This window comes from Mixophyes fleayi, chromosome 2 (assembly GCF_038048845.1).
Source record: "Mixophyes fleayi isolate aMixFle1 chromosome 2, aMixFle1.hap1, whole genome shotgun sequence".
Lineage (NCBI taxonomy): Eukaryota > Metazoa > Chordata > Amphibia > Anura > Limnodynastidae > Mixophyes > Mixophyes fleayi.
The window spans coordinates 193,808,997-193,881,085 of record NC_134403.1 but is presented as its reverse complement, the minus strand read 5'-3'; the positions used below and the strand labels follow the sequence as shown (position 1 = coordinate 193,881,085).

Sequence of the window (72,089 nt, the reverse complement as noted above, 5' to 3'; positions counted from 1 at the left end):
TGATTTACTTCAATGGTACTGTGTGCAACCCTCCAACCTTTAAAAGGGCTGCACTTTACCCTGAATTTCAAGAGTGAAAGAACAGCCCCAAAACCTTGCCACATCCACATCACTCATCCCAAAATGCCACCATGTGCCGCTCTCTGGCTAATCTACTTAAAATACTGACAGTTACAGCTGTGGCACATAGAGTAAAGACGGGGAGCACATGGTGCAGAATACATTGCATTCCCTTCTTGTCCTCCTCTGGTGTGCCATATGTCCTCCCTGTATTGTGCATAGGTGGTCACATAACATGAGGAGGAGTACTGCCTTACCGGGCCAAATAGAAAAAGTTTGTAGTGGCCCAACAGTGGCTCTGTAGCCTTCCGAGCCCCCCACTCTGCTCTGAAAAGAGCAGAGAGGGAAACTTTTCTGAGCATGCCAGGCCTGGAACTCAGAAAAGGACACCCGGGGTGGGGCGCAGGGAGGACTCACTCCTTTCACCAACAATAATTCCGTCACTGGCCTTGACGTAGAAGGTGACTGTCCCTGTTCAGACATTCTCTGCTTTATACCACAGTCAGATTGGGATCAGCCAGCTGGGATATTGCCCACCACTGTTCTAACTACAGAGATTGTGCAGTAGAAACCGTTGTGCGTATACAAGGACTATTCAGGCACAATTACATCAATCGGGAGCAATCATGAAATTTGCACATTCATGAGTTGTGTTGCTTCTTAGAAAAAATGTGTTATTCCCACTGTACTTTGTAGATTGCAAAGAATCATCTCAACAAACAAGTGATTAGTAATTTGTGACACTTAAGTGTGGCAGATCATAAATGTACCACACAAAACTATCGTAACAAGGAATATTAATTGACCTCACATTGAGTATAGTGCCATATATAAACTCTGACACTACCTGCCTTATTGGCATAATCTCCTCTATATTCTATCCTTCACCCTGCTTGAGTAAATTTCAGCAGAAAAAAATACAAAGAAATGTAGTCAATTCAAATAACAACAGAAGAAACAAAGTACAGTAGTGTACAAGCAGTAAATGCCTACTTACGGCAACATCAGACTGTACACTTGGTTATCAAGTGTTCATGTCTGTGTGTTTGACATTACTGCTGAGTAGTAGCAATTATAGTACTAACATTTTTCTTTCTGGTTTATAAATCTTTCTGGACACTGGGTTTCCATATTACTATTATTATTATTATTATTATAGTTCTCATACAAAGAATACAGTCTATTCAAAATATTTAAGGAGGAAAATGTTAGGGCTTATAATCTATTATTATTATTATTATTGTTATTAATAATAATAATAATAATAATAATAATAATAATAATAATAATATTTTATTTATAAAACCAAATACACATTATTAATGATCTTTCTTTATTAGATGTCTATGTAAGAGGTTGGTGCTATATGAATAGCTGTATGAATAAATTATATAATAACTTTCATTGTCTGATACTTTCTATTCTTGTTTACTTATTTTCTGTCCTATAAGTTTCCCTTTCACTCCTGATTCGCATTTGCTTGCCATTCCCCTACTTCAGAGGCAGTCACCCACATATCTTGCCCCTTCATTAATCACATCCTTTTCCTAAACCTCTGACTCCCCTCTCTCCACTTCCTTTTGACCTTGGAATTCCTTAAGTTTCCTGCTCCCCACCCCCTAATAAGAATAGTTTTAACCACTGACTGACACTGCGATTACAGAAATGGAATTCTTTGAGTGTCATAGAAATAAACTGACAATTATGTGAAAGACAAAAATCGCTATTCATAAATATATGAAGCATTTTTCCTGTCTCTAAACTAATGTAGACAGGAACCAATGTGGCTTTTTATTTGCTACCCCAGAATATATTAACTTCACATTGGGTTACGCATTTTGTTTTTGCTGCAAAATGGGAGAAAAGTGAACCTGAATCGCTAATAAGATATAAATGTTCAGGCATCTTTGTTCCCGTGTAATCTGCCAACTGTTAATTTAACATTGATGAGAGTGTACTTTTTTTACATCCAGGCAAATCTGAGACAAGAAAAGTTTATGGATCAGAGATGTATAGTTAAGATGGCAACTTATTAGACCAAAACTGACATCACCCAATCAGCTGTAGTTACTACACACCTCTTATCCAAATCAAGTACGAACATCTCTTGACAGCCGGATGCCAGGTAAAGTGTATCCACCTTACATGTACCAGTGGGGAGCACTGCGTAAGAGGTGCCCTCCTCTGTAAGAAAGGGTTGACAAGCATGTTAGCATGTTGTGTCACTACTTATGAATAATTATGAACAAAATGAGTCAGCTATTTAACAGATTAATTGTATTTTTATCAATCAAAATACAATCCAACATATTGCAAACTTAGAGTGGTATAAGCAGCAGTCATGCTGCTTGAAAGCATTAAAGTGACTTGGGACTGTCAGAGTTTTATGCAGCCCACGTAGTAATCTAGCTGTTCAGTGCAACTGACAGGTAACCATGTTTGTTATATAATAAGAAGCCAATTTGTACTAATAAGATTCTTAAATTGCCTGCATTTCTGAGTTGAAAGATGATGGCACAGATGCAGCAATGGGGGTTATCATACAATCTGATATTCATTCGTTTCCAGTCAACAATTATTCAATCAGATTTTGATCAGGTAGTGAGATGGTTGCTAAATTTGGACACAGAGGAAGTAAAGTCTCATTATGGAAGTTTGAGGGAGTGGAATGAGCCCCTACCATCACCATTCTCTGTAGTTCTCTTCTGTCATTTTACATTCAATGTGGTTTGCTATGAAGAGGCATAGCACAGTATAATAAATGCCATATATCAAAACAAGCTCCTCACATTACTCATCTTACAAGGCTGCTATTTGTTAACAACTAGGAACCCACAGCCTCAATGTAGACATAGGTTCAGAATAGTGTTGAATGCACCCCAGTAACTAGTCCATTAATACATCTTCTGGCCCTAGAGATTTTTTCTTACAGCACACTCTATGGCTTGTAAACAGGTTTTCTAGAGACTTTGAAAGACAAGCAAGAAGAACTAGGAATCAATTCACATAGACATTACATCAGACCAAAAAATATCCCAGAGTGAGTGGACGCCCAGGCTCTTCCATCCAGTCTAACTGCCCTATTCAGGCAGATACTCTATTTTGACATGGAGCTCATTATGAACAGAGTCCACAGAGCTTTGAGACCTTTATACCTTCTGGATAAGCTTCTAGAGATGTAATTGAACAATTGAGGAAACAAAGGAAATGATAATGCCATCTACAGACAACTTCTCCACCATCAACCAGCCTAATACTTCAATCCAACCACGCTCCACAGTCCAGAAAAAACATGAGCTTCAGAAAGTCACAAATACCCTGCAACTCATGACAACAAATATCGCTGGTGCTCCCTTTTCCAGTTTCAGGTATTCACAGAAACCAAACCGCTATATGTGAAAACACTGGATCAAAGGCAAGTTTGTCCAGTCTTTATTTAGTTCCGATAAGCCCTAATCCATGCATCCCAACATGAAAATCTGAGAAAGCTCTCTGGCATAAAATAGGACTTTGCTAGCAACAACCTAACCTTCCTACATGACTCTCTCTCTCTCAATTATTAACTTATTCACTGGTTTAAAAACAAGATTTACCACTCAACTTCCTGTAGTCCAGGCTAAAGCCCCTCCCTTGTTCTCTGTTTACACTATTTTACCCCCTGCTGTTTTTTGTTCCATTTCATGTGCTCTCTCTGCTTTCAATTTCCTTTTCTGCAACTTTAAGCAGGTATGGTCGTTATCCACCATTCAATGTAACTCTACCACTGGTGGCACCCAGGCTCCTAACTTTTACAAAGACATCAAAACCTGATCCCCTGATGTGCTTTTGAAAATGTCAACTCTTAGAGCACAGCTAAATACATTTTTATGTAAAAAGCTGCCAATCTTTTAAGAAACATTAATACTGAAAGGCAAATTCCCTCCTTCCAAGAAACTTAGGAACAAACAATCCCTATATTTCCTCAGATCCCTAAAGTCCAAACAAGGTACCTTTACATATGACCCTTGCACAGTTGTCAACAAGTTTCAGAACGTCTAATAATCTCTCTATATTTTGCCTGTCCACTTCCTTAGACACTTGACCTCAAGAGGCCCAATATCCTCTTTATATTCAGCCCTCTCCATTCCAAAAACCTATCTATAAGATCCTTGGCTGAAATGGAAAATGTATTTTAGAATTTAATTTAAACTACTTTAGGTAGGGAAGCCATCTGCTTTTCTGTCCTGCAGGACTATATCACAATGGCGCTAATAATAAATCGCACAACTCCAAGCAATGGAGAGAATATGGGCACAGCCTTTTATTTCCTTTCTATCATAGCCTTAAGGTGTACAACAAAGGGCCACAAAAATGTGCCTGATAACCAAACACAAAAGGTCACATATGCCGTGGTCATCAAATGATCCACCTGACATTCCGTGCCAGGGCAACAATAAACCAATGTGTCATAACCCAATGTGTGGGATGGGAACACTTCAGGATCGCTGCCTGGCAAGGTCCCAGAGTCCCCCCTAAATATAACTTTAGAGTTGTGCCTTTCTCAAGGGACAACCAATAAGCACCCTTATTCCCCTTACCTGCCATAAAGTTCCCAATTCACCCCTCAAATATGCCTCTAGGCCCAAACACAAAAACTGCCCTCTCCACTGTTTACTATAAATGCACATTAAAGATCCACTCCAATATCTGATAAGTGCACCCCTAACTGCCAATAAAGCCCAGATGTGTGATCTTCTAACTCTGAGTGTATTACTGTGAGTGACCTCATCATTCCAATTTAATCCAAAACTTTCTTATTTATTTATAATTGCCTTAGTATTTATCTAAAAAGAGACACCCCTCCCCTTTCTAGCACCTGCAGTGAATTAATAAAATGACTGAGCAACTTCCATTTCTGTATTTGTTTGTGAAGCCTGTATGGGTTGAGAGCTGGTCCTTCTATTGCCATTTTGGAGGCTCCTGAGGTACCTCAAGGTAAGTCAGTGGTCAGAACCACCCTATTAGCAGAATGCCTTGATTGGTAGGTGTCTTATCATATATTTATAAACGTGTGTAACAGAGACCCCAGCATTTTATGTACAAATAGTATAACAGCTCTTTTACTGGTTCACAGTGGTGTGCTGGGGTTTTTTCTGCATCTGTCTCTTTATTAGACACATACTGATTGGTCAGACGTTTGTAGTACCAAACCACATTGCAGCTCTGTGTCAATTTCTAGATTTTGTCTCAATGTCAGTTTTACGGGACTTATTCCTGCCCATCGTATGTATGAGTCCCAACATATCCACACTTTAATGGGCCCAGGTCCTATAAAATTCAACAGTTAAACATGTAGGGCCTGATTCATAAGGAAAGTAAGGCAAACAAATGAGTAAGTTTTCTCCTGGAAATAACCATGTTACAATGCAAGAAGTGCATATTAGTTTATTATTTTGCACATAATTTAAGTACTGGCTGTTTTTTCATCTAGCACACAAATACTGGATAGCTTTGTTTTTACACTGAAATTTAAAGTTGATCTAGGACCCTTCCCCAATTATAAATCTGTCCCCACATTTTACATTTAGCTCCCCCTACAATGCAGTATGGTTTTGCCAAGGTTCAAAGTTACTCATTTATTTTGGTTTACTTTCCTTAATAAATCAGGCCCGCAATATCAATTAGCAGTGCTCTGATGCTCAGTTTCCAATATTATTTAACTTTTGCTGCTTTTTTTGTTTTTCACTATGCCTTTAGGTCATACTATGTTAGGTTTCCATCTCTTCATTCCTTAATTGCTGCATTATCCTTATCTACATGTGCTCTACATATACAGGAATGCTCAATGAAATGTGCTTTATAAGGGCCAGCATTTAGGACACTTGCAAACCAGTGTGTTGTCACCCAAACAAAATAATTACATGAAAATTTCCAAAACCCGTCAATGCTCTTTAAATAAGCTGGACTCATACCTTTCACTCTTATATCTGTGTCTGATACATGTAATAAGAACTCAAACACAAACTGCTAGATAACTGTAGTCATGCTAAAACAGAAACAGAACACAAACACATCCAGGTCAAAGGTAACGCCTGGCAATATTAACCAATAACATTGCATTACAGGGTTTGGCCAGACACAAGGATAACATCTGTAACATCCTTTTATTTTTTTTGTGTATAATAACACAGCTAATAACACAGGGAAGGGCTGGCAAACTTCAGCCTGGGGGGCAAGACTCGACTCAGCAGCCTATTTTAAAGGAAAAAAATGGAGGTGGCCCAGTGACACAGCCCAAGATAGCCCATTATGGGACCGGCCCAGGTGGCAGATGCCCTCCTGCCACCCAGCCCAGCCTGCCCCTGACTGTACATCTATAAATTGAGTCTGTAAGGGGGTCGTACTGACGCCCACTCTGGGAATAAACAGTGTCCTTTCGGGCAGGGTCTGTGCAGCTTTAGTAGGTGTTGATGAGCTGTACTGAGAAATCCCCAATGGTGTATGTGGAATACTCTCTGCCATAGTTGAATGTTCCATGCTGTAGTTCTGACAGCTCTCTGGCATGTGGTCTTTTGCCTTCCTGACCTGACAGTGGAGCCATTGGACTGCATGGTTCCACTATCAGGCTAAGGGCAGAACGTCTGCCGAAGTGTGGCATCACTGACCGTACTGCTACTCGCAGATCCACACAATTGAGCCTGGAAAGAGTACTGTCCACATCTACAATATAGAAGCATGGTGCAACCCTCCCCACACAGGAACCTAGTCTCTCGTGACCTGTGCGATCTCCAGGAAGGGGCTTCATCTGGACAGGTTGACGGATGTTAAGTTCCGGTAGTTCCTTCGGCTGATAAATCGTATCCCAATTTTGCCACCTGCTTCTTCTGCTGTAGTTTCTCTGGTGCACCTTGTATCACACTCTGTTGAAGTAATATCTTGGCAACTGGCAAGTCTCCTGGTTGCTGTGGTGCTAGAGGAGGGTACTGCTGATCCTAGTTGCCTGCGGTGACCAGGCTGTCAAGCAATCTGTTGTGCACATTGGACAAGCGGCAACACAGAAGGAAGGTAGCTTTAATGATTTTGTGTGGCATAATCATTGGCATCCCGTGTACATTAAATACTATATTACTTCAGAAACCCAATCACTGGGTTGCCAGATTATTGGGTCTCCACACCAGTATCCAGTGCTTAATGTCTCACTTGCTTCACCATGTAACAGACCTTTGGCTAGCCTCTAAGAAAGAAACCTGTTGCATTCCACTACTTGTGTAGAGTGAATCCTGGGCATTAACCCTTGTGGTGCTAACGAACATATTGAACTCAGTTCTGTGTCCAAACATCTTGGCGTTGACCCTGAGTATCATTCCTAACCAGACTGCATAACTCTGACTGATTCTAGTTAACCCAGGGGAATGGAATCTGTTCTGCGCATAGCTCTGCATCAGACACAGTATATGTTGGGAGTTGGATTGTCATCTCAATTCCCTGTGCTAAAGTACAGACAGCATATCCAGTGTGGCCTATAACTGTCATCCTATTTAAGAGATTTATCAAAGTTCTATTAAAACATTCTTGAACAATAAACTGAAATTTTCATCATTTAAACATTGTACTTGTGAACTAGTGGGCACCAGCCACAGGTATCCACTCTCAAAGCTACTAACTGCACAACTTTGTTGCGCAGACTATTACAACCACTAGTCATAGCAATGATGCATCTGCAGGAAACTCATCCCATAGGCATAATCCTACCCACAAATGTCCTAATAAAGGCTGTAACAGCTGCAGTCTAACCTTAACTGATAGCAGAGAGTGGATGAGGCCCTCAGCTCCCCTAGCTTCTGCTACGGTAAGCAAAATACTTGCTGAACTGGCTTAATTTCTATGCCTACAACTGCTAGCAATGACATTGGACTCTCCAGTTTTTCTGGTGCTAATGACACCCAAAATTATTTAGCACCAATTTGAAAGCATGCCAACATAAGGAACCTCATGTGAATAGGAAACCATCCAAGCAACAGCATACTCCCTTGTTTCCTGATTCTGACTATACCACCCATTTTCGGAATGAGCTGAATGCCTTAAGCAACTTGCACTATATTGTTCAGCCCTTGGAAGGTACCTGTGTACAGAGTAATTCCCAGCAAATTTGCATCTCAACAATAGAAAACAATAAGGGTATATGTGGAGCAAACAAAAAGCCTAATTTATAGCAGCCTTTGTCATTAATACCCCATTTACACATTTTTTTACTTTTTGTACTGCCTTGTCAAAAGAGGTGTATACTACCCTGCATAAGTCAGGGTCAATGGCATCAAAGATGTAGCGCCCCTCTGGGAAAGAAAGGTAGTAAGTTATTCTGAATGCCCTGGCTGTTTTCTCTTCTGAACTGCTCTCAAATATGGCATCGAAAGGGCCATTCTCCCTAGAGCCACCTCTTTTGCCAATTTTTATCACACCTTTTGCTTGTGATCCAGTGCTGATGGCACATTCCTCTCATGGCACCATACTTTCCACCTGTACACATTTCGGGGTACTAGCCTTAGTAACTCTGACCTGTCCTCTTCCCACCACTGTCCTATTATTTGTATAACGTCTATTGGATTGAGAACCCCTGCAGACAGATCATTCGTGACAGAAACAGCACCCGGCTACTCCCCTAAACTGATTACCATTGAACGCCCAGGAGACAATTTTTCCTGTGGCTGATTGCTTAGTGCCTTGGAAGCCACTGCCCATTGTCTGTAAGGGGATTGTGCATTTTCTTACACTTATGACACAAATCCATATCCTTGCAACTCCATAGCTGGGTGAGCTGCCTTTTTCTGTCTGAATGTCTCGTCCTAATACCATCAAGATAACCCTTCATAATCCATGCATGCCTCAGAAATAGTATTATATACTTAAACAGCGACAAGTATTCCTACCCATACAGCTGCCACTTGGCTTGGCAGATGCACGTGAGAAATAGACCCTTCTACTGCATTTTGTCACAATTGTGATGCCTGTGGCCCTGCAGGATCCAAAGTACAGGCAGAAGGTCACAACAGGGGATCCAATAGCAGAGTATCCACAGGAACTGGGTCCAACAGATAGGACAGGAGCTAAGCCCTCCCTGCCTTAAATACTGATGCTGGCCAATCAGGGCTTTGCCCTGTAACAACACTCAGGAGTGGGCTGATTAATGGTGGCTAAATTAATCAGCCCGCAGGCTTGAAGAGGCGCGCCTGGCTGCCCTGTATAGCCGGGGCGCAAGCGCTGTTAATTCGGCGTCCGGCCGTTGCCCAGGAAGTGATGTCCCGGTCGTCATGGAGACGGCTGGGATGCCAGGCGGAGTCAGAGGTGAATCGCGGCGGTGCCCGTGGACGCCCCCTTTGAGGAGGGGTTAAAGAACCCCGATATCCCGGCTTCCTAGGAAACTGCTTGAAGAATTTCTGGATACGTTTTTTAGCATGAAGGCGCCTTCAAGGAACCCAGGATCGTTCTACCAAACCACGATTCTTCCATTGAACCAGAAAGTGCGCCTGACCCTGAACTCTCTTAGAATTTAAGAATTTTTTAAACAATAAATTTCCGGGATTCATTCAGATCCGGTACCCAAGTACTTGAAGGCCGAAGATGCAGAGACTAGCTTGGGTATAACGCTGGTTTGAGAAGAGAGCAGTGAAAGGTGTTAGGAATCCTCAAGGAGCCAGGGATCTTTAACCTGAAGGCTACAGGGTTGATTTGTTTAATGATTGTGAACGGTCCAATGAACTAAGGCCCAAGTTTCCTGCAGGGCTGTCTGAGCTTGATGTTGCGTGTTGAAAGCCAAACTCTCTGCCCTACTTTGAAATTACAGGTTGTGGCAATCTGAATTTTTTTTAGAGAAAAATGAGGCTCGTCTTAAAGAGGACTGAACTTTCTTCCAGATAACCTTGAGATCAGTAGCTGTAGAACATATCTCCGGAATACCAGCGGACCTAAGTGAATATAAAGAATTGGACCTGGGGTGGAAACCAAAATTACAATAGAACGGAGAAGTATGAGTGGATGTATGACATGAATTATTGTGTTAGAGAAATTGAATAAGAAAGAGCCATAATGGGTTACTAAGAGACATGTTACTCATACTCATAATTACTGGGAATTTGTGCTTTAGCAGTAGGCTACTGTGGACTGAAACTGCCAGTCTTTCCATTGCATCAAAAAGTCTCTATAGAACACCACTTATACTTATCAACAAGGATTACGCTCCTTTGTAGAAGAGTGTTGTTGCTTATTGTACATATCCCTTATCTGCAGACTTTGGGGAGCTGTGTTTAGCACGGTCTTCTGAAGCACATAAAGCAAAGGAATGGCCGTTAGCCACCCCCATGGGATAAAGATAACCAATCCCCAAAGCCAAGGATGCTGACTCCACCTTGTTACCCAGCATTCAAGATTGCAGGAAAAAAAGAGAGGCATGAAAAGTGGTGTCCATTGATCAAACAGAGAACTGGAGACAGGACTGACTTGGGGCTACAGTTCCTGATTGACTGTTGAGGAACGGTGGCTGTGAGTATAAGCTTTGCAAGGTCAACCATGCTCCTCAGACCTCCCCATGTGGCTCCTACACCACCCAAAATGCCTCTTATATGCCAATCACACCACTCCACATGCCCCTTACATGTTAATCAGCCTGTATTTTAACAGTCACTTAAGCTGGATACACACTACAGAAATTTCAACCAACTTTTTATGCCGAGCGATTTTACATGCGATCGATTTTCCGATCGCTCGGTCCATGGACTGCATACACACTAGCCTTGTTTAGGACGATAAAGGGAAGAGCTAGGTACACACTGGCCCAATGAATGCATGAAAAACCTCTAATCAGTCATATCGTGTGAGTGTGTATAGTGACACGATGATCTAAAGTCGTCCAAAGGGCCAATCATCGTTTCATTTGGTTGGTCATACTGTTTAATATTTTCTGACCAACCACCAATAGATCATGTAGTGTATATGCACTCATGCTCACGATCTCCATAGAGTTTATAGAGTCGTGTTCTTTTCAGCCGATGCTAGCGATGACTGTCCCGGTGAATAAAGGTAGAGAATGCTGTAGAAGGAATAATTCATTTGTTCGTTCTGAGACAGAATGTTTATGTTTAAGAGTCACAGAAGCTATGACATTTGTTAGAACATGTATATAGCTATAACAAGGAGTTTTAATTAGTGTGACAATGTGACAAGAATGAATGAATGAATATTGTGCTGTCATTCTCTGAAGACTAGAGGACCAGATGAAGGACCAGATAAGCACAGATCTGAAAGTAAATCATGTCAGTGTGTATACATGAATCATCAGACTGATTGGACTTTCAGTCGTAGGTTCAATCATTTGAGATAACACGTCAGTCGGAAAATTCTTCAGTGTGTACCTAGCCTAAATCTCATTCCAATCCTGCAGTGCATATGCACTCATGATCAGGATCTCCATAGGGTTTACAGAATCATGATATTTTTAGCCAACAGTTATGAGAGATGAAGAGCACAGATCTGAGGGTAAATCTTTTAAAACGTGTATAGTGTATACACATGAATCGGCATGCTGATCAGGACTTTTTTTCTTTTTTCAGTAGTTGGTACAATCGTTATAGATAACACATTGGTCGGAAAATTCTTCAGTGTGTACCTAGCCTTAGAATGACAGGCTTGTCACTCTCGTAGGTGGGGCTGTCCTAGGCACATGTAAATGGCACCCTAATTTTTTTATATTTCTTTTCCAAGGGATTTAAAAGCTGGAAGTAAGAAGGGAACCCCCTCGAGGATTTAGTGAGAAATAAAATGGTAAACAAGTGTGTGGGGGTGTTTTTTTTGTAATAAAACACTTTTTTTCACAGTGTCTGTGTATTTTTTTGACTGTATTCTTTTTACAGGTGTGCTACAGGTCCCAATGAGACCTGCATGCCAGGGCATGCTGTCGCTTGTAGTTGTAGCAGTGCCAGCATGCTCTGACAGTCATGGGTAAGCTGGCACTTGTAGTTCTACAAGCGAAAAGGAGTGATTATCATACATTTCTGAAAAGCTGACTTAGCATAGAGTGTACCAGGAGTACAAATATGCACACACCACTTACATCAAAATAATGTGTTTGGTGATCAAGCGATCAACAGAAAATAAATAAAATGGGGCAGCATTGTATGGAAGTGGGGAGTTTCAAATGTAGGTGTGCCTGCTTATTTCGTAAACAGGGGAGCTGAGATTTTATTTCTAAATAATTCATCCCCCTCATATTTACACCAATATTTTCTTTTTTATTTGCTTGGTGATCACCATACAAAAATATAAAATGAGGTACCCAAGTTTGAGTGAGGGGACAATCCTCTTAAACATAATAGGCGAGAAACCTTGTTTGAAAGAGGGGACACTCCTATTTCAAATGAAGATGCCCCCATTTAGTTTGGAGACAGGGGGGATCTGAGCTCTTGCAGACCTCCTTTCCTATCTACAGCAATGTTATTTATGGTCTGCTAATCAAAAACAATCAGCAAGCAATAAATAATCATGGCACCATCATTTGATAGATAGTAATAAACAAGCTTTCACGTATCGTATCGCTTGTAGTTTTTCCTGTCTTTCCTACACATGTGTGAGTGCACATAATCATCATCATCACCATTTATATATAGCGCCACTGATTCCGCAGCACTGTACAAAGAACACACTCCCATCAGTCCCTGCCCCATTGGAGCTTACAGTCTAAATTCCCTAACATACACACACACACACAAGCAGACAGAGAGTGAGAGAGAGAGACTAGGGTCAATTTTCATAGCAGCCAATTAACCTACTAGTATGTTTTTGGAGTGTGGGAGGAAACTGGAGCACCTGGAGGAAACCTACGCAAACACGGGGAGAACATACAAACTCCACACAGATAAGACCATGGTTGGGAATTGAACTCATGACCCAGCGCTGTGAGGCAGAAGTGCTAAACACTTAGCCACCGTGCTGCCCCATAGAACTATCGCAATGAGCTAAGCTTATTGCGTATCGCGATGTCGAGTTGCATGCTCACAATGACATAATGCGGTAGCGGCTCCGCTGCTCCAGCCTTAGAAGAAAGCCCACTGATCACAGTGGAAGTGATCAGTGGGTTTTCTTATAGCCCCATCGCCCTCCAATTTTGAGGGACATTGGAGGACAAGTCCCACTTGTCCTCAGCAGAGAAAGGGTTAAACAAGCACACAAAAGGAAAAATATGTGCAAGAGCAAAAAAGAAAGCACCTTTCATCATCAGTGGAGCATTCATAAAAAGAAAATTGCAAGCAGTTTGCTATTGCTGGCGATCATCATCATGATCATCTTCTGATATTTACACATGTCCTTCACCACCCGCAAATAATTCAGCTCGAGCATGCATAAATGCGTCTGTGTCCTGGTCAGCATCTGTTTGTAATTGCGCGAACACACCCTTACTGTACTCGGTCTAGGTTAGAGTTCCTCTTTCCTCCCCCTTCCTCTCTCTCCAGACACAAGCGGATCTCCATAGCCTCAAATGCGCGCAACCACATTTATCGGCATGCGTAGAACGATTTCACACAAGATAAGCAGCACATACTGGCATAGTACTCCCTCTGCATCAGCCCCATTATGTCCCACTCCATGAGTCACATACTGAAACTGATCCAGGATATGATGTCACATAGGTATGTTTTGCTAAAGTAATATATGGCACCCCAGGGACAAAACGGAGCATTAAAATGTGACTCAACCAGACTTTGTTATCTTTCACACAGCCATAACTTGCTGAGTAACTCACAGATATGTTAAAAGGTCATCTGGTAAGAAGGGAAATACTACAAAGAGGGAAAAAAAAAGATAAAGATAGTGTGATAAAGAGAAGAGTAACAGAGTGGAGAAGACGGGATAGAGAAACAATGTTAATGTGATTACTATAAATTCTGTGATTTTTTTTTTTAAATGAAAGCTATTTTTTTATTTTATTTCAAGCTGTCATTTTAATCAACCAATATACTGTTAAAGGATAAGAAACAATGCCAGCAGGGATAGGTTGGGCTGGGGGGGGGGGGGGGGGAGGCAGGGGGGCGTCCCATAGTGGGCTACTTTGGGCTGGGTCACTGCATTTTTTTCTCCTTTAAAATGTTCCTAATAGGCTGCCGAGTCTTGCCACCCCGGGTTAAAATTTGCCAGCCCTCTCCTGAATGCCAGAATCCCAAGCAGCGGTCAAAATAGGGGGTATTACAGTAGTATGCCATACTTCTTCTATTGCCCTCATTTTTTTTCATTCATTTATATTCCCATTACATTGTCCATACCACCACTTCTACAGCTGGGTACCTTATCCCGATGACGAAAACGCCGACATCGGATCCCCCAACAGGATGAGACCGAAGGTCTTTGAAGCTGTCGGCAATTACACCTTCGGTCTCGTCCTGTCGGGGGATCCGATGTCAGTGTTTTCATCATTGGGATAATGACTACTAACGCACTTCTAAATGTCCACTTCGACTACTGATCCCAAGCAAATAATACATATGACTATGTCAGATCACCTCTGTTATATTATAGAGATAAGTGTTTTACATGTAGTGATATAATATCACCTGAGAAACATAAAAGCAGGATATGATAGTGCAGGATGTCTCCTTGCAGCAAGCCTTGTTAAAAAAAAACATTTTTTTCAGTAACAGGAAATATGATATCAGTTAACAAATGGTGTATGTCAGTAGAGAAATGAACACAGTGGAGGTTACTTAGGAAGCGCAAAATGCCGCTCCACAGTGCAGAAGCATCTTTGAACATGTTGGAGTTGATGTCAGGATTGATAAATTTGTGAAAAAAATTAAATAAAAAACTCTAAAAATCTGCACATAAAAAAACATAGTTATACATATGAATCGGAGGCGTCTCAAGATGCATCCAGCTCTGCAACAGTAGCATATACGCCAGGTTTACATCAGTCACACATCAGTTAGATTTACAACCAACCAGGTCATAGGGAAAACGCATTCATTATTAGGTTTGATTTAAATAAAATAATTTTAAAAACCTCTATAATATAGCAGATATAATCCTCATTTTCGTGTACAGATGAAAGTAACAAAATAAATATTTTAGAATATGCCCACAGAGTCATATAATATAGTGATTCATCCCAAGTAGCTAGCTAGTGCTTGTAACCGCAATCAACATCAGTGTGTATTTGCACCAACTCTGAATTGCACGCAAATAATACGGCTATTGACAGGCGTAGCTGCTTCTCCAAGTGGGTCCGTCTCAGTTTGCAATTACGCGAACACGCCCTTTCTGTACTTGGACTACATGGAATACAAGAGTAGTACAAATTTGCATAATTTTACCCTAAGCATCAGGGCGCACATAGGTTTACGGAACAAGACGGCAGCACTTGTGGAAGAGCAGAAGTTTTTATTGCCTGATGGGAGGAGTTGGGTTAAGTGAGGGCATTCCCAGCAAAGTATTGAGCAGGAGCTTTGTTGCGCCTTGTTTTCAGAATAGTGCAGAAATTAGTGTTCAGTTTGTGAAGCAAAATGTTCTAATTGAGATAAAGGGATATAGAGGGCACATTTTCAGGGGTATTCCTTTTTCAGTTGATATGCCCATGGCTATTTCCACTCCACAAAAGACTTGAATTTATTGCCAACTCAGAACTGGCAGAGATTAAATTCTCATCCTGTACATTTATTGGGCCTGTCTTACGCGTCCATGTTGCACTTTGGTGGAGAAGCGCATTTCCAGGTGCACACCAAGCAATGTAATAAAAACACTTCCCACACACAAAATTGCTACCAGTAAACACAGTTCCCATGCTCCCACACTCTCATGAATAATTTATGATTCATTTCATGATTAATTTAAGCCATATATAAGGGCAAACCGAAGAGTATTTTAGTAGAATAAGTGAAAATATGATTTGATTAAAAGGGTGGCACTAAAAGGGTAGAAGGTTGGACCTTGAAGTGAGCATTACACTTCAACACACTTCACCTTCAACGATTTTTCTGCCAATCAGCATAGCAAAGCGCACTTCTACTTCACAAAATGGAGAGTACGTGTGCACTTAGAAAATAATCTAGGGATGACATTCCCCTGCAGACTAACACGCAGGAAAATCTATAAAGGCTGTGGCTACTATTGGCCTCCCAACTCACACTGCAAACAGTAACTGTTGATGTCTTTCAGCAATATGAGTTGACACTTCTGTAATTGTAATGGTCACAGCAATTATACAGAGCGTGGTTGTGTCCACGACAGACCTGTCTACTCATTCTGCTGATAGGCAGCAATTGTTTCTAGCTGTTATCAATATAAGAAGGAAGTAATGGATATGCTATTTTATGGCTGCACTGAGACTATGAAGAGTCAGCATTACCTAGATTAGATCTCTGTAGTGGCATGGAACAGTAAGGTTGGATCAGCTGTATATTGTGGCATGTAGCTCTATAATACCGCTTTCATACTGCCGCCCCTGCAATATCCCGGGTTTTTGAAGCCGGGTTTTTGCAGGGGCTCGGAGCGTCCCAGCTCAGAAACACCATTCATACTGCACCTTGGACCCGGGAATTTCCCGGGTTGACCCCATTCATAGTGCACAAGTCTGTGCCCTGGCAATTTGTGGGAGTCATCACCAGAGCAGTTTTCATTGGCTGAAAGCTGGAATATGAAAAAAAATAAAAATCTCTCTCTCTCCCATTCTCTCTCTCTCGTTGCACCATTCATAGTGCAGGCAACCCGGGTCCGACCCGGGAATTACCCCTCGATAAATCCCGGGTTGAAGATTTTTCACTTGTACCATTCATACTGCACCAAGACCCGGGTTGTTTCAGCTCCACCCAGGAAAATTTGGTGCAGTATGAATGGGGTATTAGTGAGCATTGGATGTATGTGTTGGGGCTATGAAACACGTTGGACAAAAAGGTCTACTGTTTATCTTGCTATAACATACATACCACAAAGCATACCTGTTGGCCATATTTTTTAAAATATTTACTTTTGCTGCACCCTTCACACTAAGAGTATCCTGTTCTAGCAGTGTTTATTTGTAGTGAATTCAAAAGGTCTTGGTCCTTTTTAGAACAAATGCCATTTTAATGTGCAGTCTACAACCACTTTAGAACAAGCTGTTAAGTTCAGCACCCCCTCCTGCACCTATGTATTAAATAGATCATGAGAGTGAAGGGACATCAAGCCTGTCTTTACTACATGTGCCATTAGAAAGTTGTTGTTACATTATTATTACCATTTATTTATATAGCGCCAGTAATTCCGGAGCATTGTACAGAGAAGTCCCTGCTCCATTGGGGCTTACAGTCTAAATTCCCTAACACACACTAGGGTCAATTTGCTAGCAGCCAATTAACGTACCAGTATGTTTTTGGAGTGTGGGAGGAAACCGGAGCACCTGGAGGAAACCCACGCAAACATGGGGAGAACATACAAACTCCTGACAGATAAGGCCATGGTCGGGAATTGAACTCATGACCCCAGTGCTGTGAGGCAGAAGTGCTAACCCCTATGCCTCCGTGCTGCCCCATCATTAGTAGAAATGTGTCTACAGACCTGTTTTCCCACATAAAGGGGATAATTTAGACATGCGGTGAGAACGTATGTAAGAACGGATGAATGTAACCAAAAAAAAAGCATATTTCCGTGAATATTTTCAGACAACCGCACCTCTAAATGCTGCCAGCTCAGAAACAGGGGCATTTGCACCAGGCGTATGTCAGGCTTAACAAGTGTCTATACTTATGCCCCACGATAGGCACAACAGATGTGCCTTAACAGTTGCTTGACAAGAACAATAAAAATAATAATAGTGCAATTAAATTAAATCAGAGCCTGATTAGCCAATAGACTGGCCAGGCTACAGCCTAGGCGGGGGTGCAAAATTTTGGTGTGTTCAAAATTGTGACAGGGAGAGGAATAAACTGAAATTTATTTTAAAATGTAGGAATAGTTCTCTTAAGTAAAAAGGAAACATGAAGAACAAAATAAAGCAAACATTTAAAGGAGCCACTCACTGCCCACTGTATTTCACCAACAGAAGTCATGCTCATATAACAAAAAAAGGGAGAGAGAGAAAAAAAGCTACAGTCATGCATAGGTTCAAGTTGTACTCAACAACTGGTAGCCACCATTGAAATTAAGATATGCAATTGGAGCACCTAGGGATTGATCGGAGGGTCATTGGCATTTAAACGGATTTCGTACCATACAGTATGTTGAAAACAACCCTCTATGTGTTCATTCAGTGGAGTGGAGAGGGTGTCAATAAGACTTTTTTGCTTTTGCAACCCTAGAGAGACCTTACACTATTCCAACTTATACTACTTTGACCTGCCTAATCAAAGCCTTGTAATGACTCAAGCTGGGTACACACTGAAGAATTGTTCAGACCGACGTGCTATCTCAAACGATTATACCTACGACTGAAGGTCTGATCAGTCTGGCGGTTCATGCTTACACACTGACACGATTTACCTTCAGATCTGTGCTCTTCATCTGGTCCTTTATCTGGTACTCTAGTCCGAAGAATGACAGCACAATATTAATTTATCCACTACTGTCACATTGTCACACTGATTAAAACCACCTTGTTATAGCTATCCACATGTCCTAACGAATTTCATTAGCTTCTGTGACTCTGAAACGAAATATTCTGTCTCAGAACGAACAAATGAATTATTCCTTCTACAGCACTCTCTACATTTATTCACTCTGACATTCAGTGCTAACATCGGCTGAAATGAGCCCGACTCTGTAAACTATATGGAGATTGTCAGCATGAGTGCATACACACTGCATGGTCGTTAGCCAAGTGATCGGAAAAATTGAATGGTACGACCAACCAAATGAGGCGATAATCGTCTATTTGGGCAGACTTTCCACCATCGTGTCACTACACACACTGACCCGACTTTCGAACGAGCGGTTGTATGTCGGCTGGTTGAGCCGATTATTGGACAAAAACCCTGTAGTGCGTACCCAGCTTCAGACAGACCTACAGTCCCTTTAGGTAAACATGATCAAGGGTGTATTTCAAGTTTTAGATATTATGTGCTTATAAGTTCATATAAGTACTGCATTACCTGTTATATTTTTTATTGCTTTATCCAGAGCCGTAACTTAAAATTCAAGTGCCTGCGGTGAGAAAGTCAAATGCGCCCCCAGCCCTCAATTTTAACCAAATGAACCTAAAATATTCCTAAATTCCGCCCCCCCCATCAGCGTTGCTCTTGGGTGGTCGCCTCTATCGCACGGCCCTGGCTTTATCTCCCCCCCTTGTTTATGCCTAGCTTATAATCATCATCATCATCAACATTTATTTATATATATATATATATACACTGGGTAATACATACAGACAGATATTCTGCAAAGGCATACTGATTGTGTACCACAACACAAGGGACTAAGTTTATTTACGATCATCTTCATAGAACATTTGTACCATTTATGTTTTGCGAGTGGAGGATATTACACTATATGGTTTTTCTGTGTTCTAGTTAAGTCTATATTTAGAAAAATTAGATGCTCAAAAGCAGCCGTTCTGATTGCATCTTAGTGAAAAATATCCAGTAAGAAGTACTGTCACTATAGTGTCAATTTATTTTGGATTTGTAGATAAGCCCCCAAGTACGTACAGTATGATACTTTTTTGTAAATTAATTTGGTCAAAATGTTTGCAGCACGCAGAGCAAAGGGGAGAGAGAATCATTTGTAAAACACCAAAACACAACCCTCCTTTCCACACACCAATTCACAAAAAATATTTAAAAAATGCATAGTAAATAGGATTAGATGTGAACAGCTACAGTACTCACTCTGTTTATATAGGCTCCAGCAAGCTGGTTGGAGTCAAAGCATGAATTAGGCCAGGCAAGGAACGAAGCATAGTGGCAAGTACTGAACTGTATGGGAGTTTTTGGTTTTTTTTACTTTCTTTTTACTTTCCTCTGGATAAAACCCTTCCACAATCATTTTCTCTAGGCAATGCTATGTATTACTTGTTGGTTCACGTACAAACCTAAGATGATTGCAAAGTTATGTTGTTTTAGGTTTATAAAGATGTTGATAAAGTACATACCTCCAGACATTTGTGTAGGTGGCATTGGGACGGGGGCATAGCCATGCCATGATAGGAATGTGGCCACATCACAATGGGGGCGTGCCCAGAGCTTTTGAAGCGATAGGCTGCCCTGTTCTCTCCTCCCTTCCTCTTCAAACACCTTCATTGACGTGCACACCCATGCAGGGCAGCAATGAACAGAATACTTCCCAAATTTCCCACCTGCGTGATGAAGCTGTCCCTATTGGGATGGCGAGACAGAGCCCTCAAATCGGGACTGTCCTGCCTAAATTGGGATGGTTGGGAGGTATGAAAGTATTCTTCTATACTGCATTTTCGATGTGCTCAGGTCCCAGTATTAAGAAGGCATTTAAATGGTGTGAAAAGTTATAGTGATAAATCATTTGATATATGCGTTAAAGTATATAAAGTTTATTAAAACCATGCATGTGTTAATTGCAATAAGGGGCAATCTATATTTAAGGTCTTAATGGAAAATTATTAATTGCAGGATGCAGCAGTCATTCCACCAAAAATGTTTGGTTGATTGGGCACTCATTCATATGGAATATACCACCTTAACCAATGAACATTTCCTAGCTTGGTCATAGAGAGATAAAGTGTTTCACCCACAAAATAAAGGTAGTAGCAAGGACATTTGGGACAACTGATATAGTAGTAACTCACCTGGACAGGAATGACATAGATAAAGGAAGTCAGCAGTCTTAGGGGCCTATTTACTAATCGATTTTACCATCTAAAATCCAGCGCACTTCTAAGTAGCAGTTTCAATTATGAACATTGCATTGATAGATATCTGCTGCTTTGCATTCATTTTCAATTTACAGTGCAGTCCCCATAACAGTGTATGGGGACTTCTCCATGACGCAAGTTCTGATTTTCAGAATTTCTTCATCTTAATGTACACCAGCTCAGGCTGGTGTACATTAAGTGTACACCACTAGTTTTTACACCAGTGTAAAAACGAAATTTCATTTTTATGAACATGATTAATAAACAAAAAAAAGAAAAGGGTCAGAGATGCTGCATTTTTCAGGGCCTTCCTTGCTATGTGGGGGAGCACACTTCCATTTTTACACAGCAGGAGAACGTGAATTGTGAATTCTCTCTGAGCTGCTTTTATTTAACTGGACTCATTTTATACCTCAATTATGCACTTTGGTGTTGTAATTTATCTAAAAAATTTATCAAAAAAAGTGTACCCTGTAATAAAAACATGTCCCTGCTTTTTCATGATTAATTAAAGACAAAAATAAAGCTAAACTGAGCTGTGTTTTAATGAAAAAATTGAAAAGTTCTATTGATGGGAAAGTTGTAGGAAGCTGGCATTTGATGTAACATTTATACTTTTGCATTTAGTGCCCTTATGGCTCTTTGCAAACAAAAGCACAATTCTAGTTTACAGATTCATCTCCCAAGAGTGGAAAGTAAACTTGGAACTTCATGTGCGCTGGGCCCAATATTCAGGCTCACTTACTCAATACCAAGATTTTTGAGGCACATGGAGAGTGCTTTGTAAGGCTATGTACACACTACTATGTTTTCAGCCAATTATCGGACCAATCACCCAATAAACGACCGTTCGGTCTGATATCGCATTAGCATGTACACTTAAACGATGAACGATAGTCGCTCCAAAGCACTGATGATCGTTTGATTTGATTGATCAGCAGAACTAAAAATCTCGTTCAGCTATGGAACGACATCCTTGTAATCCATGAGTGCGTCTGCACAGGATCTCCATAGTTTACAGAGTCATGATATTTTTAGTCAAAGGTTATGACTGTTGAAGAGCACAGATCTGAGGGTAAATCTTTTAAAACTTATAGTGTGGACTGTTTTTTCAGTTGTTGGTACAATCGTTGTAGATAACACATTGGTCAGAAAATTCTGTAGTGTGTACCCAGCCTAAATTAGACCCACTGTGTCCAGACATTTATCAAGACTATGCAAACAGTGATATAAATCGCATTGTATGATTTTTTAATAATGCAGACACAGTTGCCAATTAGCCCATAGTATTTATTTACACCTCTCCCTCAGACATGAGATAATGAGTTGAGACTAACGCTAGGTACACACTACAGGTTTCTCATCCAATTATCATACAGATCACAGGATAAACGACCATTTGGTCAGATATTGGATTAGTGTGTATCATGTTTGCCACTATCATGTTTTATCCTACCAAAGCCCATCCATTCGTTTTATTTGGTTTTATAAACTTCCTAAGAATTACAATCAACGATGGGGGCAAATGGTGAAGCGTGTTTGCTCATCATGACAGGCATTGTAGACAGATCTCTATAGAGTGTGCAGTCACAATCTTTTCAGCAGATGGTCATGAGAGATACAGATCGTAGATCTGAAGGTAAATCGTGTAAGTGTGTACACATGAATCTGCCTGCTCATCGGGACTTTCAGCCTTTGGTAAAATTGTTACAGAAATTGCAGCTACAGTAATTTTCTGGAGCCTGTATGAGCTTAAGTCATAGACAAACACTCTGAAACACACAAAATCACATTAACACAGTCAGCTATGTACAGATAAGCATATTACAATAAACATATTAACAAGATCTGTTACAAAGTACATTTGTCCAGTCCAAACCTACAGCCCACTGTTGATAATTGGCTGCTATCAAAATTGACCCTAGCCTCTCTCTCTCTCTCTGTCTTTGTGTATGTTAGGGAATTTAGACTGTAAGCTCCAATGGGGCAGGGACTGATGTGAATGAGTTCTATGTACAGCGCTGCGGAATCAGTTGTGCTATATAAATAAATGGTGATGATGATACTGTGTTACTGTGCAGTGTTTTTCCCTTTAATTTTTGAGCACAATTATCTGTATGTGCCCAGCAGATATTTGAGAACCATTAACAAAGGCACTGTTTTAACTCTATATTTTATTAAATTTAATGTCCATTTTAAACACTAAACTCTAACAAGCGTACTTTGCATTAAACATTACGAGTGATGAAGAGAGGACAGGGTATATCTGTGTTAGAGCAGTGCTTTAGTTACCATGGAGACAGACGTGTATCCTGCAGTGCAGAGCGACTGGCCTAGAAGAGAACATATGTAACAATATATAGACTGAGTGAAACAAGGCTACATTGCTGTGTATATAACACAGACACACACATTTATGTTTTCTTCTATTTATATGGATATGATGTAGAGATCATAGGGCTACCAGAGCATGCTCATATACATTAGAAAACAAAATGTTTGTTTTGCATGTTGAATACAGCGTGAACAGCCGTTACCATAGAGATCATTGATGCTTTTGGTAAATGTATTTTCTGTACACACTTGCACTTTTCCATGCACTGATAGACATAGAATGCAGCATGAGTAAGTACTTGAGTAAGAACTGAAAATATGACTATAGAGATCAATGATGCTCATGATAACAGCCATACATAAAGCAGGAAACATCGCTAAATGCAGCGCAGAAATAAGAGCTATTTTTCTACTGTGTGAGCCCTTACAAAGAGGAAAACAATTGCCACAACTGTTCATTTGCAGTATTTTACTTGTCTTTATTAAAGAATAAAATATAGAACAAGGTTTTTCTTACCAATCGGTAGCAAGAACAGTTTAACACTGCACAAGAAGCTTGTATATGAAAACATGTGCCACTATGACTGGCAGATGCATAAAAGCTAATTGCTGATTGGATGCTGTGGTTCAGTGCAAATTGTGCACCTATGTGTTATGGTATAAAATGAGTCCTACAACATATTCTTTAGTACAATTGCTACTGCAACACAGTTTGACTCCCTACAGCAGTAATGGGCAACAGGGGGCCCTATGGCCCATCCGAGTTTACACCTGCGGAAGCTCCTTCCTACTTTATTGTAATATTTGTTTCTTATAGATTGTAACCACTTGTTTAAAATGATGGCTGATAACATATCAGCCATCCTTTTAAACAAGTGGCTCTTCCTTTGATTAAATGTATTGTTTTAGCTTATTACTGAGATTAATCCTCAATATACATCACCTTTTCCTTGAATCCTCTTTCCCAGTGTCAATCATTGTGCACTATGCAGCGCCCATTTCCACACAATTTGAGAGTGAACACTGGTTATGAGAGTTATACTGGATTTTCTATGAATGTGTGGGAAGATAAACCAATACAATACAATATATTTTTAGGGGAAAGTCATGTTTCTTCCCTAATTTAGTATCAATAAGTGGTGTCAGGGGCAAACGCAGGATTTGTATGGGGGGTTTCCACACAACACCGCCAGTGGGTGTGACCAGTATGCATGGAGGTATGGCTATAATTTTAGACAGTGCTTGGCTGCTCTCCAACTCTTCCTATCCCCATAATATACATGGGCAATGCTGAGTGGACTACTGTTATGTGCACACAGTTCTTCCTTTTCATGCAGAGCCGTGTGAAGCTGGGGCAGAGTCCAGCCACCTCAATTATACAATTCCACAGGCTTGGAGGGTGGTTTCCAGGCACTAGGAAACCCCCCGCCCCCTCGGTTTGCCTATGGCTGTTTTAGGAAATTGTGACTGCAGGATAGGAAGGTTTCTAAAATTCCAGGTTTTAACCAACAATTACAAATACAATTAGTACCACTCAAATCTGACCTACACTAAAGTTGGTGCTAATAATGAAATGGCATGTCCACCTTTAGACAGATTTTCACTTAACTAGCCCCCTACCTGGCGGAATGGTACTAATGGAGCAAACAGTTCCCTCCACAGGACCCCCATCATTACATTTAAATAGGCCCCAGGAGGAAGTAAAAATAAAAATTCAGAATCCATAAAATATTTACTAAAACAATTGTAACAAAGTCAGTTAGGTGGAACAAAGAAATACACACCAAGGGCCTGATTCATTAAGGCACGTATACTCAACGCAATCTGCGTTCAGTATTATAAGCACAGATTTAGGCCTTGCATACTCACGAATTCAGCAAGGCACGGATTTTAAGACAAGTGTGCTGTTGAATTCAGGTGTAGGTCTGCTGTGCTCTACTACACAAGATGCTGTAGGATACGTCCAATACCTATGTGGATTATAAATTTGCAAAAGAACGCACAGCAAAATAAAAAAATATTGAATAAATGTCACCTGTTAATAATAAAGACATTAATAATAAAACAGTTAAAAAAGTGTGTATTTATTTATTTTTGTTCCCCATTAAATACATTTACTAGAATGTTGTTAATGTCTACTGAACATAAAATACATTTTTACAGTTGACCAGGATTGCAAAACACGTTATAGCATTCATACGAGACTGCCATTACTACTGATCAGGACTCAGGCTAGCCCTTTAGCTGGAGCAAGAAATACAAAAAACCCCCAAGTATCTTTTAGAGGCTCAGAGCTGGATTCAGACGCGGCTGCATGTGCTTGAGTTTGGCACACCCAGGGCCGGTGCTAGGTGTCTCGGCGCCCTAGGCTCTCCCACCCTGCTAAACAATGCTCCCCCCCCCACTGCTAAACAATGCTTTCCCCCCCTGCTAAACAATGCTCTCCCCCCCTGCTAAACAATGCTCTCGCCCCCTGCAGTGGCGGTCTCCAGAAACCCCCCCCTGCGCTAAGTGGCCGCTATAGCTGCACTGTCCTATACAGCAGCCGCGGCGCTGTCAAAGAAGTGTCCGCGGTGGTGCTGTAGTGTATACAGCACCGCCGCAGACGCTTCTTAGACAGCGCCGCGGCTGCTGTATAGGACAGCGTATACAGCACCACTGCGGACGCTTCTTTGACAGCGCCGCGGCTGCTGTATAGGACAGCGCTGAAGAAACGGAGCTGCTGCGCATGCAGCAGCTCTCGCGGGGGGTGGTTTTTTTTTTGGGTCGGGAGGGAACCCTCGACAATCCTCCGTTCGTCCCTGTCCTGCTAAACAGTGCTCTCCCCTTTGCTAAACAATGCTCTCCCCCACAGCACTTCGGTCAAACCTTTCTTAAAAATGTCATCACCCCCTCACCCCCTTCATGCTGCAGCTGCTCTTCTCTGCCGGGCTGCTCACTGAATGTCGGGACGTGAAGATGACGTCACTCCCGACAGTCAGTGAGGGGCGGGAGGCACCGTGCGTCCTATCGTTGGTGGGGGGTGGCGATCAATCACCACACCCCTACCATGGACCTGCAGCTGTACGGCTGCCATGGAAAGTAAACTCCATGGCCGCTGCACAGCATTATACAACGTGGAATATTTCAGTGGCGCCCCCCAGGGCCGGTGCCCTAGGCAGCTGCCTAACGGGAGCGCCAGGCCTGGGCACACCCCTAATGTACATTGACTACGGCTGCCCAGTTCACTCCTCAAAATCATAGGCTGTAGTAAATGTCCTTTGTGGTCGCGGACGCAGCGAACAGGGCTGTGTTCATGGATGTATCGTCCAGTTGTGGGCATGCGCAGAGTGATTTTGTGGATGATGTGCACAAAATCGGCAGATACATGCCTTGCTGAATCAGGCTTTGGAACAATTGTTATCTCAGCAATGTAAATAAAATTACTTTATTAACATGACATAGATTGAATTTGCCCTGCATATCAAGTATGTTGATTTTTCAAAAGCTGAATGAATAATGGGAGCAAAACACTGAAAAGACTACAATTCAGACAATCTATCCCAGACATAGAAGACAGGAAGTGTCCACAAGTTAGGAATGCATCCCATATCTTCAGAATTTAACCCCAGGAATGCTAACTGGGAACCACTGATCTTCCTATTTGAAACCCAAATCATGTACTCCTATCTTTAAATGTAGTTCGTTGTTAAGGCTTTATTTATATTTGTTTCACCATTTTGTCTATGAAATTGGCATATGTGTAGAAGACATAAAGGCAAAATTGAGCATAGTATCTGCTAGTCATGTACATAACATCCAGGTGATTTTCAAGGGAACTTTACTTTGACACACCCGTCTCTCTTAAAAATGTAGAATAACTATATCCAGGTGAAATCTTCTCTTTCTGGATTTTCTTTCAGTCTAACTAGATTTCATCATCTTTTTTGTGCATTTAGGATTTCGGCTATTTCCTTATTTCTCATCTCACTCTTCAACTATACATCACACCTCGGTGAATAAATGTCCAGACATAGCCACCCCATACCACACGGTCACTCTGTACAAAACCTCTTCCACTCCCTTATCATTTCTAATATAAATTACTATAATTATAATACACCCTCTTCATCGTCCACCTATTACACATATCAGATCCTTCAAACATCTTCCTCGTGCCTCTCTTTTTTTGGAGCCATACTTCCATTTTCTATTTAAGAAGTCATTTTTAGGAAATGTTCTATTTAGCCTAAATTACGTTACCGGCATTACCCAGCACTGAGACTCGCCCTCTCCCCCCCTCCGCTTTCCCGATTGGCTGTATCTGCCCTCTCATTGGTCCTTGCTCCCCTGTGATTGGCTGACTCATGCCTCAGCACAGCTATATATAAGACAAGGGAGGGCGGAGAAAGCTCAAATCTAAAGGCGGATACACGGGGCTAGTACGTGATCTCACAGCTGTATAAATTATACATCCTCTACCGATAGATTTCGACAAACCCGACGTAGAAATGGGCAGCATTGAGTCAAAGAACCAGAACACGGACAACGAGGTTGTCAAAGAAGAACAACAGGTAAGATGATGATACAATGGATTGTTATTTGTAATTGATATCATTTTAATTGTGGGTTTATACATGTTTTAACGCAAATCGTTGATTGTGCCAGGATTGTCGTCTTTTGAGCTAATGGATGCCTTGCAGACATATATTGCCTGCTATAGAGTATTAACCCCCAATACCAATCTAGTAGTAATAGAACCCCGAGGCTTACAGGGGATTTTTGCCTCTGTGCTGTCCCATTGAGCCGTACTTCTAGGAACGAGGGGTGTGGTCACTCATTTTTAGGATAGGGCACCTGCATGAGCTTTAGGGGAATTTCCTGTGTGGTGGGGGGAGGTTTGTGGACTTTCTGTAAGAATGAGCTCATGGCAGATTCCCCCTTTGTTTTGTTGAAGGGAAATCCCTGCTTTAGGCTGTGACCAAATGTTTACCCGATGTATCATTTTACTCCATCAGGAAAACGGTCATGTGAAGACTAACGGAGATGCTGTTCAGAAATCGAATGAGGATACAGCCGCTGCCAATGGCTCTGCAGAGCCAGTCACTGAGGAGGTGGGATCTGGGGAGACTATTGAACAAGCCCCTCCTGCTAATGGGGATGCAAAACCAGAGGAGCCCCCTGGAAAGCAGGCTAAGAAGAAGAGGTTCTCCTTTAAAAAGCCGTTCAAATTGCCTTTCCGCAAGACCAAAAAGGAGGCTGAGGCTGCACAGGAGACCCCTGCTGGGGACGAGGCAGCTTCCCCGAAGGAAGATATTGCTAAGGAGTCTGCCGAATCCAAAGCGGAGGACGTGGTTGTAGCAGAGTCCACCACCCCTGCTGAGAACCCCACTCCTGAACCCGCTATCCCTGCTGAGGAAGCTGCTGCCGAGGCTGAGCCGGTTGAGATGCCTCCAGAGCAGACCCCCCAAAGCGCTGAGCCTAACCCTAGTACGGAAACGCCCACCGAGCCTCAAAAGGAGGAGTAGCAGGGGACTAATTGTCTCCACCATAAAGACTTCAGAGCATTGAGCCCTTTCTACTCGTTATTCACCACAGCCCTGGTACTTTATCTAACTCATATGCAGGGTGTGAACAGACCTCTTATGTGCCAAAAGTTGCCGAGCTCCCTTCCATGAAAATAATCACTACCCTAATTACGTGTTTAAGCTGAAACTCATGTACTAGTTAGATTTAGTACAGATCGATGAAGCTGTGAACTGTATCATGCAGACTGTACCTGTCTGCCATGATTTATTTCACTGACAATCATAACTTGAGGACAACCCTATAATATGTAGCTGGAGTTAAAGTTGTGGACATGGGGGTCTGCACATGAGCTTCTGCTTTTTCATGTTATCGGACTCTACTTCTGATAAACAGTGACCCTGAAACCAGCTGTTCAGAGGCATCTGTCTGTGTGCTAAGAAACTTTCCCTTCTCAGGATGTGAGCAATTGACTACACCGTGATACATTACTAAAGTTACTCTGGTGTGGGTGTGAATTGAGAGAATGTTTGTGTATTTCTGTAAATACTATTTTTTTTTTTTTGTCTTGTTCTGTGGTCTTTTCTAACTCAAGTTGTTTCATTGTGATATTTTAAAAATAAATGTTAATCCCCTTTACACCAAAGTGTCTACATCACTTTATTTGTGGAAAATGGTGCTACAAATACACATTGACATTAACTACTTATGAAGAAAATTCTTGCTGGAAAACTTTCAGTTAACTATAAAAATAGTATAAAAAAAAACCTATAAAATCTTCTTAATAGGGGACCATTGACAGTGGACTATGTAAAATGATGTATCCCTAATAGGGAGAAAAAACATCTAGATTAAAGCAAACATTGCTCTCATGCCATCAAATGTGAATACACTTGTAGTAAAATACTCTACAAGTCTGTTCCATTGTGTACATTAGATTTAAGGGATACTTCTGTCAACTAAAACTCAATCCTAAATTGGTAAGTACAATTTACAAAACTAATCATTAACTATGTAAAGGCATAAATGAATTGTTTTACCAGATATATTTGTACAGAACCACTCAGATTTACACACAATAGTGGTACAAGGAGCACACTTGAGAAAATGCTGTCCATTCCGCATCAGAAGGCAGCACAGTGCTCTCCATTAGAACACCACTCACTGTATCACCATGTATATTAAATGCACAAAAACATTAAAGTATATTGATGTCATTATGTTCCTAACAAAAAGAGGGTAAACTATACATTTACAACACATGCACTGGTGGGATTAAGCTCACTACTCATAGGAAAACATTGTGGCCATATACTGGTTCTGAATTGAGATCCATGTCACTGTAATTAGTCCACACCAACATATAATAGAAGGAAGTACAGCAGCGGACATGGCACACTTTGAACTGATTTATTATAATGGCATACTATTTGACTATATTGTAAATTGATTTTTATTCAGGCTGTGGTATAAGTGATTTCGGTGAAATTTAATGAGCCGGATACCTGCACACCTCTGCTGTTCACATAAGTGATCGTATAATTAAACTGCAAGAAAATCATGGCTGCAGCATTTTCTTTTCAATTATCTGTAGTACTTGAGCAGTTTTGGAAACATGGTGTAAGCATATACTAGTACAACACTTATTTGAATGAATGCTTAATGTAAGATTTTTATTTTTTTTTGAAGAAAAACTGCATGAATTCCATATTTGCTATTCAATATAAGGGTGTGATATGTCTCCTAGTCCAGTGTTTCCAAAATCCAGTCCTCTGGGAACACTACAGTGCATGTTTTACATAGCAAATGTTTGCTGGCTCAGAGCTAACGGGTATTTAAAAAAAAAAAACCCCAAAAAACAAACAAACCCTCAAGTAGTACTAATTGCTGAGGACCAGATTTGAGCAACACTGCTCTAATAAATTCATTAAAACAGTTTGTATTTCAATCTGTCATTGAAAGATCTGTTGATTGCATCTGACCATGTGATATGGCAGCTTTTACCCACAAATGAATGCAGTGTGCATTAGAAAAACTTGTCTTTTATAAGGAATAACAAAATAGAACTTGTGCTCTTCTATGGTCACAGTTCCTCATGATTAATCATAATATCCATGTCCTTTACAACAGGAAGTATACTTTCCTCAACTATGTGCATGTTTGTTAACATTTATAGACAAAAACCTCATTTATTTTGAAATATTTAAAGTTTCCATAGTTTTTTTCCCCAATTTAATTTGCATAGACTGATATCCTCTTACTTTAATGGGAACAGGGGCTGTAGAGATGAAGACAAGCCATATTCCTGTTGGTACCAAGCATTTGGAAGTATAGCAACATGCAAATAACTAGGCAGGGGTGGATCGGCATAGTATAAATATTATCACAAAGTGAACAATGCTTATACACTGAATAATCCTAGTTTACCATCTAGCACTACTCTAGAAAATGTTGCTGTTATGAAAGTAAACAATGCCTGATAGCATTGTAGACTTGCTTTTCAGAATTACAGTATGAGTCAGTTGACTCATACACAGGTATGGGCAGTGTCATAACAAACTCTGTTTGTTATCTCTTAAATTCTATTGGAACATTGTTCTAAAAATGTGCATTTTGGGGTTTAATGGCCCTTAAAAAATAAAGTAGCAGAAAGTAAAAATCTATATGCACTGCACCGCCCCCCTCTCTCCCCCAAACAAGCCTGAATCCTTTAGGGCAGGCCTGTCCAACCTGCGGCCCTCCAGATGTTGTGAAACTACAAGTCACAGCATGCCCTTCCAGCTATCAACTGGTTGTCTACTGGCAAAGGATGCTGGGGCTTGTAGTTTCACAACACCTGGAGGGCTGCAGGTTGGACAGGCCTGCTTTATGGCATGGCATAAAGGTGCTGGAGATATTATTCAGATTCTGGTCCATGTTATCATGCAGTTGCTGTAGATTTGTCAGCTGCACATGCTGTAAATCTTATATTCTACCGCATCCCAAAGGTGCTCTATTGGATTGAAATCTGCTGACTGGAGGCTGTTAGAGTACTGTGAATTTATTGTCATGTTCATGGAGCCTGCTTGCGAACACAGGTACTTTACATGACCTCGTACTGGAAGAAACCATTAGAAGATGGTTAGACTAACCATAAAGGGATGCACATAGCAACAATACTCAGGTAGGCTGTGGCATTTAAAATGATGAATTGGTATGAAGGGACCCAATGCTTGTCAAAACAACATTCCTTACATCATTACAGCACCAGCGATGACACAGGCTGAATCCATTTTCTTTACACCAAATTCTGAGCCTAGCATCTGCTTGTCCTAGCACAAATAGAGATTCATCAGACCAGCATTTTTCCTAATCTTCAACTATCCAGTTTTGGTGAGCCTGTGCCCACTGTAGTCTTAAGTTTCCTGTTCTTAGCCGACAGTGGAACCCAGTGTGCTTGTCTGCTGCTGTCGCTCATACAATTCAAGATTCGATATGATGAGCCTTCAGAGATGCTCTTCTGCGTACCACTGTTTTAACACATGGGTATTTCCCAGACACCTTCCTTTCAGATTGAAGCAGTCTGGCCATTCCCCTTTGTCCTCTCTCATTAACATGTTCATTTTGGTCACAAAACTGTCGCTTATTGGTTGTTTTTTGCTTTACTCACCATTCGCTGTAGACTAGATATTGTGGTACATAAAAATTCCAGATCAGCAGTTGCTGAGATGCTTAAAGCAACCTATCTGGTACCACTAACCACTCTATGGTCAAAGTCACTTAGACAACAATTCTTCCCAACTCTGCACCCTGTCTCCATAATTGGCCGATTAAATATTTGTAATAAAAGCAGGTGTACCTAATAAAGGGACATGTATATACACACAAAGACATACAATGTTCCGTTACTATCTCAAATCTACTACGTGCAGCACCATAACCATACTCATGTAATATAATATGCTAGAAAATACACTATGTAAAGCTGGGTACACACTACACAGTTTTCATCCAATAATCGGCTCAATCAGCCGACATACGACCGCTCGTTCAAAGTCGGGTCAGTGTGTGTAGTGACACGATGGTCGAAAGTCTGCCCAAATGGACGATTGTCGCCTCATTTGGTTGGTCGTACCGTTAAATATTTTCGTTCCAATCTCGTTTCCGTTGTGTAGTGTGTATAAACTTCCGTCCGATCCACAGCAATCCTCTGATACTTCCTCGACCTGGGGGACGTGTGTATGTAAATTTTTGATGTCTGTCCCAGTCCCACATGGTGTAGTATCCGCACACCACAGGCTTGTGTTTTGTATAGATGTGTATTGCACCTGTCTGGCTGCAGACCATTACACGTGCATACAGCACATGTGTTAGTAGTACCCTTTGCATCTCTGTAGGCAATCAATTCACATTTAACCTTTATAAACTATTAAAGTTATAAAGTCATATTAACCTTTATTAACTAATATTTGTAAAATACCCTAACTCAGGCCTGTCCAACCTGCGGCCCTCCAGGTGTTGTGAAACTACAAGTCCCAGCATGCTTTGCCAGTACACAACCAGTTGATAGCTGGAAGAGCATGCTGGGACTTGTAGTTTCACAACATCTGGAGGGCCGCAGGTTGGACAGGCCTGCCCTAAATAAACCACAGTGTTCATGCAACAGTTTTATTGCAGGTAAAAAAAAAAAAAGAAAATATTAAATATAAAAGTATTTAAGATCTGCCAGTATTCTCCGTGTTGCCAAAAATATTAGTGTTGCCACCAGAGTTTGCTCTGGCAGTATGGGTCTCCTTAAATGGGTGTTCTCTCTCTGGATGAGAGGGGTTACTAGTTGGAGCAGTTCCTGAAAAGTGGCATCATTCATATGAAGAAAATTCTTAGGGGCATATTCAATTCTCGGCGGAAACGCAGAGAATCCCGATTACCATAATTATTATTACGGTAATCACACGTGGAAAATACGGTAATTTTCTCGCTGGATTTCAGCTCACAGCTCCCCGAGCTGAAAGCCAGCTAACTATTACCGTATTAACGGTAAGTTTTTCCACGGCGCGGAAAACAAACATTTGAATATGCCCCTAAAAGTCATCTGGGTTGTTGTCCCGTAGCTCCTGTAGCAGGGGCATATGAGAGAACATGTCTCTCCTCTTGAACCAATCTTTGCTCCAACAAGATCTAGTCTTTCTCCTTCTTTCTCTTTGGTTCCATACCAGCAGTCTTCTTGCCCCAGCAAGCAGGAAAAGTGCAGTTGCTTATTCTTGTACTACTGTAGCCATTGTAGGTTTACAAATAGGAATGAATAAAGAGCCAGTGTTGCCTTCTCTTTTTATGCAGTTTTGGGTGTTAACTATAGCGAAAGCTCTGCCCCTTCATGTAATGTCTTTGGTATATCGTTACATGCCCCACAAATGTTGCTTCAGTGTGTACGAAATTGCAATCATTGCTCACGACAACATGGCTGTAATAAGTCGCCAAAGGGACGTCCGCACTTCCCTTTATCGTCCAAAACAAGGCTAGTGTGTATGCAGTCCATGGACTGAGCGATCGGACCATCGATCGGCATAAAAAGTTGGTGGAAATTTCTGTAGTGTGTACCCAGCTTTAGGTTCCAAGGACTGAACCACATGAACACTGACATACCTGTGACACTACCTTAAGGTCACAAACCAAAATGAAAAAGCAGCACTGCATAGTGATATATAGGTGTGGCCTTAACATGAAAAACCAAAGAAGACCATGGCAGGATACATAAAATCAGAGAAAATTGTATATAAACAAATATAATACATTGGTTTCAATTACAAGGCCTAACATTTAAAAAACACTGGGACTAAAAGCTGTATAAATGAAATCACAAATGAGGTCTATAAAGTGACTAAATTAAGGAGTATGATCCTGATGGAATCTCAAAAAGTCTGGGTTCAGCAGACAAAACACGTCAGTTATTCTGCACTGGGATCACCGTTTCAGTTATCCGATATTGGACTCATTTTATATTTACACTGGAACCAGTTATTTCCCTCCAGGATTTATGTGCCCTAATTAATCTAATTGGAACTTGCTACCAATGCTGAAATCAATCTCTACATATTTTTTGCATGTGAAGACCTGCTCACTTTTGCTATTACTAACGTCACTGACGGTGAGGAAACATACTGCTGTGCTTCTGGGTAACCTTCTCTGACGATTATGTACAGAGGACCTGGACGGTGTCATAAGCAGGGAGCTGCAGCATTGGAACTGCTGAGACAATTAAGTGAGTTATATAATTTATTTCCTAGGCAAGTCCTTTGTCAGTGACATTCCATCAGGATCTGGCCGTGGAGTACCATTAATATACCAGCATTACGTTGTTGACTATATAGCTTTCAACTTATGGGCCGATTTGCTGGATATCTTAGAGGGATTTTATTGTGATTATATCCTTTTATGAACTACTATATATTTACTAGTTACATACTCGTCTATAAACAGATTAAATTGAGATCATTTGTGATTTTATTTATACCATACTTACCTACTTTCTACTTCCTTTTTTCCGGGAGAGGGGCGTGTCTGGAGGGCGGGACACGGCCAATCGCATCATTTTGGCCCCGCAACGGAAATGCCAATTTGTCGTGGGGGGCAGGGCCAAAATGCCATGATTCCCCGCGAATCGCGTCATTTTGGGGTGGCAGATTTGCCAGCTCTCTTGGGAGGCCATGAGACTGGGCCGAATTTCGGGAGTTTCCCGGCCATTCCGGGAGAGTTGGCAAGTATGATTTGTACAGCTTTCAGTCGCACTGTTTTTTAAATGTTAGGTCTCAAACTGGTAATTGAAACCAATCTATTATATTTATAGAGACATTAAAAATATATTTGTTTATATACCATCATCTCTGGTTTTCCTGCCATGGTTTCCGTTGATTTTTCAAGTTAAGGCCACACACACATATACACATATCTATATCTATATCTATATATCTGACTTTTCTTTTTGGTTTGTCATTGTTTTTCTGCGATTTGTTTATTTGATGTGGTGCAGCCCAGCGCAGGATTCCTTTTATTTGACTACCATAAAGGTCAGTAGCTTTTTAACTGCTGCTTTTCACTGCCACTATAAGCTATACAGAGTCTGGGTTCATGTTACATAAGCACTTTCTGAGTTTGTGAGGCAGCTTGACATTAATAATGGTATTTGAAAGGCAGGTATTATGTGAAAAAAAAACTGGTATATTATAGCGTTATGTGACATCAGCTTAAATGCCTATATATCCACACACACACACGATGCAGCCTTATATCTAAGCTATGTTGCAATGCCACTTGAAATCAAGGAGAAGGCAATCTTAAATGAGGAGATCATAGATATCTTAAGAACAATTTGTATTTTTTTTCTTTTAAAGAGGGATACACACATAATTATGTTGAAATGGGGGGGGGGGGGGGGGGGGGGTAGCCAGAGTACCTGATAAAATACTAATAAAAAAAAGTAGTACAATATGATTTAAATCATTAAACTGTCAAATCCCCTTAACACATAATAACTTACAGGACATAAGTGCAGTAACAATCTAGTAATTCCACAGTTAATGGAACACAATGTTAAAATGTCACAAGTCAAATACATTCCAGTTCCAAATCATAATTCTATATAATTACAAAAGGACAGTCTTAAAGTAACTATAATCCACATAACTGCAAAAGCCTAAATGTTACAGTATATCATATAGGAGTACTGCTTAGAATTTACAGAAAGCTGCGATTTAAAAGGTGCCAGAAACTGACAGATAAAAATCTGCCACATACACATTATATATAGGGGATCAACCCAAAGACCCAACAGCATCAGCACACGTATCATCAGAAAACTATTGGGGGCAGAGTGGTATTATAAAGGCTGAGCTGCCATTACATTATAAAAAGCTGCCTCAAACCAAACTGATTCAAAACTATAATATCTTGTCAGTTTCTTAAACATATACATCACCGCATGATTCTATAAGCGGCTCTCGCAGTATTTAATAGGGTATAAAAACCAAGAGCATAAAAGTTTAAGTTTAAAGGTTTCTTAATCCCGTTAAGATAGTCTTCCTCAGAACAAATTGTGCATAAATATTGTGTGTAAGGGTATGTACTATTATACAAATATGACACTAGTCCTTTTGACTGTAGATGACCTTTCTTTCTGAAGAATACATTATTTTATTACGTAATTACTCCATTATACCATTGCCAAAAAATTCCTTTTTTAGGATAATATATTGAGGGGGATCAAGTACAAAATTTTAATCAATCCACTATTTTTTGTATTATATATTTTATATATGAATCTGTATTTCTTTTTCTGTAGACCAGCATGACAGGTTGGAAAACATGCCCCTTTTCTGATTGGTAAACCATAAGTTGGGTTGTGATCACAACCACTACACAACCCCCAACTTGTTCATGGAGTCCTCCAGTGTTTACATTTTGAGTGTTCGGAGGTTGTCAATGTGTGACAGTCTTTTAACAGCATGTCATCTACACACAATTGCACATTAAACATATGTTTACTTATATGCTGCTTCTTCAGATATTACATTAACTTGTTTTACAGAGATATAGTTTCTTCTATATTGACATTTATCCATTCCAGCATGAAGTTTTAGCCAATCATCTGGCTATAAATATCAGTTACTGAGTGTGAACATTAAATATATTAGCAGGAGTATTCTCAATGTGCTTCTGAGAAACTGTGTGTAAACTTCCACCTTTTAGTATAGTGGTTCGGGATGATCATGAGCTTAGGAACTTCTATTCAGACTATCAGCTACATTTAAATAATTCCTAAGTCATTCAGCAAATGCAGAAAACGTTTTTCTAAAAATCGGTCAGAAATAAATAAGCCATGCAAGGTTCTAGAGAACTGATATAGATATATATCTATCTAAATAAAAAGAAAGCTGCTAAATTGCTATTTTAAATGCAAAGACAAGTTTATATTTAGAAAGGGAAGTATGTGCAAGAACACCAGTCTGTGGTATAAGGTTTTATTACAAAGTTTCGTCACAACTTAACCATAAAAAAAACAAAACAAAAAACCCCTCCAAAATATTCCCCAAAAACCCAATCACAAAAAAATAAAATATAAACCCCATTTATCACCTCCATAAACCCCTCTACTGCCACAGTAATGTTAAATTAGAAACCCATATAGCAACCCCCTTGAGGTAACATGTAAAGGCTGCCCAGGTTTTCCAATCTCTTAAAAGGTCTGCTTCATAACATATAATGGGAGAGAGGATTTAGCAGCATTACCCAAACAGGGAATCCCTGAAGATTGTTGGGAAAGTGGGGACGTGCCTATCCCTTGACAATATATAGTCCCCCACTGGACAACGAGTGGGTTCTCCCTCCCTCTTACCCCATGAATCTGGAGCATCAGGTGTACATGCCTCCCCAATGCATGCAAGCAGAACAGTCAACATTAGAGTGTACCCCAGTAGAGTCAGGACAGTTAGTTGCAGACATAATATACTGTACTAAAGTTCCTTCACTTAAGGAGAAAATGTAGCTGAAATGGGCATCTTGTATGGAGGGAGAACTGGGAATAAACCACGTAGGTTGGAGAGTGGGGCACAGATTTAATGCCTAAAACAAATATATGAACAAGCAGGAAAGGAAAGCACCTTCTTCCGGTTTTATCTTCCCTCCGCAACCAGTGGGATAGAAATAATTTAGCCCATGTAGGTCTTTATATTTTATATAAGGGTCACTGTACAAGGCATATATAAAATATAAGACCATGAGGATCACTTGGTCTTGGGATGTGGTCCCCCACCAAACGGAGGATCAAGCAGTTTTGGTCTCCTCTTTTACCCTGTGGGAAGTTACAAGGAATAGAGGTATGTTATGAACATTGTAGGTGTAGCAGAAATGTATTTTTACAAGAATACAGCAAATACCAGAATATAAATCAACACACAGTTGATGTATAAACATCCAATTGCATGAGACACTCAATTCTCTGTATCACCAGTTTCATTTGTAATAAAAACTTAATTCCTACCGTTTAGCCTCTGTCTTCTCATCTTTTAGCTTCTCCTCCTCTTTGATGTCTGCAAATTAAACAATTTATTAGCAGACTGCAAATAACAGCAATGAAGGACCACAAGACTATGGGCAAAGTCCAACCACAAACCTAACAAGGTGACAGACAATTTACATAAACGCCCCTCTCAAAAAAAGTCCATCGTTTTTAATTTTCCCAGTAGTAGCTCTACTGCAACTCAGCAGCGTCAGATCACTTGTTTCAGTGCTCCAATGCTAGCGCATGTCATATGTAAAGTATCCGCTGCTGTTTAGGTGCTAAAACATGGCACAAAAGGTGGAACTAATCTGTCAAAAGCTTTGAAAAAGCTGCTTTTTATTGTGGATGTTTAAGCCCTGTCACGTTATAGTGCAATCGAGCAGGACATAAATAGGATAGGAAGGATGAAAAATAATATAAATATCTATCCATCTCATTTTATTAATGTATAATGTTCAGCGCATCATTTTATTAATGTATAATGTTCAGTGCCCTCCCCAGCACCTATTTCCCGGGTGCTGGGGAGCCGTTTTTACTCATCACCCGGCTCTTTGAGTCAAACAGAGTCCTATTATATAGAACAACCCATTGTTTCTCCAGTTTTAGCAGGCACTATAGCCAGTGACCACCAGTCCTGGCAGGTGTGGATAATAACCTCCAACATTTTTCAATATTATTGCAAAGTATTAGAATGCCCCTACTTCTTAAGGTCAGCTGGCTGACAAAATTTTCTGGGGAGAACACTGATGATTAAGACTATGAGGCGATGTCAAGTACACTGCCGCTCTTCTACACATCATATATACAAAGCTCTAACATTCCACCTGGTGGATTGAGGACTTCTAAATAGAAGAGCAGCTGCATAGTTGACATAGTGTCAGTGTCTTAAACATTATATATTAATAGAATGTTAAAATACAGAAGCCAATTAAATTAATTGTCAAATGTTATGGTGGATGGCATTTTGTTACAGCAGTGTTGCATTGGCAATGGTTCTGGCAACATGGCACTAATGTTGGGATTTGTCAGCAATCTAGTTATCTTTGCTTATGACCATACCCACAATAGGACAGTGATACTGACAAAGTAACATGTCCTATGTTGGTTACCAACATGCCAACACATCTTTAATGATCGAGCATTGAGGTCACACAAGTAGCACAACCCTTCACGTAGAAAAAGCATTATGTACAATCGTATCCCAAAAAATTGGCAACCTTAGTTTTCTAATGCACCAGAAAATTGTTGAAATTAAAAAATATTTTGTGTTTCTTAGGTTTGCATGGCAACACAAAATGATGAAAAATGTACTAAGTTGTAGCTGATTCCACACAGAAATCCTTAACCAGACAAAATTATTGGCACCTTTTAGTAGTCAGGAATAATTCTTCTTATGAACTAAACATGCACTTGGCGAGTAGCAGGTACCTGCTATATAAAATCAATAACCAAACTTGAATAGATAAAAGGACTCGTCTCCCTATTTTGTGTCACTGTGTACTGCAATGAGAACAGAGAAAAGAAAGAAAGCCAGAGAATTGTCTGAAAAGACAGAACATTGTAATCGATCATAGACAATCTCAAGGCTACAAATCAAGGATTTTCCCTTTTCCATCGTACATAATATTAGGTTAAAGCCAACCTTCCTAGATAGAGAAAACTTGATCAAAGATTGCAGCTCTGGATTGTTCGTCTGGGGAGAAAGCACCTTGATCAACTGCCAAATAGAGTGAAGCTGACCTTCACATACAAGGTACTAACTACAGTATTGGCACCATCCATCGCCAACTCAATGAAATGGGGGTATATGGTAGGAGGTCCATTTTCTGATAAGGATATACAGTATTAAATTCAGAACCAAAACCAAAAGGTTGTGTATAGTAACAGAGAAAGATTTATGGAGACCAATTAGTGTCATTAATTTCATCTCATGTTTTAGCAATTGTGAGCTATTTGAAAAAAGGGCAAGGGTGCCAATATTTTTATCAATGACAGCATAAAATATATTACTTCAGATCCATTTTCATTGAAAAGAGGGTACAGTTATCCTCATTTCTCGATTATGCATTGCCTCATCACTTAATGCAACAAGCTGCAGAGTTTGGATAAGTGCTATTTCATTTTCACGCAGTGTGACAAATTCACTTTGCAGTAAGTTGCCCGACAGGGTAGAAATCATTTCCTTCACCTTTTTTATCTTCTCCATCTTTTTCCTCCTCTGTTTTGGCACGCTTTGCTTTTTTGAAGTTGGTGACATTCCTGCGCCCCCCTTCACCTTCGTCTTCTGAATCTGAGAATTCTTCATCACAAGCAATCCTCTTATCTGAAGATCGAACTGCAAAAAAACCCAAACATTAGGATGTGAGCAGTCAATACTTGCATTACAGCTTGGTATACTCTTATGTTTAGTAAGTTAGTAACTTCTTACTGGAAATGCGTTTGTCTGGATCCTCCTCATCTTCATCACCACTATCATCATGCACAGAGTGCCCAGGGCTGGTCTGCATCTGGACTCCTGGCGCATGAGGAAGCATGCGCAAGTTCTCAAACAGCCGCTGCCTGAAAACAAGCCACAAACCATCAAACAGTGTCACTTATGTTTTAGTTTATGCTTAAAAGAGAGCACATTGTCTTATGCTAAAATTACTCACTTGATCTTCTCCAGGTACTCATTTGTGTTCTGGTTTGTCATGTTAGAAGGACTAATGTGGAGTTTGAAGTCAGGACCAAAGTATTCAAAGTAGTCATTGTATGGAAGCTCTGGAGAGCGAAAAGCAACAGGTTACACCAGCCTATCAAAATACCCACTATACACATGTAGTTACCATAATCAGGTTTTTGCCATTAAAAAGACGCCCTCTTGTGGAAACTTGTAACACAATATATGGCTGTATAGTGTGAATAGACAATTTCTAGGCATACTAATACATTATGTATATCAGATAACTCAATTATTGCTTCCAACCATTAAACATCTGCCCAGTTAAAACACTGTAGTGTCTTGTCATACTTGAATGAAGTGTCTTTCATGAATATGGTCAGTCAGCTTAAAATGTTCCTTTACATACAGGCCATGCTGCAATAACTAAAGGAAAGACATTCAACTTTAGGCATAAAACAGATTTTTAGTTTATTTGCAAAATAGACTATGTTGCAAATATAAGACTTCTTTTGAATTGTTTGCTAGTGCAAATAACCATTCAAACTAGTCCTTTAAAAAGGTCTCGTCTAACCTGCCGGTAGAAGGCTGCCTATGTCTGGCACATCAAAGATGGAATTGCATCACACAAGGTAAGACATATGTTAGATATACTTTGGTAGCTAGTTATTTACCATAAAAGTGGATATTCCCTTTAAAAAGTATACCAATGTAAACAATATAGCTTTATTCACTGGTGCAGAGATATGTGGCACACCAAATGTGATAGCACTTGGACTTGTGAGAAATGAGTAGCTAGTATTTGTACTGTGTAATGTTTTGTGTTTTATTTCCCCAGCACCTATTTCCCAGATGCTCCACCCGGCTGTTTTTATTTGCCACCCGGCTCTTTGAGCCCAACAGAAGCCTATTATAATAGAATAAACCGTTGTTTCTCCTATTATAACAAGCACTGTATGAGCACTGAAACCAGCAGTGTGTGTTAGACCATTGACCACGAATCTGCCCAGTCCTGGCAGATGTGGCCAATAACCTTCAACATTTTTCAATATTATTGCAATGTATTACATTGCCCCCACTTGGCTATTTCTTAATGCCATCCGAATGGCAACATTTTCTGGGGAGAACACTATCCCCTTAAAATTAGTGGAGAATTTATAATCACATTGTGGGCACTTTCATATAATTCAGCAGACTACAAAAGTGAATAGCAGTAATAGTTTGATGCTCAGATATCTGAAACCAAATAGTTTCAGTAAACCATAATAGAGAACAGCACCACTCAGTACTCAACCACTTTGACTATTATGCTAATAAGATGCCTGAAGTGTGCCAAGAATGTTAAAGTAGATCTCTGTGGGGAGTTAGGTTATGCCCTTTGAAAAAAACTGCCTCACGGAGAGAGTAGATATACTGACCATTGGGGATCTCCGTGTCCAGTGCCACAGCGGTCTCAAACGTCCAACAACGAGCCACATTTCTGATCGTGTAGCCACCACCGCCCAGCATCAACAATGGAAGGTTGAAAGTCTTCATAAACTCCACACACTTAGCATGTCCTAAAAAACAAGCATCAGTTCATTAGCAAGTTTTATCATCCAATATTTGTTTAACGCACTAGACAATTCAGTCACTCTTTTCTAAACCTTACCAAAGCCAGAAAAATTGCATACTACATCAGTTTATCAATTGTTATGTCAGCACCATTTAGTATTCAGCTAAAATGTAGAGAATACGAGAAACCAACCCCCCCCCCCTCCCCCTCCCACAAACACCCTAAGAGAGAAGGCATTGGGCAGGTAACACATGGACCGCAGTGGCACAAATTCTGCAAAAATTATACCGATTAAGAGACATTGAGTTCACATTTCCTACTAGTTACACAACCATGACCTACAAGAAATCCTTTTGCCACTTCTCACAAAACTCTGATTGTTGATCATTCATTGTCCTAAAGATAAAGTCTATGGTTTTGTGGAATTACCAACACTTTCCAGTAACTGCACTCCAATTAGATTAGTATAAAGATTTCAGAGCAAAAAGTAACTCACCTTTTATAGTCAGATTAAAGCAACCAAGTCTGTCCCCAGACAGCGAGTCTGCACCACACTGCAAAACCACTGCACTTGGCTGGTACATCTCCATAACCTTGGTCATAACCTGGTAGACACAGGAAGAAATTTGTAAAAACAGGAGGAGACTAAAAGCATAAATCAAACATTGACAGAATTTTCTATTACAAACAATCAAAGGGGAACTTACTGGTTTGAAAATGGCTTCATAGGACTCATCATCAATACCATCTCGCAGTGGGTAGTTTACCGCATAGTATTTACCCTTCCCAGCTCCAATATCCTAAAAAAAATAAAAAAAACCCCAAACAGCAATTCATGAGTATTATTAATGAAAATACATTATATTTTCCCAAGAAACTGGAAAATCTAGCACAGCAAATGGGTATACTCATTTATGCATCCTTCATTGAAAAAGACTATAAATGTTACAGCAAAGGGTGACAGCCAATCCAGAGAGCAATGCATCTTCCCCTGCTTACATCAGCCTCACCCGACGCCATTAATAATAGGCTAAGTCTCCAATATTGGCCAAAAAGTTGCTCAGCAACTACCTTTACTTGTTTAAAAATGCTGTAAGTTGTGGTTTATTAAACTCACCCTCAAATCCCCAGTGCCTGGAAAATATTCTCCATACTTATGAAAAGAAACAGTCATGACTCTGTCGGTAGTGTAAAAGGCCTCCTCCACACCATCACCATGGTGAATATCAATATCAATGTACAGTACTCTCTGGTGATACCTGAATAAGAGCAAAAGCATTGTAAGAGAAAAATTATATGCCAGTCACAGTTAGGCAGAGATAAAGGCATTAAACTGCATACATACTTTAACAGTTCCAGAATGGCAAGCACAATGTCATTGACGTAACAAAACCCAGAGGCCTCAGATTTTTTAGCGTGATGAAGTCCACCTGCCCAGTTTACAGCGATATCCGTTTGCTGCTTGTTTAACTTAACGGAGCTTGCTGCCAACAAAACAAACATAGAATCCATGAGAAAAAAAAAGGTTTGTTTAAAACAAATGAATTAAAGATGACATGGTGATAAGTTCATGACAAGCTGAGAAATGTTTCAATGCCACAGTAACACAAATAAGGATTATATAAAAAAAAAAAAAATATTAAAAAATATACCATTAGCCAGCACTGACTTAAATACTCACCTACAGAGCCCCCTGCTGACAACTGGCAAAACTCAAAGAGTCCATCAAATACAGGACAGTCCTCTCCTACATTAACTGTAATAAGAGAAAAAGCAAAGTATTTGTGGTTGTACACAGATTGCCCCTCATCAAGAAATAAACCATTTCCTATTCTTATTAGGAGCTCAACAGTGGTTGATAAAATAATGTATAGTTCAGGACTATAAGCCAGCAGGATCTTTAAAAGGAACCAGGGAAGTGTGCATACACTCCCTCTGAAAATGCTTCCCAACATGGAATTACCAGCATATTTTGTTTTTTTTAAAGGTACACTGGTTATGTACATCTTATGTTTCAAGCCAGGGCTTGACAAATCCTATGACATAGACACTTACACCTTTGCATCTGCTTGCTGTATTCTGACATGTTGTCTGGCCGAATGGAGCGTAGAAATTTTATGTAATCATCACTGTGATATTTAGTCATCTCTTCTGCATTAGCTTTGTGAGGTCTCTGATCGGATAAAAAGAAAGATATTCAGTAACAAGTATTGCATAACACACAATGGGCATCAGAGTTTTAACTGTGTCCACATTTGGTTCTCCCTGCATACTGCTAGTGGCAATCAAAGATGTAAACAAAATTACATTTTCATAAGGGAAGAGGGACAGATTCCTGCACTGCCTGTCTAAAGGCAAGTGAAAGCAGTCACAATTACATTAGTGTGCGGACCATTTCAAGCTTCACTTACCAAACAGATCACCTAATTTAATGTTAACAACCTAAACAGCCGCTAACAGTAAAAGGATAATTGAAATATAAGTGTAATACTGCTGAAAGCACATAAAGTCAAGAGGCACAGAGTGATATTGTGAAACGGTGCGGTGGTATGATGAAAGGGCCTAAATACTTATTACATTATTTTGACCCAACTTCTTAAAAACCGGGACTACCTGGTAATTATTTTGGCTTAGGGGTGCCTTGGAAAAACTATGGAGACCCTAAGCGTGCCTCAACCTGAGAAAGTTTGGAAACCACTGGTTTAAACCATAAAATATTCTTTAAAAAAAAAAAAAAAAGGTACTTGATAATTCCCTACTATTATTAGGCTTGAGCAACAATGTTAATAGAGCTAAACAATGGTTTGTGTTCAGTCTACATGGTGCCTGCTGTTCAAAAGTCACAAAATATATTTTTTTTCCAGTCTTGACCTAGGCTGAAGGTATGAATATGATTATCTTCAATTCTCTGTCTTTGTGCCACCATAGTTCATTTATTCTCCTGCATGAAACATCTGTCTGCTAATAATACTATTTGTGCTGAACCATTCAAATGTTAGGTGGAGCACATTCTACTTGTTGCCTATCTTAGACCATTGACTTCCCCCAGAAACAAAGTCAAACACACTTTGATACTATGCTTCAGTGTAGTATTTAGCAACATTATTAAAGGACCATTATAAAGGTATTAAACACAGGTCATTAGTTGCTGGACCGAAAGTATTAAACAAAGAAAGAAAAACAAAAACAACAAACAACCACCAGACACACACAAACAGGATTTTGTACTTACATTAATTTTTTTTTTACTATATCCATTGGGAGACACAGTAACCTTGGTGATACTGAAGCAGAGCCAGCAGTTTGGCACTATAATAATCTGACACAAAGTCAGAAATCCTGCCACCCTCTATATCACCATGTCTGCTGGGAATTAGTTTTCATGCTATCACTAACCAAACACCACAGAAAAGAAGAGATTCAAAAACTTAAACAAAAAAAAAAAAAACCCCCCAAAAAAACAAAAAAAAACACCACACACTGCAAAAAACGAAGAGGTCGGGTTAATTTAAAAGAGGTATGAAATACCTTCTTGAGCTTCATCTCATACTAAGATATAAGTCTTTCCTACTTTGAAACTTTTTATTTTAGCCAAAAGCAGTTTTCTAGCCTTAAACTGGTCTGAACCATGCTGTCAGAAAGACCTTAGCCTTAAGACACATGGCTTCAACAGCCACGCCGTTAAAGCCAACCATACTAACTTTTGATTAAAAGGTACTTGGCTTAACAGGTAGTATCTTAGAGGCAGACCATGAAGGGCCTGCTGTCATGCCGTGTACAACGACCTTCTTGGACAGACCGGAGATCACATGTACAACTTTTATAGAATGCTTGGGGACATCACTGTAGGAGTTAACCAGCACTTTAGCTAAAGATAAAATCGAGCCAGTATGGAGTTTACCAGAATTCAAATACCTTGTCCTCAAGCAGTACCACTCCACCTCTGTCATTCAAGAGATGCCATCATATAGACATCCAGTGGGCCTTTATTTGTTCACAATCTGTAAAAACCCCTCTGGGTAAAGTGTTCATTCTCCAGGGTGTAGGGTGTGCCTGCTGAGAAAGTGTGCTTCCTAGTTTTCCTCCCCTGCAATGAACACCGCTGTGATTACTGGAACATTTTGTTGCACCCATTCTAATAACCTGGTGGTTTACTTTTATTCTCCGGAAGCCTGGTGCCTCCTTGGTGGTAGATGCATGCAACAGCTGTGGCATTGTTAGACAACTTTTAAGGCCTTTCCTCATAACAAGAGGCTGTCCTTTAGCTAGAACATTTAACACCACTCTTATATTACATTGATGAGGAGTACTGACGTCAAGACCAAAGTTCTAGAAGACCATGCTAAAGAGCAATAGCCCCACCCCCTATATCTGAATGCGGGTATCCATTGTAACGATTGTCCAGTCCCAAATAGCAATTGAACGACCCATATTAAGGTTGTTGACACTAAGCCAAAGGAGTAACTGACACTTTTGGAGACAGCATGAACTAGCTGAACAAGTGATGGTCTGACTTGTTTATTACGATAGATCTGCAATGCCTTTGAGTGGAAATGTGCAAAACTACACCGCCTCAAAACATTAGACTATGTTACCCAAGACCTTCACAGATTTTAAAAATCAACCTCCATCTCAGAGCCAAAAGCCTTTATTAGTCTGAAGTGACAGAATCTTGCCTTTCGGCAAGCATGAGTCTGCTGTTGAGCACTAGGAAAAAAAAACATTTCCTGGGAGTGCATCAGGTTTGAATTCTGGTTGTTAATTACCCACTTTTATGACCATTTTTAATAGCCATACTGAAATTGTTGTAGTCTTTGACAAGCTACGGGGACATCCATTTTAGGAGGAGGCTCCCATTTTTCTGAATCGTCACTCAGGAGAGCATAAAGTATCTATAGCCTATGGTAGACCTGAAACCTTCTGTCACGCTTGATTCACAAAGCAAATCTTCAAGCTGGGAAGTAGTAAAAACCAAAACAAAAAAAACAAAAACTTTTCTTTTCAACAGAAAAGCAACTGGCTCTTCAGGCCTGAATGCTAAGGACCTGTCGCACTGCACTCAAAAAATCTTCCATGCCCTGCCTCCTAAAAGAATCCACATCTAAGTTTGAATCTTCAGCTAATTCACATTCCTCCTGAGAGTAAAACTCAAAGTTTGTGCATTTACATGAGTGGGCCACTGAAGGACTGGCCTTTGAGGCTTGCTGAAGACTCTAAAATCCTTTCCAAAGATGATGGAACCTTCACTAAGCCCTGAACAGACCTCGCAAGGGTCTGAAACCAAGAAAGCTCCTCAGAGGACGTAGGAGGGTACAGCACATGGCTAACACACACCTGAACAGGTTCATTACCTGAAAGTGTGAGAGTAGAGACCAAAGGAATGGTATCCTGAAGCACCAACCTGGGACGTGCTGTGAGCAGATTAATCTCTGCAATAAATAAACTGGACCAATGACATGTCCCGGGCTGGCTCTGCTAGATTGGTGGTGCAGCCAATCTCACATACCACATACAGGGCTCCATTCAATATTTTCGGCTGACATTTTTAACAGGTAAAAATTAAAAAACGGACATTGCCCCACCAGGCTACTACTACTTTTATCTGACATGACAAGGGGGGGGGGGGGGGGGGAGGGGAAGAGAGAGAGAGAGAGAGAGAGAGAGAGAGAGAGAGAAGAGGAGGAAACAGGGGGAACAACTGTAGTACAGTCAGAATATAGAGAGTGAAACTATCAAAGTGACCAAGCCATCACAGAAAGACATACCAACCCTTGGAAATTCCCAAAATTACACTCTATAACATCCTTTCCACAAGACAGAGGAGCAACTGTGGTCTCTGTTTCTGATAGATAAGCTTTTCACAATGAGAAAAGATCAGAAGACAACAATTCAATGTCAGAAGTGCCAAGCCAGCCCTTCACCTGTGACCGTTCCCAGCACCAGATACTTAAGACTCTTATCTCCCAGCATAATGTAACAAAAATAAGATAAATAATCCTAAACGCTCATAAGCAGCACAGCTCCAAAGCATACTTTCCTGTGGGCACTTATAAGCAATGGCTTCCCAGCAGTTTATGGGTGATACAGAGGGGGAGGATTTCACACTGTGTGTAAGATTCTTAAAGTACACACCTCCGGCTGCGCCTCTAACACTAAGGTTCCAGTGCCTCCTTTGATATGTGGAAAAGAAAAGTGTAACAGTCATCTGGACAAGTTATATTAAACTTAAAATCAGACCCAACTGTGTGCATCCAATACACCCAAATCTTACGTAGATCTCCATCTTGCGGTACAGCCCATAGTTAAGAAGTAGATTGTGAGTCATACGAATTCTATGAGGCTTCATGGGATGCCCCTGCCCATAATAATAGTTGCCAACATCCCCTGTAAAAATAAAAAAATAAAATTATTAGTAAAAGGCCACAAAAATGATTAAGGCACAGAAACAGTGGATTACCAACGCAAACCAACAATAATGTTAAATGAAACCTACATCAAGTATGAAATGTTGTTAGAACTAGCCTTTTATTTCAGGTTGCCAATTTTTTTAAAATGTTGACAGTTCTTTTAAAATGACAGCACTGAACATCTAACACCTTCAGAATAGAAGTACTGTCCAAACAATAGACATAAAAAAATATAAATCAAAGCTATGCATTTCTTTCCTATAAGACAACTGAAATTTCAGTGCATATAATGTTACACTGTACACTTATTTCTGATCACTTCCCTTTAACTCATTTTCCAATATAGAATTTTACTGTGCGCACATAGCAAAATAAAAAATTAACATAAGAATTTGTTGATAGAAACCAAAGTATTTAAAAACTGTACTTATGACAGTGTTATTTGCAAAAATGTACAATGCAAAATGTATGTGTAACCAATTATAAGGATGAAATAAGTAATGGTGCCATGTTTACTTTCTGGTTCTGCTAAGCCAATAATGTCCAAAGAGTGAGTAAATGCGTTTATATATCTCTGCAATTTTATGATTTTCAGTACAGATATGCCAGACTTTACCCACAATCCATGCAAGCTAGTTTATTATGATGTAAATGCTCATTGCCAAGTTTGAGTCAATGGCAGAACTTGGTAAAAGAAAACCAATGCAATGCCACAGCTTTCCTAGCCAAGGATAATAATCCATGAAACATATTTTGCATTTGCCTAGATACATTTAATTTGCCCGAGACCAAGTAGGCAAACTCTGGCATCTGAAAGGGATACTACCTTGATTTTGTCTCCCTCTTCCCTATACTTGACCATCATCACTTCTCCTTTAGCATATCCCTATCCCCCTCTCCTAAGACCACTCTCATTCAGTGCAACCTCCAAGCACTCATCTTCATCTCTCTGGACTTGCTTCTCTCCTCTGTCATCACCATTTCCTGCCATGTTTCCCTTTATAATAGCACCTTTACCAGCTGACTTCCTATACTTTAACTCCATTTTCTCTATAAACAGTCCTTCTTTAAAACTAAATTTTTCCCAATTCTCCAACACCATTGCCTGTTCACCACCTTAAACTCCCTCTTCAGCTCCTTCCCTCCATCTCTTACTGCATTTAACTTTTCCACCCACAATACAGTCCCTACAGGCTCCACTCTACCCACACCCGCCTCTGTGGCCTACCCAACTTGTACCCTTTGCCCCGCCTCTGCGGTCGAAGTCCATTCCCATCCGTCCTCCTCATATCCCTCTTCTGTTTCCTGCTCCCACATCACACATCTCTGCAATTTATGTCACTCCTCATTCAAACATTCCCATATAAAAAAAAAAAAAAAGAAAAAAAGAAAATACAAACCTTCCCTCGATCCTGCCTCTCTCTAACTACCAACCCATCTCTCTCCTCCCTTTTGCCTCCATGCTTCTTGAACGAGCCGTCTACAATTGCATCACCACATTCCTCTCCTTACTCTCCCTTCTAGACGAACTTTAATCTGGATTTCAAAACGTTAACTTTACGGAAACTGCTGTCACCAAAGACGCAATAACCTCCTCACTGCCAAACCTAAGGGCCATTTCTCCCCTCTAGACCTCTTTGCAGAGTTTAACACACCAGACCACTCTCTCTTCTTACAAAACCTCCATGCCATTGGCAAGACTACCCTTATATGGTTTATCTTATACCTTCTTAACCGCCCCTTTGTGTCTTTTCGCCCACCTCCGCTCCGACAGCGGCCGTCAATGGTCTGTTCTTGGCCCCCTGCTCTTCTCGCTCTACACTTCTTCCCTCTTGTGAATTCATTGGCTCTTTTGGCCTCTAATAGCACCTCTATTCCAACGACACCCAACTGTACCTCTCCTCCCCAATCCCTTACTTCAGGTCTCTGGTTGCCTATCAGCAATCTACTCTTGACTGTCCCACCGCCATCTGAAACTAAACATATCCAAGACAGAAAAAAATAGTTTTCCCTCTCTCCAGAGTTCTCTCACATCGACTCCCCGCCTCCTAACAATACCCTCTCCCCAGTCCTTCACGTCTGTCGACTAGGTGTCATCCTCTCCTTCAACCCCCACATTCAGTCCACAATTCCAATCCTGCCATTTTTACTTTTGAAAAATCTCCAGGATCAGGACCTCTCTCACCCTGCTAGCATCTAAAACTCATCCACACACACACTTTTGCATCGAGTACTGTAAACTTCTCCTCTCTGGTCTGTCTTTCTTCCTAGTCTCCCTACTTCAATCTGTCCTGAACACTGCTGCCCAACTAATTTTCCTCTCATCGCTCTACATCTGCCACTACCTCCGTGTCTGCTTCAGAATCCAACTCAAACTTCTACCTCTTCCCACTCCTGCCTTCAGAATTTCTTCTGCGCTACTTCAAACCACAGAAACTCCCTACCAGGCCCAATTAGGCAACTCAACAGTCTCAAAGCCTTCAAGTGTGTCCTTAAACCTCATTTTTTTTATTCAACCATACCAGCCCTCCTACTATGTCTCCCAACTCCTCTAATCCCCACATAGTGTCACCCTTTTCAAGTCCACACATCCCCTGTAGAATGTAAGCTCTTTTGAGCAGGGCACCCATCTAGTGTTTTCCTTACCTAATTATGTGGGTTGTAATGCAATTATGTAAATGTACTGTTTGGATTTATTTAAATTGGTCACTTTGCTACTGGAGCTCCATAATGAAGCTCCTGAAGGATTTTGTGCAGACAGATGAGCAAAGTGGGGAGAGACACAGGTGGGCAGCCAACGCACATCACAAGTCATCTATGAGGCCAATATCTCTAACTAGTTTTATTGGAGAGTAGAGATAGGTCCATTAGCCTATAAAGGTAGTGAATACAAGTTTCCGATCTACTTCATTGAATACATTTCACTAATTTATAATCTACAATTGACGGCAGTCCCTCTGAAATTTGTGCCTGAAGAGCATGACTTGGGGGTATTTATAGCGTTGTGAAGAGAGATAAGGAAATATATGTTCAATATGTTAATTGACTTGAGGGCCATGAAACGTCACGTGTTACACAGGATCCTCAGCATTTTCGTCCATTTAAGCAGCCTCTAGAAACTGCAATCCAGCCATTTGGTATGACCATCAAATAATCTAATCAATGAGCAATTTGGCCACACACATCTCAAAAAGCTAGGAGAAAGCAATGCCTGGCTGCTGAACCTCTGCTAGCCTGGATTGACTGCCAGGACTGGTTGCAGTGCTCATACAGTGCCTATTGTAATATTATAAACCATGGTGTTGGATGGGTGGAGCTGAGTACACTACACACTAACAGTGCACGTCTGCAGTTACTGACTCTGCACAGAAGTGTTCCCGCCATCAAATATGTGCCCTGTATGGTAACATAACAATAACCAAGGGGAATGGATCTCTGGTGCCTGCCAACAATGTATTAAAGTGCACATAATTAAAACATAGTAATTTTGATATATACTACAAACACAGCCTTATAGCAAACTTTACTAGTGGTATACATAGCAGTGATCTGTAATATTTAAAAATAAATCTCACAAGTTGTAGCGGCTGAAGCAAATTGTTGCCCAGTACACAATTCAGTCCACCAAGAATACTTAACATTAATATACCACGATTACTAACCACTCCTATGTACCAGCGTGTGAAGAAGTATTTAGACACAGCAAGTAAATAATGGCTAAATAAAAGAATGCAATAAAGTGTCCATTCGGTATTAAAAAAGAGAAATACATTTTGACCAGATCTTTCATATATAATGGGCATGGGCAGCACAGTAGCCTAGTGGTTAGCACTTGTGCTTCACAGCACTGGGGTCATGAGTTTGATTCCCGACCATGGCCTTATCTGTGTTTGCGTGGGTTTCCTCCGGGTGCTCCGGTTTCCTCCCACACTCCAAAAACATACTGATAGGTTAATTGGCTGCTATCAAAAATTGACCCTAGTCTCTACCTGTCTGTATGTATATGTGTGCGAGTGTGTGTGTCTATATTAGGGAATTTAGACTGTAAGCTCCAATGGGGCAGGGACTGATGTGAATGAGTTCTCTGTACAGCGCTGCGGAATTAGTGGCGCTATATAAATAACTGATGATGATGATATAATACTTGCATTATTTAACAAAAGCCTTAAAAAACATAATTTGGGGGTGTATTGCTGAACAAATGGATATGGTTCTTTTAAATCATTTTATAAGCATTTGACAAATGGAAAACAAATAAGTATTATCCAACATACATATAAGTATTTATGGGGGGTATTCAATTGTCAGCGAGTTTGTTTTTTTTGGACTGCATTAAATAATTTTAACGCTGTTTATCATTTTCAAGCGGGTTAACTTTAACCACGATTCAATTCCATTTTTAACGCTCATTTTTTTTATGAAACGGTCCTCTCGCGCTCCAGTAGAAGGTCTACTGAAAGTATAGGGTGTGCGAGAGGCAGCCGCATTAAAAGCTATTAAAATTGTTTTTTTAACGCGGCACATTAAACAGGAAAATATGCTGTTTTAGCTCGCACCTCTTTGGGGTGTGTTAAAAATAAAAAACCTCTGAAAAGTATTAGAAATCATGTAATACTGTGGAAAAAAAGTTTAACTTATGTTTATCACTAATGCCTAACTTATGTAAGATGATTTTCTTGGGAAAAAATAATGAAATAAAAGAAACATAAAAAAAAAAAAAAATCACTAATTATATTTATGTAAGTTTTTGGTACAAATATGAATGTAGCAATGTGTTTTTAAATGGTATAGATGATTCTATATTAAAAAATAGTTGAATTTAAAAATATGCTAAAGAAAGTACTGTAACGTAATGTGGTGGCTTATTGGTTAACACTTCTGCCTCACAGCACTGGGGTCATGAGTTCAATTCCCGACCATGGCCTTATCTGTGTGGAGTTTGTATGTTCTCCCCGTGTTTGCATGGGTTTCCTCCGGGTACTAGTAGGTTAATTGGCTGCTATCAAAATGACCCTAGTCTGTCTGTGAGCGTGTTAGGGAATCTAGACTAAGTTCCAATGGGGTAGGGACTGATGTGAGCGAGTTCTCTGTACAGTGCTGCGGAATTAGTGGCGCTATATGAATAGCGGATGATGATATTATCAATGTGTAATGCAATCTAATGTATGGAAATGCCTTTTGCATTATACATGACCGAATTAAAACTCCTTCACTCCCCTACAAACACAATGTTTAACACGCAGGGGCAGCGTTCTCGCTTTTTCAATTGAATTGCACAAGGGGGGGGGGGGGGACGACCTCTAAGGGGCATATTTATTGGTCATCGGGATCGCAGAAAATCCTGCGGTCCACGCACAATTAGCGTTATTACAGTAACCATGCGCAGAAATTCAGATAATACGGTAATTTACTCGCTGGATTTCAGCTCGCCGCTCCCTGAGCCGCGAGCTGAAATCCAGCTAGATTTTACCGTATTAACTGTAGTAGTTTTAACGCCGCAGGATTTTTTAACAATTGAATATGCCCCTAAAGGGGGTATTCAATTGTCGGCGGAAACGCCGAAAATCTCGCGGTCTGCGTCCTATTAGGTAATAGTGCACAGAAAAAACATTACTGTAATTTTCTCGCTGGATTTCCGCTCGCAGCTCCCTGAGCCGCGAGCTGAAATCCAGCTATTACCGTAATAACGGTAGTAGTTTTTACACGGCAGGATTTCAGAACAATTGGAAACCCCCCTAACAATTGAATACCCCCCTATGACTCATCTTCAAGAGTAAAAATAAAAAAAAAATTAAAAAAAAAGAAAACCCCAAGGGTACCTCGATGTCGCAGATGTTTCACTCAGAGATAATTTCATGCTAATCAAGCATACTAATTTGTATTATGTACCCTCAAAATGAGGAATCTCTGCAGCGGAAGCACCCTGGTTGAGGACATTAACTCGCAGTCCTCCTCACGAGGCTACTTTACTTAACGTGTTGTGTCCCAAATAATGGTCAATGCATATTGCCTGTGCTCACACATACTCCGACATGTAATCGGGCGTTTGGGCTCATGTTGGAGAAGCTGCGTCCAGGCCCACGGTACATAGGTGCAGTATATAGAAACTGGGAGCACTTTCTTATACTGCCGTACACCGTGAACTTAAGAGTCGCGGTAACTATATATATGTCAGAGGACCCGCAGCTCTATACATCCGGCACCGGCCTGTCCGTGATCCCGTTCCCCCCTCGCCCACATTAGTCCCTGCAACGCATCTGGATTCCCCCCTAATTGCTTGATTCCACACCATCCTTTACTATGTCACCGCCACATTCCCCATCATATCACAGTGTTCCTCCTTACCATCATAATAATAGCACACTTTCTTCTTTGTTCCTTGACTATACGCCATTTTCCTTCCTGGGCTCCGGATCCACTACTGTGCTGTGCGACCCAGCGTCCGCCTACGTACTGTACCAGGTCAGCCAATCTCAGCATTACCTCGTACGTCGGCTTCCAGATGGACAGCTCAACAGCCAATAAACAGCCAGGATGACGCCTGGTAGGTGGAGTTTATGAATCTGGTATGGATGGAGAGAATAGGTTGATTTACGACGCTCGCACTAGTCCTCCAATTAGCCTTCTGTTACCGAGAGTAATCATTATATCGCGAGATTAAACTCCCGCCCTTTGCTGATTGTTAGGTATACAAAACGTCCTGTAATGACTATATATTGCTTAGCAGTTAAATTGTTCCTAATTTGCAACACTAATGTGAAATTTATAACTTTTGTTCCAGTTTTAATGCTGAAAAATACACAACGTGCCTCCAGTTCATAGTCCCACTTTGGGAAGGACGTAAACATTTTTTATTTGGAACAAAAAAATATTCTGCCTTTCTTTCTCTAACAATTCTCTATTGAAAATGTCCTGTATGGATAGTTGCCAGTAGTATCTATCTGCAGTGTATGTAATTTTACTTACTGCAATTGGTTTAGAACTTTGTGATGTTTGTAGCAGTGTCAGTTACAGCAACAAACCATGGGAGGTCAAGCCAAAAATGAAGGATCCCTATCACTTCCGTTTTCTCTTTTCTGACCTTTTTTTTTTTAGAATACAAACTATGTAAGAATGGAGATAAGACATAACCCAGGTGGAATGGAGCAGCATGGTGGCTTAGTGGTTAGCACTTCTGCCTCACAGCGCTGTGGTCATGAGTTCAATCCCGTCCACGGCCTTATCTGTGTGGAGTTTGTATGTTCTCCCCATGTTTGTGTGGGTTTCCTCCGGGTGCTCCGGTTTCCTCCCACACTCCGAAAACATACTGGTAGGTTAATTGGCTGCTATCAAAATTGACCCTAGTGTGTCTCTGTCTGTCTCTCTCCCTCTCCTGTAAGGGCAGGGACTGATGTGAATGAGTTCTCTGTACAGTTACCCAGTTTCCCACTCATGTTGATGTTTATCAGATAAGCTTGGGAAGTCACTCAAAGGCATATAGGAAGAGGAAAAAGCATCTTTATATACTGTCTGGGTCAATTTTTAATCTGTTTATGCCTAAACTGGAGAGTGAATCTGCCATGTAGTATTTCGAGGAAAAGAGGTTAATGATAACCATAATACACATTTTTTGCTGTGCTTTATTAAGAAAAAGGCATTTTTATAATTGTTCCCTAGGTTCTTCAAACACTATAATGTCCTACTTTTTAATATTGAGTGCTGGTTCAGTCAGAAAAAAAGTAAATAAAATGAATACGTTATGGTGTATTCTATAAAAGTGATGTTTTATTGTTTCATTAACTAAACCAAACTTGCATATTACTAATTAACAGAAAAATGTCAATATAAAATTATAGTATATGGGATACAAAGATGTACCGTAATGATATGTTTTAGAGAACATACAAGCATTAGTTTGTTTCTTTTATACTGCTAAGGAGAATTTAAAACCATTGAAAGATTGACAGTGAATGAGATGCCATTAAGAAGGATTTATCTAACAGTGATTGGACATGCAACTTCAAGGACCTCTTAGACTCAACTACTATCACTACAGTGCTAACCCTGGAAACACTCTCCCGATGGATTACGTTGAACCACTCACACAACCAAAGCGTGTACTCCACCCACTGGTGTGCTGACGCTTCCTAATTTTGTTTGCTCCACCTACTTGTACTTTTCTTCTACTTTTGTATAAATACATCAAAAGTATGAAAACAGCGTATTGTTTTTTGAATATTTGTTACTCCGATCTTAGATTGGACCTGAAAAATATATTCTTCTGTATATTACTTCTATAAGCAATCATATATTATTTTCATCGGTTAACTGTATTGATATAAGGTCCATGATTTGACTTGACATTTTTATAAATCTTTATTTTCAGACTTTGTTCAAAAGACAACAATTTAGAACATGTTTAATGAGAATAAAGAGTATGACATAAAAATTATTCCACATTATATCTTGTTAAAGGGGTTAAATACAACAAAGCGGGGTTTCCAGTAATGTTGTAAAGGAGAAAAGAGTATTATTATTCTTTATTTATATGTCGCCACAAGGTTTCCGCAGTGGAGTACAAATACAATTACAAAGTACAATGCAGTGGACCATACAGAACGAGACAAGTATAACCAAAACTCCAATAGCTCCAAGCATAGCAAGTGCAGTGGCTTAGGAGAAGAAATGGAATTGAAACAGATGAGAAGAGGGCAGCAGAGGGGAAACAGGCAGCAGGCACGAGAGGAGTCAGTAGAGGGTATAAAGCACAAGATGAGCATGATCAGGAAAGGGGGAGAAGGTGAAGAAGAATGGAGAAGGTTAGGTGGATGGCTGGTAGGCTTTGAGGAACAGATGGGTTTTGAGTGCTCGTTTGAAGGAGCTCAGATTAGGAGACAGATGGATGGAACGAAGGAGGTCGTTCTAGTGGATGGTGCCAGCGTCGGAGAAATGTTGAATTCTGGCGTGGGATGAGGTGATCAGAGGAGAGGCGACAGTCAATGGGCAAGTGCAGGGAACGGGCGGGAGTGTGAATGGAGAGGAGGTTAGAGATATATGGGTCAGTGGAGTGGGAGAGGGCCTTGTAGATGAGGCTGAAGAGTTTAAAGAGGATTCTGTAGGGGAAAGGGAGTCAATGCAAGGCAAGACAGAAAAGGGAGGGAGAGGAGGTGCAGCATGAAAGAATGACAAGTCTCGCAGCCACATTGAGAATAGAGCGAAGGGGGGAGAGACGGGAGATGGTGAGGCCTGTGTGGAGACGGTTACAATAATCAATATGGGAAATAATGAGTGCATGGATAATAGTTTTGGAGGCATCCTGAGAAAGGAAGGGCTGGCTGCGGATGATATTCCGTAGTTGGAAGAGACAGGATTGGGCAAGGGATTAAATGTGTGGAGCAAAAGAGAGGGATGAGTCGAGAATGACACCCAGGCACCGGACTTGGGGAACAGGAGAGATGTTGGTGTTGTTAACGGTGATGGAGAGATCGAGGTGAGGATTAAGAAGGGGGGGGGGGGTCAGGAGAAGAGATGTACAGTTGAATGTCATCAGCGCAGATGTGATATTGGAGACCAAAGGAGGAGATGAGATCATCCAGGGAGGTTGTATACAGTGAGAAGAGGGCCGAGAAACAGGTGCCATTTTGGTTATTTTAACGGTATATTTTTCTCGCCAAAACATTTTACAGTTTCCACATGTGACTTCAAATATCTTCTTTTAATACATATTTTTTTTCATCTAATTCAGTATCTATTTTTTCAGCTTTAATAAGTACGTGTTCAACTTTAACATTTTCGATACCTACGAAGCACATGTTATCGTGCATTCTTCTTTCTGGAAATAATGTAACATTTTTAATATACTATATACTATTGTCAGTCGTTTATCTACAAATTCAATTACAAGTCCTTGAAACAGTCAAACTCACTTTTTTTTAATGTTTCTATGAATTTGCATCAGTCTCTGTTCTTTATCTCTTAGGTCTAACGCTTCTGTACTTGAAATGTATTTCTTTTCTTTCTAAGTTTCTCCTTCGTTTGGTTTAGTAAATTCTGCATTATTAGTTCATTTCTGTTATTAACGCTTCAGTATTTTCTCTTTTGGCAGTCGTACTGGTCCAGTACTTTTACATCATCTCCACCTCTCTCTCGGGCTCATTGCCTTTGTTCTTTTCACGCCCGTTAATTGTATTTCTTCTTCTTCTCCATCCCCCTCCACTACTTCTACAAATTTTTTCTCTACTTCTCGTACCCCCTCAGACACCTGCTCCTCACCCGCCATCTTCTAACGTCCCTTGGTGCCAGACAGGCTCCTCAGTAATTTTATACACTCAGACATGAGTGTTCGTTTCAGTTGTGGACCAATCTGGTGGTACCTGTACAGAATGAAGCATTATGGGTGAAGATCATTCGTATTTAACCCCTAGTGGTCCGAGAAATGCGAACTGATCCTACAATCGATTTACACCTTACATCCATTGCCATACAAGGTAAGTTGTGATTATAAATGTTTTCTTGTACCATTGTGCTTATCGTAACAACTGCATAAATATATATTTTGTGAATGTTAATATGTGTATATACAAAATACTTTGGTTATACTGGTTCGTAATATTTATGATACACTAGTACTAGTACATAAAATAGTACTGAAAATATTTTAGAAATATTGTACCATATATTATAGTTTTTTTTTTATTTTTGATATTATCAGTGGGCAAAAGATGAACATGACCATTTCTTTTCTTTTTTTTTAAACAGAACCTGAAAATGTCATATGACCGCACTGTGGAGCTCATGAGGGATTTCTTTGAGACTTATAGGGCACACCCCTGTTTGTGGAAATTAAAATCAAAGGAATATTGTAACAGAATGTTATATAATGTGGCTATGCAAGAACTTGTGAAAGCATGCCTGACACATTACCCTGGAGCACATTTGGAATGGGCAAAGAGCAAAATACAGAACCTTCGGACTGTATACAAAAAATAACTAAATAAGGTTGAGTCCTCAGAAAAAGGGGGCAGGTGCAAATGATGTTTATGTGCCAAAGTTGTGCTACTTTGACCTTCTGCACTTTATTCGTGAAAATGAAATTACACACCAGTCCCACTGCAGCCTGGATATGTACAGTAGTTCTCCTACTGATGTTGTCCAAGCAGATGACATACCTCCTAGTGGAACTGTAAGTAAAGTATATTTTGCATTTGTTGTGTAACAGGTTTATTACAGTAGAAATATATAACAATAGAGTTTGTACACATAACATGCTTATACACAATTGTTACACACACTCATTCTGCCATGGCACAGCACCCTTGTTAAAATATTGAAGGTATGCTTTCCTATTTAATTTTGCACTGGTATTAGCATTTCTAAGGTGGCCTGAATGGAGCTAACTACCTCAATTTCCTCGAAATTGTCCTCATACGAATGTGAACTGCGTACACAGGAGGTTTTACGTCTTTATGCAAACGTTATGCAGAACACAACAGGCCATCACCACTATCCAAACACAGATTAAATGCAGAGTGGAAATCTCTGAATCTGTTACTGAGAATTCCAAACGCATTTTGACAGTTCGTGACACTTTTTAAATAAATATCCGCTTTTCTGTAGACAAATTGCGTTGCGGGTAGGGTTTCAATACATTGCTGTGCAATGTAAATGTTTCATCCACCACAAACACAAAATTTAGTCCATATTTTGTATTACTTCCAGTTGGAATATTAAGTTCATAGTTTTTTAATTTTGCATGAAAGGAATTCTGCTCCAATGCACCGCCATCAGACAATTTCCCATTTTTACCAATGTCCTAAATAAGAATTCATAATTTGCATCCACTATGGCCATTAGAATGATGCTAAAAAATCCTTTATAATTATAATAAAAAGATCCACTTTTGGATGGAGGCATAATTCGGACATGTTTCCCATCAATGACACCACCACAGTTTGGAAAATTCCACAGTGCTTCTTAAATTCATCCGCAATAACTTGCCATTGTTCTACCGTTGCAGGAAAGGTGAGTGAAAGAGTTTAATTACATGCATTTAATATTGTACTCTTTTTATTCTCATTTTTTCAATGCTCAGCCAGCTGTCCTGTCACAAGAACTCATGATGGAATTTGATGACCAAAAAGAGACAACTACAATTGTTGTACAGGAAACCCAGGTGACAGTCAACAGCCATGTTGTACCTGAGGTTGTAATTCCGTCAAAAACATAACAGAAGAGGTAAAAAAAAGTCTCTGTGAGGTGGATGAAAGTGATGCGTTAACTACAAAGATGGTGGAATGCGAGAACACTTTGATGCCCAAAAAACCTGAACCACACACTTTTGACCTACTTGGACAAATGCTAGCAAGCAAAATGAAAAGTGCTAGCAGACCGATACAAGTGGAAATGGAGCGTTTGGTGTGCGACCTCTTGTATAGGGCTACTAAGGAAAATTTGTACCCGGATACAATTCTAATGCCAGCAAATCACAGCCAGACAAATTCGTACATATTTCGGCATACACAGATGCAGCATGGTAGTATGGGAGGACAATAATTAATGCCAAAACCATTCCTGACTTCTACCCCTATGCCCAGCACAAACATGCAACAGTTCAGTGGAAGGTTATTACAAATGAATAATAGTGTTGCAATATGAACAACTATAAACTGTATATTTGGCTGTTTTATTGGTTTGTACTTTATGAATTTAATATATATTGTAAATTTTATGTATGCAAATAAAATTATACATATCTAAAAAGACTATTTATGTTGACCAAACTTCATATACTGTTCATGGATAACTTCAATGATAGCATCACAGGTCTCGGGTATTATCAAACCCAGAGCTTGCGGTGAAATTGCTGTGCTGTGTTTCAGATCAGCCAGTATCCTTCTTGTTGCCAGAAATCTTAGGGCAGCAACTAGTCTCTGCTCAACAGATATGGGTCTCCTTAAATGGGTGTCCTCCTTCTGGGTGAGGGGGGTGACTAGATGGAGCAGTTCCTGGAATATGGGTTCATTCATTCTCAGGAAATTCCTGAAGTCATTGGGGTTGATGTCCCGTATCTCCTGCAGCAGGGACATATGAGAGAAGGAGTCTCTCCTCTTGAAACACTCTTTGGTCCAACAAGATCTATTCCTTCTCCTTCCTTCCCTTCGGGTTTGTAATTGCAGTCTTGTTGCCACAGTGAGCAGAAAAAGAGAAGTTGCTTGTGGGTTCTTCAAAAGTATCCATATTAGTAAAAATATTTTTTCTTATGTTCGGTTGAGAACGAACATACACTGTACACATGCTAGTAAATATATGCAGAAAACGTGTTACCTTTGCTTTTTTATGAAGTTTGGATTGGTTACTATTGAACATGCTCTCCCTCTTATTTAAATTTCTAGGGGATATCGTTACATAGTCGTTTAAATGTGTACATATTTCTAATCTTTGTTCCCGGACGGTCGGTCTTTCGTTAATTCTCTGGCACGTGACTAGTGTGTACGCATTAATCGTCCGAGCAATCGGACCTTCAGTCGAAAGGAAAGTCGTTGTAGATAACACATAGGTTGGAAAATTTTCCAGTGTGTACCTAGCCTAAGGCAGTAGCACAGGGCAAACAGACCTAGGCTAAAACAAAAGACTCAAGCTGGGTACACACTACAGAAATTTCGACCAACTTTTTATGCCGAGCGATTTTACATGTGATCGATGGTCCGATCGCTCGGTCCATGGACTGCATACACACTAGCCTTGTTTAGGACGATAAAGGGAAGAGTGGACGTCCCTTTAGCGACTTTTTACAGCCATGTTGTCATGAGCAATGATTTCAATTTCGTACACACTGCAGCGACATTTGCGGAAAATGTATGAGATACCAAAGACATTAGCATAAAGGGGCAGAGCTTTTGCTATAGTTAACTCCCAAAGCTGCCTAAAAAGAGAAGGGAACACTGTCTCTTCATTCATTTCTATAAAATAGAAGTTTAGTAATATACATTAAATTTAGAAAAACATTTAACTGCTAAAGTACAATGCAATGAATATTCCCTAATAATAAAATCCCTTCGTATGTAATGGAATGCTCCATTCTCGGCGTGCATCATCTCTGATTGGTCCACAGCAGAAACAAACGCCCATGTCTGAGTGTATAAAATGACAGAGGAACCTGTTTGGTGCGAAGGAGCGTCAGAAGATGGCGAGTGAGCAAGTGGCAGTGGGGGTCAAGGTTGAGAAGAAGGTGGCAGTGGGGGTTGCAGGTGAGGAGAAGATGTCAGTGGGGGTTGCAGCTATGGAGACGAAGACAGAGTCAGATGGTGCAGGAAGTGCCAAAAAATGTTGGAAAAATTAAGGTGGGGGATGGAGATACTCAAGAAGAGCAAAGAGCAAATCCAATGAGGCCAAGAGAGGTGGAGATGATGGTCAAAGTACTGGACCAGGACGACAACGACATTATAAAAGGTCAGTAGCACATATAGTGTACCTGCAGTGTAGATGTAGTGTCACATAAAGCAATGTAAAAGGCTAATTTATAACCTAATTTTTTATGTCAGAACGAAGAATTAACGGTGAGAAGGCCTGTTTAGATACCACTAATGTTACACCTGTTAGCAAACAAGGAAAAATTAAAAAAAGAAAAGAAAAATATACTAAAGAAGTTCTACACGAAGGTATTTCAGTGAACATGTGTAGACATGTAAATGCTTTGGGCACATACCTGTACCGTTATAATAACCAAAATGGCGCCTGTTTTCCAGAATGCTCAGAGGTTAAGCACGCTGTTATTGCGATTTCACCACAGCGACCAAAATATAAACTGATCTCGAGCAGTGTGCAAGGTGAGAAAATGAGAGTATTTATGTCGTTGAATATAAATTACAGATATTGAAGTTAAATGTTAAACATTTTTTATTCCCTTGTTTCATAGATAAAGAAATCAAAGGGAATAGAAACGACATCAAGACCTGTTCTGCCACAACCCAGTAGCACCTTTAAAAATACTAAAAATAATACTCTGCAGTATTCAGCTCTGTGATTGGTTTGGGCGCGCTCACGTCTCATGTGGATCTTTCTGTGTGTGTTAAAATTTTGCAATAAAAATGTTGCTTGAACACTGTGTGGTTTATTCTGGGTACTTCACAATTATAAGTTAAAGGTTAATATAATGTTAATAGGTTATAAACGTATAAGTGTATAAAGACGCAAAGGGTAATAACACACATGCTTTACACAAGTGTAATGGTCTGCAGCCAGACAGGTACAATATACATTGATACAAAACACAGTGATGTGTGGATTCCGCACCACGTGGGACTGGGATTGACATAAAAAATTTACATACACACGCCCCCCAGGTCGAGGAAGTATCGGAGGATTGTCATGGATCAGTCGGAAGTTTATACACACTACACAGCGGAAACGAGATTGGACCGAAAATATTAAACGGTACGACCAACCAAATGAAGCGATAATAGTCCATTTGGGCAGACTTTCAACCATCGTGTCACTGTACACACTGACCCGACTTGAACGAGCGGTTGTATGTCGGCTGTTTGAGGCGATTATTGGACGAAAACAGTGTAGTGTGTACCCAGCTTAAGTAATACAAGGCAAACAGGTAGTAGGCTAAAACAAAGGACGAAGTAACACAGGGCAAACAGACCTAGGCTAAAACAAAAGACTAAGTAATACAAGGCAAACAGGTAGTAGACTAAAACAAAGGACGAAGTAACACAAGGCAAACAGATAGTAGGCTTAAACAAAAGACTAAGTAAACGAAGGCAATCACTTTATAGGCTAAAACAAAAGACTAAGTAAAACAAGGCAAACAGATTGAAGGCTAAAACAAAAGACTTAAGGCTAGAGTTACTAAACTGCGGGTTTGAAAAAGTGGAGATGTTGCCTATAGCAACCAATCAGATTCTAGCTGTCATTTATTTAGTGCACTCTACAAAATGACAGCTAGAATCTGATTGGTTGCTATAGGCAACATCTCCACTTTTTCAAACCCGCAGTTTAGTAAATATACCCCTTAGGCTAGGTACACACTAGGTACACACTGAAGAATTTTCCAACCAAGGAGTTCTCTCAAATGATTGTACCTACCACTGAAAGTCTGATCAGTCCAGGGGCAGATCTAGAATTATTTTACCAGGGGTGATTTAGTCCCCGCCCGCTTTTTGACAGCTGAGGCTGTCTGCGGCTGCACACTGTGCAGGTCCGTTCGGCAGAGACAGGCAGGGAGATTATGCTGCCAGGCCACTTTAATTGTGTTTAAAACACAATCAGAGCATCTGGGCAGGACTCTGTCTACCTGTCTCAGCCGAACGGAGCTGCACACAGTGTGCAGCCGCAGGCAGCAAGCCCATGCTAGAGGGGGCGATTGCCCCAATCATCCCCCCCCCGTTATGGATCTGCCAGTGGATCAGTCTGACGATTCATGCGTACACACTGACACGACGTACCTTCAGATCTGTGCTCTCCATCTGCTCCTTCATCTGGTCCTCTAGTTTTCAGAGAATGACAGCACAATAGTCATTCATTCATTATTGTCACACTGATTGAAACCACCTTGTTATAGCTATCCACATTTCCTTTCGTTAGCTTCTGTGACTCTGAAAGGAAACATTCTGTCTCAGAACAAACAAATAAATGATTCCTTCTACAGCACTCTCTACATTTATTCACCAGGACATTCATTGCTAGCATTGGGTGAAAAGAACACAACTCTGTAAACTCTATGGAGATCGTGAGCATGAGTGCATACACACTTCTTGGTTGGAAAATATTAAACAGTACGATCAACCAAATGAGCTGACAATCAACACTTTGGAACGACTTTCAACCATCGTGTCACTATGCACACTAACCCAACTTCGACCGAATGGTCGTATGTCGGCTGATTACCCCGATTATTGGATAAAAATGCTCCAGTATGTACCTAGCCTAAGTAAAACAAGGTAGTACCAGTACAGTAGAAAATAAAATTAAAGTCCAGGGTAATGTAGAACATGTGAGACCAGGGCAGCAGTTCTGGTTTGGTAGGGGGGAATGTATTTTTCCAAGCTCAGGCTAACAGTAGTTTACAAGCTAGACTAATCTGAAGTATCAGACGGTCTGTTGGTTTGCTTATAGATGGGGCGGCTTTTTTGAGCAAAAATATTGAGGGATCCCTGGGGAAATGAACAGCTGTCAGTTGGTGGAGAAGGGTAAGTGCAATATTCCATAATGATTGGATAATGGGACAGTCCAACCAGAGGTGTAAGTGAGTACCCTGTCCACCACAGCCTCGCCAGCACCTGTCTAATGTGGTTGGAAAAATATGATGGAGCTTGATACACTTTATAAGCCGTTTCCTTGACACTCACATTGATGGATGCCTTAGCCACGTATTTCCGAATTGCTGACCATCCCTCACTATCCAGGATCAGCCCGAGATCCACCCCCCCATGCCTCCTCGTGTGGATCCAGAAGGGGTAAGTCCTGCTTTGGGAGAAAGCGGTATAGCATTGATATATTTCCTCTACGTCCCACCAAATAAATACAATGACGCTCAAAGGGTAGCAATTGCTGGAGTTTTTTAGTATACGTTTGAGAATCGATAAAGCTACAGATCTGTAGATACTAAAAGTGCAGAGATGTTGGAAGGCCGTATCTCGATGAGAGATCTGCAAAGGTGGGGGGGGGGGGGGGGGGCAAATTCACCAATTATGGGAGAAACCGATCTATGTTTGTAGATTTACCAATTTTACAATAGAGACAGAAGGGAGAAGCAACGAAAGAAGGAAGTTAGACAGTAGAGAGTGGAAAGGGGGCAGTGTGGTGGGCAACCATAAGGTAAAAGGAAAGAGACAGCAGAAGAATGAAAAGAGGAGGGAGAGATGGGAAGGTGAGGTAAAGGGTAGAGGAGAGTATCCAGGTGGAATGATGTTGAAGAGTCATGTGAAGAAAGGAATTTGAATGTGAAAGTATGATATCCACGCCGGCCACACGTTATTAAATTATTTATAGTTATTCCGGATAATACATGTCATATATTCCATTTTATATGAGTACCATATTCTGCTAATAATTGTCTGCAGTGTTGGTGCGAGGGACTGCTTCCAATCAGTGGCGATTTGACACAGGGCACCAGAAACTATGTGACGAAACATCTTCATTTGATGTTTGGTAGCAGATGGAATCCCAAGAGGGAGAAGAAAAAACCTGGGAGAGAAGGGGATGTCAATTTGCAGTAGTTGTGACGCAAAGTTCCTAAGCTGCATCCAGAATGGGGCAAGCTTGGGACATTGCCACCAAATACGGAGGAAGGATCCATCCGTCATGCATCCTCTCAGCATGTGCAGGAAGAGTCCGGGAATGATTTTTTTGTAGTTTGGTTGGTACCAAGTACCATCGATAAAGAAGATTCATATGCGTTTTCTTTCAAATTTACACAAATTCATCTGGAGGCTGTGTTAGCTCTTATCTCCTCCCATTCTTCACTATTTAGGGGTCCTCCCAGGTCTTCCTCCCAAGCCCGTTCATGTGAATCTCAACCGTCTGTATCATGGACGCTGAGTTCCCAATATAGTAGAGAGGACCACCAGAGGGAAAGCGATTTAAAAAAGGTCAATGGCCTGATACCTCAAGTTAATTTTGTGGTAGAATAAAAAGAAGTGTATTTGGTGATATCATTGAGGTAATGAACATCTTTCCACTTTCAAAGTTTGAAGGATGGAATTATACAACCCAGTGAAAACTCAGGGTTGTCAAAGAGTGGAATGATTGGGCTAGAAGCAGGGGCGAGCCTAAATTTTTCGTTCGCTCGGTCTCAGAGAGAAAGAGAGTGAGCTACAATTGGAAGATTAGAGGCAGACTGTGGATGTTTAGTGCGAGGGAGCCACAGGAAAGAGGCAGAGGAAATACCCAAGCTTTCGGCTTCGATTGGATTGAGACCCTACCTCTGGAGGAGCTAGGAGAGTTCCATAAAACACATTGGGCAAGTTGTGAGCCAAATGTTTAAAATTGGGGACCCCTAAACCGCCACACTGCGCTGATCTCTGTAGGATGAGGAGCTGGACTGTTGGGCATTTTCTGCCCCGTATTGCATTGTGAAGTGTAATATTGCAAAAATTTTAAAACATGTGAAGGGATGTGTATGGGTAGGGATTGAAGAGATATAGTAATCTGGGTTAAATGTTCATTTTAATTTAGTTAATGTGGCCTATCCAGGAGATTAGATGTTGACTCCAAGTTTCTAAGTCAGTTTTAATCTGGGAGAGTAGTTTTGGGTAATTAGCTTGGAAAAGATGACTATATTGTTTAGTGATGTGGATACCTAAATATTTATTCTTTTTTTGATGCCATTTGAAGGGGAATTGTTGAGTGAGAGATGATCTAATTTTATCTGTAAGATAGAAATCAAAAATTTCTGTTTTTTGAGGAATTATTTTGTACTCTTTGATGGTTTTGATATCTGCAAGAACCCCCTTCTTGTAGACAGGATCTGAGAGAGTCAGGAGGACATCATCAGCGTACAATGTTATTTAATGTTCGGATTTCCCTACTTTAACTTCATGAATAGCTTCATTAGATTGTATTTTTGCTGCTAATGGTTTGATTAAAATGGCAAAAATTAAAGGTGAGAGGGGGCAACCTTGCTGTGTCCCATTGGAAATTGAAAAGGGGGCGGATGCAATTCCATTGGCCACTACCGTTGCTCTGGGTGATTGGTATAGAGCTAACAGACCGTCTAAAAATTTACCGGTGAAGCCCATTGACCCCAAGACTGTAGACATAAAGATCCAAGAGATACTATCAAATGCTTTTTCAGTGTCGAGCGCCATAATCAGTGATGGTATGTTACCGGAATGAATAGAATGTATGAGGTCAATAGCGCGCCTGGTGTTATCTATGGCTTGGCGGCCTGGTATAAACCTGACCTGATCCAGGTGGATCAGGGAGAGGAGGAGAGTGTTCAAATGGTTAGCTAAAATTTTTGCATGGATTTTAAGATCCATATTTAGTAACGATATAGGTCTGTAATTAGAACAGGAGGTAGGATCTTTATCTGGTTTTGGTATGGCTACGATAGTGGCTAAGGTTGTCGCCTCATTAAAAGGTGAGACCGTTAAGATTTTATTAAAAAAATCTGTCATATAGGGGGGCAAGGTCTTTAGCAAATTTTTTGTAGTATCGAGGCATGAGTCCGTCGGGGCCTCGAGTAGAGGAGGATTTCTTCATTTTCAAAATCGTTTCTGTCTGGGTAATATCTGCGTTAAAGAAGGTGAGGTCAGTGTCTGAAAGATGTGGCAATGAGAGAGATGATAAAAAGGGTGTGATCTCCTTGTCGGCAGAACCTGGGGGCCAGGAAGATTTTATAATGCTTTGTGATAATCATGAAATTTTTGTTAGTGGTCGCGGCGGCTCCGGGCACCGCCGCAACTCTCCTGCTGCTCCTAGTGACGTCCCGGCCGTTGCTACGGCAACCAGGGCGTCACTTACGGTTTCTGTGTCCCGGTTGCCTGGGCAACAATCGGGACGCCTTGGTCTCACTGACTCCGCGCCCGGCCAGCTGTCAAACAGCCGGGCGCGTGCGCATAAGTGTAGGTAGGGCCAGCCCTGCATGTCTCTCAAGTTCAGCCAATCAAGGCTGATTTTGGCTTCATTACTGCTGGCACTCTCTAGACATGATTGGTTGCAGGCTCTGCATATCCATTATACTGCAGCTGAGGACACATTCTGAACTGGGTTCTGATTGGCCATCTGTACTATTTAAGGCAGTGAGGTCTGCAGCCTCACTGCCGGTTATAGCGTTCTGTCCTCAGTCCTGCTGCCTGCTTGTACTATCCGTTTAGGTTTCTGCTACCTTAGATTTGACTACCCGTGTTTGACCCCTGCTTGTTTTTGGACCTGTTACCCCTCTCTTCTGACCTTGACCTTTTGCCTGGAATTCGGAATTTGCTTCTCTGCCTGTGAGTTTGACCTTTCGCTTGCCCTTGGATATTGCATCTGTGCCTGTGACCCTTTGACCTTGGATTTCTCTTATACTACAGTCCACCAATCACCCCACGTCTGGGAAACTCCTTTAAGTCAGTATACGCTACTCGACCCTCGGTCGGCCCGCAGCCGAGTCTGTCCCCACCACTAGGGGCTCCAGCGAACACCTGGCCTTCTGAGTAGTTCCCGAGTTTTACTGTACTGACTTGGGAGTTCCTAACAATTTTTGAGCCATTTACATTGGGTCATACACTGACTGAGAGTTGGGAGTTTTTTTAAGTTTTTTCTCTGGCGCAGTTTGTTAGTGAGTATTGAGTTGGCTTTATCGGACTTGTCATAATATTGCTGATTTAATTTTTTGAGGGTGTTCACAGCCCTGTGGGAGAGAATTGTGTTCAGTTGGTCTCTTACTGTGTCAATTTGTGTTAGAAGAGTCGTAGATGGGTGTAGTTTATGTAGGATAAGCAGAGAGGTTAATTTTGTCGCAAGGGAAAGAATTTCTTGAGATGCCAATTTGTTTGCTGTGGAGAATTTTCTTAGAATTTTAACTTGAATGGTGGCCTTCCCTCCTCTGGGAGTCGTCAAGGTGCCAATGACGAGATTGTAGAGCTAGTTTTATTAGGTCAAAAGTAATATATACTTTTGCATGATCTGCTCAGGTAAGAGGGGAAATCCCTGCATCCAATATTGTGTGCGTGAGGGAGTGAGAAACAAAAATCATATATATGCGAGAATAAATACCGTGTGGTTCTGAGTAATGCGTGAAATCTTTCACGTCAGCGGTTTTAAGGCGCCAGGTGTCATGTAGTGTTAAATTGTGTAGGCATGTCAGTAGAGATTGGGAGTCCTTTGAGGAAGTTGATGGGGTTTTTGGCTGAGTGAAGCAGAGGGTCTATCTAATGTTGGATGTAAAATGGTATTGTAAGTCTTTAGTGAGAAGTATATGACCCTATGCAAGGCGCCCGATACGATTAAACACCTCCGAAAAAAAGGAGCTTTGTTCCTGATTTGGTGCATATAGAGAAATGAATGTAATTTGCTCAGAGTGAAGTGTGCCAATGAGGATCAAGTAACGACCGACTGGGTCTGAATATGATTTTGTTAGAACGGCAACCCTATGTATTAAAATTGCCACTCCAAGTTTCTCGCAGTTTGCAGGGGCAAAAAACGTTATATATATTGTATAGCTTACTTTGAAGACGAGTATGCTGTCCCGTATGGTGGGTCTCCTGAAGGAAAACTATATCGGCTCCCTCTCTCCTGCAGGCTACCAGGACCACTGCATGGTTAGTAGGTGAATTCAGGCTGTTGCCATTAATTGAGAATACCTTGAGCACCATGGGTGAAGGAGGAGATGCAAGTCCTACATACTATCAGTAAAAAAATTAAATGCATAAAAAGGAAAAATAATCATCGGTCCATCTGGAGGTTTGAGAAAATGAAGGGAAGCGGGGAGTGGTGCCACAGGTAAGAGGATGATAAGAAGGAGAAAGAGAAGAAGGCATAATTAGGCCAAAACCCACAGGAGAGCCCTGGGTAGGGCTATCAGTGAAATAATTAAGAAAATACATTGTAGTACAAGTAAGGGTGCTTGTGGGGGGTAGTTAGTTTAGTGAGACACTAACGGGCCATGTATAACTGTCCAGCATTGTAGGCTGGAGTAACCAGAACATAGTTGGAGTGGATAATTAACCAGAGGGAGGGGTGGTTGGAAAAGAGGAGAGGGAAGTAAAGAGGTTGGAGTGGGAAATTTAGGGGTGGGAATTTACCGGTGGGAAGGG

General features: G+C 40.6%; 2 protein-coding genes across 2 annotated transcripts; one reads left to right on the top strand and one right to left on the bottom strand.

Moving 5' to 3' along the window:
- The first annotated feature begins 27,588 nt into the window (after nt 1-27,588).
- On the top strand, nt 27,589-29,347 carry MARCKSL1 (MARCKS like 1). Its single transcript, XM_075195220.1, has 2 exons — nt 27,589-27,756; nt 28,201-29,347. The coding sequence occupies exons 1-2, from the start codon at nt 27,694-27,696 to the stop codon at nt 28,708-28,710; spliced, it is 573 nt and encodes a 190-aa protein (XP_075051321.1). The 5' UTR covers nt 27,589-27,693; the 3' UTR covers nt 28,711-29,347.
- Nucleotides 29,348-37,687: 8,340 nt separating this feature from the next.
- On the bottom strand, nt 37,688-55,815 carry HDAC1 (histone deacetylase 1). Its single transcript, XM_075195219.1, has 14 exons — nt 55,708-55,815; nt 49,227-49,339; nt 45,011-45,128; nt 44,637-44,711; nt 44,301-44,439; nt 44,073-44,214; nt 43,663-43,755; nt 43,452-43,560; nt 42,819-42,959; nt 41,393-41,501; nt 41,170-41,300; nt 40,930-41,076; nt 38,721-38,769; nt 37,688-38,531 (listed from the first exon to the last, which is right to left on the bottom strand). The coding sequence occupies exons 1-14, from the start codon at nt 55,754-55,756 to the stop codon at nt 38,504-38,506; spliced, it is 1,443 nt and encodes a 480-aa protein (XP_075051320.1). The 5' UTR covers nt 55,757-55,815; the 3' UTR covers nt 37,688-38,503.
- Nucleotides 55,816-72,089: the final 16,274 nt, after the last annotated feature.

Bases quoted from the DNA above. Each gene is read 5' to 3' on its own strand.
- MARCKSL1 (XM_075195220.1), top strand. From the start codon at position 27,694: ATGGGCAGCATTGAGTCAAAGAACCAGAACACGGACAACGAGGTTGTC. The intron at 27,757-28,200 runs GTAAGATGATGA...TTACTCCATCAG, and splicing joins TTGTCAAAGAAGAACAACAG to GAAAACGGTCATGTGAAGAC.
- HDAC1 (XM_075195219.1), bottom strand. From the start codon at position 55,756: ATGGCGTATAGTCAAGGAACAAAGAAGAAAGTGTGCTATTATTATGAT. The intron at 42,960-43,451 runs GTGAGTTACTTT...CTTGTTTTTTAG, and splicing joins CTTTAATCTGACTATAAAAG to GACATGCTAAGTGTGTGGAG. The intron at 41,502-42,818 runs GTCAGTATATCT...TTCGCTCTCCAG, and splicing joins GGACACGGAGATCCCCAATG to AGCTTCCATACAATGACTAC.